General features: G+C 38.9%; 1 protein-coding gene across 1 annotated transcript; it reads left to right on the top strand.

Annotated features, from left to right (window-relative positions):
• The first annotated feature begins 1,918 nt into the window (after positions 1 to 1,918).
• Ptchd1 (patched domain containing 1) lies at positions 1,919 to 52,677 on the top strand. The gene is made up of 3 exons (XM_077107465.1): positions 1,919 to 2,269; positions 38,286 to 38,946; positions 51,023 to 52,677. Exons 1-3 carry the CDS (start codon positions 1,919 to 1,921, stop codon positions 52,675 to 52,677), a joined length of 2,667 nt encoding a protein of 888 aa, XP_076963580.1.
• The last annotated feature ends 19,412 nt before the right edge of the window (positions 52,678 to 72,089 follow it).

A 72,089-nucleotide genomic window follows, 5' to 3' on the forward strand; every position in this document is an offset into this window, starting at 1 on the left:
TCCCTATTCCGACTTCCTACAGCTTTAATTAATATGCATGCCCATGCTCAGTAGTGCGGGCCACACTCCAGGGGCCGCGCCTCCTGCCGCCGCCACCTCCCACTGGACCCTTGGCTTTGGGAGGCCAAGCAGAAGCAACCAGAGGCGTGGGATGAGAAGGCTGAGCGCTTGGAGCGCGGAGCCTGAAGACCCCTCCTTAAGCCCTGGTCCCCACCCCACCCCCCAGTCGGATAGGGCGCCTCAATGACCCAGTCTCCGGGATCTGGCTCTGTTTGCTTTGCAGCGAACCGACCCAGGGGCTTGGAGCGCGCAAAGAAACGCGCTAAATTGTACCTGTGCGTGGCCGTTCCCGCCGCCGCCGCAGGTCTATCTCGGGCCGAAGCCGGCGCCCGCCTTCTTGGGGAATTCTCCCGAGGGGGAGTGCGAGGGGAACCACAGTGGCTGCCTGCTAGCTCACTGCTGGCGCGCACACGCACACGCCCAACTTTGCCAAGCCGTCCGCGCCCCCCGGGCTCCCCCGCGCCCCCTGCGGCTCGACACTTTAGGAGACCTGTATCTCTCCAGGTCTGACATGAGGCTTCCCCCCACACACATGCACACCCTCCGGTGTGGAGGAGTAGAGGGCGGGGTGAGACTGAAAAGGGGCTCATCGCTACATACTCCCTGACCAGACCAGCATTTCTCAAACACTCTATACCCGCAGGGGCACCCGCGCCAGCCCCGCCGCACCAGGTCCCCCAGACCTGCCAGTGACGACAGAGAGAGGAGGAGGGAGAAGGCAGGGCAGAGAGCCCAGAGCCCGGGAGCCCTGGCGACAGACGGTTCAACCGACTGTCATTCAGCACTTTTATTATCGGGGAACTGGGTGGGAAGGTGTGTGTGGGGCGGGGGGCGTTTGCAAGCAGAACTGCCCACTCTGGAGAGACCCTAAATTAGGGCGCTGGAGAAAGATTCTTCACGGACACATGTGGGGTGATTATGCTTCAGATGCACACCCGGACCCTGTGGTCCCGCCGAAGCTGCAGTGTTGAGGTTTCTTACACGGCTCTTACTTGGGAGGAGGCGTGATTTCCACGCTTGAGCGTCTTCGCTCCCCACCCCCTCTCGGCACCAGCCAGTGCGCGCCACCACCTGAGCCAGGGAGAGCCAGGGCGCACGCAGTCTTCAGCTTGCTCCCGTCTGCCTCTAGGGAGACTTGGCTCTAAGCGGGTCTGCCCGACGCACCGCCACCCCGTCCCCCGCAAAGGCAGAACTCTTTTACTTTTTGTTTGGAAAATACGGGTCATTTCTTTATTTATCTCTGGATCTCCCAGGAGGAGGGCGAGAGAAGGGAGGGCAAGCGTGGCGGGCCGGGCCGGGGGAGGGGATCTTGAGGAGGGGAGGGGACTGGGTGTAGCCTGGAATTCTCTGTCCTCGTGTTCCTAGGCTAGCGCTCAGAGTCTCCTGGCGATAGCGCTGCCGCCGCTCCCCGCGCCACCCCGTCGTTGGCTTCGGGGGTCGGGTGAGTGGGGTCATGACGCGCCGCTGGGGCAACCCAGGGCCCCGCCCGCGCTGAAAAGAGACGCGGTTGCGCCGCCCGGAGCCCCCCGGGCGGGGAGGCGGCGGGGGTTGGGGAGGGCGCACGGGGTAGGGCGGGGTGGGGGCGGCTCGGAGGCCGCCAGGCTGGGGGGCTCTCCGGGCGGGCGCGGCCGCGGGCAGGAGGGCGTGTCTCCAGCCCGAGGGGACCCTCCAGAGGCGCGGCGCGGGACTCCCCGATGGTGGTGCCGCGGCTCCAGGAGAGCTCAGGGTCTTGCCTCCGCCGCCGCCGCCGTCGCCGCCGCCGAGGGCGCCACCACCACCGCCGCCGCCGCCGCCGCCGCCGCCCGAGCCCGCGCCGAGCGTGCGCCTCGCCCTCCTCCCGCGCCCGCTCTGCTCTAGGATGCTGCGGCAGGTTCTGCACAGGGGCTTGAGGACGTGTTTCTCCCGGCTTGGCCACTTCATTGCCAGTCACCCGGTCTTCTTCGCCTCGGCGCCGGTGCTCATCTCCATCCTGCTCGGCGCCAGCTTCAGCCGCTACCAGGTCGAAGAAAGCGTGGAGCACCTGCTGGCGCCCCAGCACAGCCTAGCCAAGATCGAGCGCAACCTCGTCAACAGCCTCTTCCCGGTCAACCGCTCCAAGCACCGGCTCTACTCGGACCTGCAGACCCCTGGACGCTACGGCCGGGTCATCGTCACCTCCTTCCAGAAAGCCAACATGCTGGACCAGCATCACACCGACCTGATCTTAAAGGTGAGAGGGGGACGGGTGCAGGAAGCCTCCGCCGGCGCCGCTGTCGCGGCAAGGCTGGCACTGCGCGGGGTCCCAGCTGAGAGCGCCGCCTCTCCTATCCCAGGCGGTTGGTGCAGGGGCTCCCCTGCACTGCCTGCCCCAAGGCGGCCGCTTGGAGCCTCCCAGCCTACCCGATAGGGAACATCGGGGTCCGGGTCCGGCCCTATGCGGCCACCCCACAGCTGCTGCAACAGTTGGGGCGGCGGCGGCGGCGGCCACGGTGCTGTGGTCGGTGCGCTTGTTTTGGTCACAGCGGGCTTGGGGGCAGGGAGGCTTTGGAGTAACTGGGCCAAGGAGCAGCTGAACGAATGAGAAGACATTCAAAAAAGTCTTGCTACTTGACAACAAAATAGTCTGTTTGGCGGCAGCGGGGGGGGGGGGGGTGGGATGGGATTTAGAGACACCTCACCCCTATCCTCAGGGTTTTTTTTTTTTTTTTTCCTCCTTTCCTCTAATCCCGAAGTGTTTTGGGAAAGGCTGCTGGAGGGGGATTGGGAGGGGCAGAGAAATTTGAAGCGGGCTGGTGAGAAAATGCCTCCCACCCAGAAAAAAAAGTGCGGTCTCAGGCGAGGACGGGAGCTGCCCTGCTGCCCTCTCCTCCCGGAGCAAGGTAGCCATATCTGTATTAGAGGGTAGGAAACGATGTTTGTAATTTGCAGTAATTTCGTTTTTCACAGTAGTTCCACTCCTCTGAAATGCAAAAACTTCCTTGGGAAAAGAGGAAAACAATCGATCTACTTGTATTTGTGTGCATTTGAGCGTCGGGTCGGGGTAAGGGGCACAGGCAGAAGGCTGAGTGCAGCAGCCAGGTTGTGTGGCTCTGAGAAGAGCACAGGAAACGGAGCAGCTGGTTAGAGGGTGACACAGAAATCCGTTATGCCATCAGCCCAACCCGAGGTGGGAATCTGATGTGAAAAGTAAGGTTAATTGTGGTAACTTTCAAGAAGTTCCTAAGAAAAGCAGAGGAGTCAGCACTATACATGGAAAAGTAGAAACCTTGAGGAACAAAAGCCAAAACAGGTGAGAATGTTCCATCTGAATCCCTGGGGATTGTGAGGTTTGTTTACTTCAAGTTCTCCTCTGGGGAGGGCAGACAGGAACCAGTCCCAGATGTGATTCTTGTGCCAAAGATGGAAGATGCTGCTTTTGTGTGGGTCTCTGGTCCAGATCTGAGACTAGAAGCCAGTCAGATTTTTAGTCCACTTATCCCAAGGAGAGACTGCTAGTGAACTTAGGGAACACTATCTACCTCTTTTCCTCTCCAGGTAACTGCTTATCCCTAAGAGAAAAGCTAATTTTCCTCTATTATTTCCTTCCCCTGTTAACACATTATCAATCAGCAATTAGTAGAGAGAAGAATCTGGCTGGGGACTCCATAAAATTAGCAGCTTCCACATTGAGTGGTTCATGATATTTTTAATGGCACAAAAATCATCACACAGGTTCACTTAAAGCAGACCTTATTAACATTAATCCTGAGATGTTTGCTTTTCTCATGATTATACTTTCAACATCAGAGTAGGTTTTTTTTTCAGTACTTCAGTGAACATATTTTGACACACAGATAAATACTGCTCCAAATGCTCTCCCAAGAAATATGTAGTAGATTCATCACAGGCTAAAGGAAACTGTAATTTAGCCAGTTCTGACAGTTGGAAATGACCCATTTTTTGATCGATGATCTACTAAATGATGTTTCTCTTTGTATTTTTTTTCCCTGAGATGCTTCCATTGGCTTTTTCCCCCCCTAACAAACCATCACGCCACTGTGACAGGCAGTCACCAGTCACATTCATTCTCAAGGTTAATGAGACATCAACAGGCATATCAAATCTTTTTTTCAACTGGATTCTTTCTCCCTATTTAATTTTGATCAGTTCAGGACAGAAAAGCTTATTATAAGAGAAGGTTGAGACTAGATAGAGTGAAGCTGACTTTGCTTCCTTGTATAAAAGGCAACTTTAAAGGACAGTGGTCGAGTCAGTTGGACTGTTTTAAGAAATGAGGTGCATTTTTCATGTTCTAGATGTCTTTATAAAATCAAAATCAAGGCAAATAGCAGTCAGTACTCAATTCTAGCCAATGGCTCTGTGGTCAAATGAGTTCATACAGTTTATAAAAACCCATACTTATGAACCTAGGGAACTGCCTTCAAAATATGCATTTTTCTTTCTACATCCAACCCCTATTTTTGGTAGGTATAGAACAGGGGGATAGGAAAATGGACCTTCAGTAGTCATGGTAATGTAAAGTGTGGGAGTAAGCACTTATTTTTTTTCTCTTTTATTTTCCATTTGGAAACACGATGACTTGTCCTTTACAAAAAGTGTTAGGAGTGAAAGAGTCATTGCTACTGCAATTCTAGTGTTATTCTGAAACTTTGTTGCTGGCATCAAGGACAGCACCAACAATTAACACTACACAAAACCCAGCAATCTCTGACTGTTTTGTGGCATCACATTTGAAATAAAATGAAATGGTCAGAATATAAGCAGGGCTTGGGAGCTTTCTCAGGACTACCAAATCAGAGGAAGAAACTTATAGGGCTGTGTAGGGTACTTCACAGATAATGTTCCTCTCACAATGTTTTGGGGTTGAACCTATTCATCGAACCTACCCTTCTTAGGATATTAGTGTAGCTATTTGATGACCTAAAATAGACCGGGGGGGGTGGGTAATGACAGAAAATGAAAAAAAAAACCAAGTTGACTTTTTATAAATGTAATTGAGAATATCACAGAAAAAATCTATTTGAAAATCCTCGTGATCTGGTTCAAAGATGTATTCTCAAATTTGTTCAAGTAACACAATTATACTCTGATTCTATAATCTAGAATTTGACCTCATACTATGAGGGAAGTCACTCTCCCTAGCAATGGTTTCCTCTGAAGATTTCGGAGCAAAGATGTAATTTTGGGCAAAATGGATGGAACCTAAGGGTACCGGTAAGGGTTCAACTATTAATTTCTGAACCTTTTTCAATAAATGTTGATCTTCAAAGTCTTCATTTCACTAGAAAATTAAGTTTGGCTCATTATATTTTTAACAGAAAATCCACAGGGTTCATGTCATAGAAAATTTCAGAGTAGGGCCTCACAAGCTTTATGGATATTTTTTTCATAATCAGCTAACATGAAATACAAGATCACATTTATAATTGATCTGGGTTATAACCAAGACAATATTTGATTTATCCAAAAATCATATATGTAAAGTATTGGTGTAGCTAACTCCTTATGCTTATATTATCACCTTTATACTACTTTTTAGGCTATAAACATATAGTATGTTTAGATGTAATATACTTGGGAAAGTGTCATTAGCTCATTTTATAGATGAGAAAAGCATTCCTTAGAAGTTAACTGACTTATTCATGGAAAAAACACAAGGACAGAACCAGGACAGTGATACAGGGTTTTGAACTCCAAGCCTAGTGCTTTTTTTCACTATAATTCTCTGCCTTTCATATGATAAACTACTTGAATGAATTAAAATGTACATTTTTGTTACCCAAGTTAAATATATTTGACCCAAGTCTTGTATCCCATCCCACACTACTGTTCTTTCAGTGATCATTGGATGATAAGTATATTTTCATGATTTTGTCTGATGTCAATAAATTCTACATATAGAAATTTCAGATGCTCAAAATAAAGCATTAGACATTTGTATTTAGCTATATACAAGGTAGAAAGAATATTTACTGGAAAAAAATCACTGGGTGTTTGAACATAGCTGTTTCCTATAGGCATGTTTTTCTTTAGCAGGGTCCAGGTGGATTCAAGTCCAGTGCATCAAAAAGTCCCTGGCAGATAGTCAATAAATACTTGTTGAATGGACCTTCCCTAGTTTGCTAAAACATTTATGTGATTATTAAATAAAATTATCTAGAAACTACTTTAAAATATATTTTCAAAATGACATTTTTATTTTTACAGTTTTACTGGCAACTTTTAGGCCTTTTTTTTTTTTTACCAAGACACCATTTTCCATTCCTTGATAATATCTATAGGCATATCAAAACATAATTTGGTTTTAAAATTGGGTAGGAACATTTCCTTTGTTCAATGCCTTCTTCAGAGGATATTTACTCCCAAACCAAGGGAAGGACACATCCTTACTAAGCAGATGTTCTTCCACGTCTGTTCAAATATCAAGTCTGCTTTATTTGTCCTTTACATTTAAATACATTAAATAGAATTAAATTGTAAACAAGATTAATAGAATTTAACTTGGAGTTATTTAAATCAGGCTTTCCAAGTAGGACAGCATAACTGCTAGCTAAGGGTCACGAAGACCTGGTAGCTACATTAAGATCCTAATATTTCCAAAAACTATCTGAACACTTTCAATTATTATGGCAATTCATCATTTCTTCCTTTACAATCTAAGTTCAGCACCTAAGCAACCTAGCAAGACCCTGTCTCAAAATAAAATAAAAAGGGCTGAGGATGATGCTCAGTGGTAAAGAGCCCCTGGGTTCAATTCTCAGTACCAAAAACAAAAACAACTAAGTTCAGCAAAGTCAAGCCTAGTTTTGAACTTAAATGCTTTTACATTTTTAAAAGATTTTAAAAATATAAAACAAAGAAGGCTATGCAGCAGGGTCTGTAGGTGGCTCACAAAGCCTAAAATATTTACTATCTGCTTCTTTGCATACAAACTTCCCATGCCGAGTTCCAAAATTCCATTACTGGAGCCATTTTAGGATGTCAGTACTGATGAATTAACCTGGAAGGCAGTAATTCTCACCTGGGGGAGGTCATTTTGCAATGCCTGAAGACAATTTTTGGTTGTCACAATAGTGGTGATGGGCAAGCTATACTTTTGGCATCTAGTGGGAAGAGGTCAAAGATGCTGTATGCTGTAGTGCACAGCATAGCCCCCAGAACAAATAATTATCTTTCCTCAAATGTCAGTAGTGCCAAAGTAGAGAAATCCTTCTTGTGTTTTTGTTTTTATTAGGATTTTTTCAGCCACATTGATTATGTAAAATTTAAAAATGCCAAAGAAAAATAAAATCTTATAGAACGTTGGGAACAAATATATTATAATCTCTAAGGTGATGCTATCTTGGGCAATTAGGCAGACACCAGATTTTCCAATGTAATCTTCCCCAAGATGCAGTAATCTTGCTCCCTCTATAACTCTGTCCCTTTTGGTTTAAATCCTGCCTGCTATAGAAGAACCTAAGAAACTGAATGCAATCTAACTTACTGAATGGCAAAGCTGCTGAACTGACACAGGCCTTTAAGACATGTCAGTTAGCAGAGGGCCCATTATTAGCACACCTAAAGGCTCAATCTGTAGCAGTTGCCCACTTAAGACAGGATTCTTCTAAGAGTTTAGAAGACTACTGTGAGTGGTGACCTGTCAAGGGGGCAGGAGGCAACACTTTGTTGCCTAATCCAGCTGCTTTGCTTTTCTGAGTGTAAAAGGACAAAAGAAGAGCTTGCATCCAAGGAGCATGTTATCAAAGAACCTTGGGTTCTTAAAGGTCATCTCTGCAGACATTGATGCAGGAATCTGCTCTTAACATCTCAGGGTTCTTTGTCTGATGACAGGTGCTATGATGCCTTGGGCAGTCTAGTCTCTTCTGTGAGTTATTCAAGTGGCAGATACTCTTTTTAAAAAGATTGAGCCCAGACCTGAAAGGGCAGCATTTGTGCATTTGCCCAGCCAGTCAATTGCTTTTTACACTTTATTTTTGCACTTAGGGGAAAATTAAGAAGAGATTGAGGTCATTTTTCAGTCTCCTTTCATTTTATAGGAAGTATTTCCAAATAACATAAGTACAGTTTCATTCTAGTGTTGCCTGACATTTAAGTACATTTCATTTGTGTGACTTAAGTATCTCAAATGCCCACCCCACTTAACTCATTTAGATTTGAGGATCAATCTTTTTCTTTCCCCATGCAGGTAAACATTTGGGGCAAACACTGATTATTCATTTAAACTGAAATTTCAGTATAAAGCCACAAGAGGAAGCCCAGTTTTTTAATGACTCATGGTATCTTCATGGATGTCATATTAGAGTTAGGAAAGGATGATTATTTTTCTAAGTGGACACAAACTCTAAACCTCTCGGGATTCAACAGACCTATAAATCTCACAGAACAGTTGAGAATTAACTGGCAACACCTTATGATAAATAAGAGGAGAAGTAAGCTAACAGGATTTATTTGTTTTCTTCCTGAGAGTTTGCAGCATCCCATGGCACAGGAGCTAGGGCACTGTGAGATGCGGGTGAGCTGATCAACATTGAATTGTGGGATGTGCCATCTGGTATGTGACTTTGGGGCTCAGTATGAGCCCCAAGTGATACTTGAGATAGGCTTAAAACAGACTTTTGAAGTCACCTGCTTGGTAGCACATCACAGCAAGCAGGCCTGTCTGCAGCACTGCCTGTGTCTCCACCACATACCCAGAAGGCCACAGAACTACTGAGGAATCCTGCCAGACTGATTTAATGACCAGCAGGGGAGGTGAGTAATCTCTAACCTTTAAAAGACAAGGGGTAAAAAGGAAATCAACACCAGTTGTTATTTTATATGGGAAGCCCTGAATAATATGTCATAACATGTCATGCCTTCAACTTCAGAATTCATTTTTTTTAACAAAAGAAGGCAACAAGGGAATAGATAAGCTATTTTTATCTTCTTGCTCTCTAAGAAAGTCTCTTGAGAATACTGTTTCTGGTATTTTAGAAGAACCCCATTGTTAGGACTTCCACTTTAGGTTTAACTCACACCAAGTCAAGATGATTTATTTGAGTGTAAAGCAGTTATCTTGGGAGGTGATATCAGAAAATGCCAATAAAGAAGTGGGGAACTAAAAGTAGGGAGTAGCAATTAGCCCAACAGGAAGGAAATACCAAACAAACATCCACTGTGGGCATCCAGGGCTCATTCTCACTGGGACTCTGGGAAACACTGTAGAATACATGTCTGAGAAATCCCAACTTATGGGTAAAGAAGCTGGTTATTCCCCAACTCCAGTCTATGTGTCTGCCTGTGATGGCAATAAATCACTGGCATTTCCATACACTGAATTAGTCCTTATGACTGGATTTTTTTTCAATATTCAGACAGAGCACTACAAGTGCTTGCAGTAAAGAAGTTTGGCATGTAGAAGTGAGCGTGAACTGAGAGGATATGGGTGGAACCCTAAGAACATCTGTCTTAAGGGTCTCAAACCCAACCAGAGTTATACCTTTAGGAATTTAGGGCCAAGTTTCCAAAGGATATCCATCCTTCACTCAACTAGATGTCCACAGTCCCATCTCCATGAAGCTAATAAGCATAGCTGTTATTTTTTTAGTTTGACAGAAACAACTGGATGCTGGTTAAGATTATTCTAAACACATGGTTTTAGATGCCAAACCTCCACATTTGAGAGGCATGTCCATTCTTTATGAATACAGAAGTCTGCATGTTCCCATCTCTTAGCCCCCATCTTCACATGTATACTGTTGTTGTTCTCCCTAGAAATAGACCCCCTCCATTTAAAGTCCAACTCACATGCTTACTACTTATGAGGCTTTCTCAGATTCATGTCTTTCCTAAATCTACCTGGTTTACACTTATATCCACATTCTTTGATGCTTAACTACAGACCAATATATAATTTGCTATATGGTTATGCTATAGTTTCTCTTGAGCAAGATCACAAATTTTTCAAAGATAGGAACAATGTCTGATACTGCCAAATCTCTCCTAGACCCTAGCATAATGTGGAGTGTGCAGCAGGTGCTTAATAAATTGTTGCTGCTTGATGGCTTAGAGGATGGGAAATGTGTTCTCCTTTGCTATTGATTTTTTTGGGGGTCAAATAAATGTTTTGCCTGGTAGCATGAACACATGATTTCTTCAGATATATCTTCATCTTTCATCCTTGACAAATCTTGGTTTCAAACTTGTTGATAAGCATCCATTCTGGGCTTCCCTGCTGGCATTTACTTTATGAGGAGAAATTCTTAGAAAACCAAACACCTGACATCCTCCCTTCCTCTGGTCCAAGTTAAACTTGACCTTAGTCCCCATGTGAGTAGGGGGACCACTCTGCAGTTCACATAAGTATCCTGGAAGTCTGCTACTCACACTACAGAAGGATTTATTTGTGTGAAGCAAAATCTCAAAACATTGGGCCACACTCACACTGAAAGGTAAACATGAAACACACTTTAAAATCAAGGACAGATGGTTTTTCCAGCCATACCAATCAGTGTTAAAGTGATCAGCATTCTGATGTTATTTAGCCCTGCTCTTCTTTAGAGTGAGCCCAGGATAACAAAAGGTATTGTCTATGAGGGGAACTTAAAAAATAATACTGGTACAAAGCCAGCATATGTCTGAGCTTAATGAACATACTAGAACTATTAATTTTTCAGCTTTGAAGGTGAATATTCTTTTGCCTATTTGTCTGTGAAGCTCTCCCACTGTCACTAATACCATGACTTTGTCAATTCCAACTGTCAGGAGAAAAAACACATCTCTGCTATAGAGCTATCAATATAAATACTCAGAATATTTTTATGATATTTAATACCTAACTTTTGTGAGATCGATCTGAGTTGTTGGATTTTGTTTTTATTCTTGTTGTGGTATAACATCTAGGCAAGTGGTCACACTGAAAGAAGTTTGATTGAGCTCAGACTTTTTAACGTGCACACACATCCCTTGTTAAAATACTGATTCTGATTCTGTGGGCTTGGGGTGGGAACTTCCAGTCTGCATTTGTGTCAAGTTCTCAAGAGATGCTGATGCTACTGGTCAGCAGACCACACATGGAGTAGTAAGGCTTAAATTAGCTGTTGTGAATAGAACACTGGATTTGGAATTAAAACAACAAAGTTCAGGTCTCAGTTCTCCTAAGTATGTAACTTTGGACAATTTGCCTCAACTTCCTGAGAAACAGGTTCCTCATTTGCACTGGTGTCACAGCATCTTCTTCACCCACTTAAGGTAAGGATACAATGAGATAAGGTATGTGAAGGCCCTGTGTAACCTTAGCCTTGTGTAGGTTGTGTTATCATTATTACTCTTTGCTTTGAAAATGACACTTATTTTCTCATGTACTAGCTCTTTCAGAATGATTTTTGCCTGTTGAGTAAATACACATGTAAGCATTTTTTCTTTGATCCAACAGGCAATAATGGGTGCTCAATCTACATTCTCAATACTCAGATTGGCAATTTGCTGGTCTTTTAATGACTCCATCTGAGGCATTACAGATGACTGGATTCATCCTACTGCTGAGCACACAGCTCCTCCTCCTTTATAAAGTTCTTAGGCAGGCCTAGATGTCAGTAGAGCTGGGCCCTTTGCATTCCAACTCCAGATAGTTTCTCTGTGCTCAGAAACTTGTATTCATGCTTGAAGGCACCTTGTGTACAAAAAAAGCCTTCAGTCCCTGCCCAGGGAAGTGCCTTTGGAATTAAAAGCTCTAAGAGGCTATAGGCTGTGGTTTCAAGGTTCTCTTCACCACTATCTATAGCACAGCATGCCAGAAAAAGGGATTCTCTAGCAATTTAGGTGGGAGAGTTGATAATTCTCCTCTCTCACTTAATTTACATGACTACAGTGTTTCCCTGGGAAATCTTGCCCACATGAGTAGATCTGCAAGCACTTCAAAGGGAAGAGTGTTGTCAGAATTGCCAGAGATCAGGAGAACCAAGCAAAGTGATAATTGTAAAGCCCTTTGAAACTGAAATGTTGTAAAAATTTGCTGACTGAGGATTCTGATCATTTAGGTCAGTGTGCTTCCCCCCACCCAACACTTCTCAAATTTTCTTTTTATAGGGTTCTAAAAGAAATCAATAATTAGGCTCAAAATTAAATCCATCAAAGAAGATTCCTCTGTCTACCTAATCTCCTCAAATACAACTAGCCTTAGTGTGAAGGTTACTACTACTTCTCAAGTTTGAATGAGCTTCTGAATTTCCTGAGAATTTCTATCAACATGCAAATTCTGACTTAGTAGATCTGGAGCAGCAGGCCCAAGATTCTGCACTTTTAACATGCTCCCAGGAATGCTGTTTCCAAACCACACTTTGAGTATAGTAGTGGCTTGGTGGACCTGAAGAACTTTTCTGAAACTTTGTGTATCCTGCCTAAATAAATACTAAGTGCTATTCAGTAGCCTCCATAAACTAAAGCAGTGAGTCTCCAACTTGAGTGGCTAGCCCCTGAAAGGCCTATTTAAACATACACTGTGGGCTCCACCTTCACAGTTTCTGAGTTAGTAGGTCTGGTATGGATCCTAATAATTTTCATTTCTACCAGTTCCCTAAGGTGATGCTGTTCCTGCTGGTTGGTACAGGGACCACACTTTGAGAGCACTGCTATAAAGCATCCTAGTAATTAGCTGCCAGGACTAATTCCAAAAATGCAGTCTCTCCCTGTAGAAGCTGGCCAACAGATACAAGCAGGGTGAAAAAGTTATTTGTTCAGTAGTTAATTCTGAACAGTGCTATAATAACTAGTGTACAAAGGGTACTACATAAATCTGAATATTTGAAGTTTACAGAGTAAGGCAGGTATATTGCACAGAGGGATCTGCTCCATTGCTTATCTCCAGGAACTGGAGTTTGGGAGAAAGGGTCTAAGTAGAGGAAAGGACATGCTGAGATGGAAGAAATCACATCCCCCACTCACACACACATGGTAGATGTTGCTACTGTACCCACATACATGAGTGCCAAAGCTTCCTTTCTTCCAGAGATTTCCCACAAAGTCACCTGCCATTTGCCTTTGCAGAAACTTCCTTTGAAGCAAACCAGAATTCACAGCAGACACAAATCAGAACTATGTGTTGTGTTTCTGAGACAGTGCCCCAGTTGTGTTAGAGAAAAAAAATTACTCATAGCACTTGTTAAAGAATGATAAGGCAGACTTTGTAGAGAGAAATGAGGAACTTTGGCAGATTCCCAGAGTAATCAGATGAGGAGTTAGGGGATTCTGGCTAAATGGAGTTAATTGCATTCTTGATAAAATCGGGAATTCTAAAAGCCAAGGCCTAAGTGGGAAGAGAGTTCAGGAGCTTGACTGGAGTTTGGTCAAAGACAGAGCCTTTGTCAGTTGTCAGAGGTGAGGTGTCCACAGGGACAGACCTGGTAGCTAATGTTCAGTCTAAACAACTGTTAAGTGCTATTGGAAATGAAGAAATTCAGTAAGTACTGGTTTGGGCCTAATAGAGTAAGCATTGCTTAGAACCACAAAATTCTCTGTTATAAGGCAATAAACTATTAAAGCATCCTTGATCAAGTCACTTAACCTCTCTGAAAGTCTCAATTTCCCTGCCTATAAAATGAGATGAGCAATAGATGTTATGAAATCCACCTAGTCTTCTCCTTAACAAAGGTCTGCTCTCCAAGGCAGGGGCCCTACCAGAGCACAATTCTGAAACTTTGTCTTATAGATTCTTCCTAGGGCAGTTCCTTCAATCCCCCTGTCCTACCTAAGGAGGTGTCAGGGATTCAAGGAAGTAGATTTAAAGCACTGCAGCCAGGAAAGAGAGTAGAGGACAGGATAAAACATCTATGCCACTGGAGAAATACTTGTTAAGGTCATATCCCCAAGGCACAGGCCCACTAAAAGACTGAGATTTCTTTGGAAGATTTTATAACATTTATTTGACTTCTTACACTTTACCACCATATCAATAGGGCTGAAAGAGCAATAGGATACAAATTCTCTAAGGATGAACATGTAAGGAAGCCCAAAGGCAAAAACAGGACAATATAGGAATTTGAATCATCTGGTACCTATAGCTACAACAAATACTAACTGCATCCTTATTCCTAGATTAGCAAAAGTCCACACTCTAAAGGCCTACTTATCTTTGTTCCTATTTACATATATGTCCAGCTTTGGAAAAAATACTTAGTTTATACAGCAGTGGAGATTGAACCCAGGGCTGCTCTGACCCTGAGATAGATTCCCAGCTCTTTTTTTATTTTTGAGACAGGATCTAAGATGTCCAGGCTAGCCTAGAACTTGCAATCTTCCTGAGTAGCTGGAATCACAGGAGTGTACCTCCACACCCAGTTTAGGAAAATAATTTATTTATAGGCATGCAAAAAATAATTTATATAGTCTGAAATACAAAGCATCAGAACCAAACTCAGATATGACACAGATGTTATAATTACTAGACAAAGAATTTGAAATAACTATGATTAATACATTAAGGGCTTTAGTGGGAAAAGTAGACAACATCAAGGACAGGTAATGTAAGCACAAAGATGAAAACTCTCAGGGTGAATAAAAAGGAAATACGAAGTTTAAAAAAACATGGTAATATAAATGTGAAATGGTTTTGATAGATTCAACAGTAGATACAACAACCAAGGGAAGCATCAGTGAACTTGAATATAGGACAATATAAACTTCACAAACTGAAACACAGAGTGTTGAAAGAGTAAACAGAATTCAAGCAGTATCCAAGAAATGCAGGATAATATCAAAAGGTGTAACAAATAAATTATTGTAATACTAAAAGAAAAGAATGAAGCAATACACATGACCAAAACCTTTAAGATTAATGGCATACACTAAACCACTGAGGGAGACAGCTCAGAGAATACCAAGAAATGTAAATACTCAAAAAAACCACACAAAGCATATCATATTCAAACTACAGAAAACCAAAGTCAAAAAGAGAAAACCTTGAAAGAAGCCAGGGGGTGGGGAGAACAAGTTACATAGAGAGGAACAAAAACAAGAATGGCATTAGCCTTGTCAGAAAAAAATATATGCAAGAAGAGAATGGAGTGAAATATTTGAAGTTCTGGGAAAAAAATACCACCAAGTTAAAATTCTATGTCTAGCAATCTCCTGCTTAAAAGTTAAGGATATATAGTACTTTCTGAGACAAAACTCAGAGAATTCCTGCAAAAAAAATGTTTAAAGAAGTCGTTCAGGCAGAAGGAAAATTATATAGAAACTCAGAACAAAGAGTATTGGAGAAGTAAATAAATGAAGATTAAAATAATTTTCTTAATGAATCTTAAAGCAAGAGTAGTAAGAATGTATTGAGTGATTATAACATGGACAGGTGCAATAAATGACAGTCATGGACTGAGGCTGTAGCTCAGAAGCAGAGCACTTGCCTAGCATGTGTGAGGCACTGGGTTCAATCCTCAGCACCACATAAAAATAAACAAAATAAAGGAATTATGTCCATTTACAACTACAAAAAAAATTTTAAATAAAATAAATGACAGTCATGTCACAAAGGATGTGAGGGAGGAATTGGAACCTCTGTTATAAGTGCAGTACATGTGAAGCATATAGTATTATTTGAAGGTAAATTTAGATTAGGTATAAATGTGTGTTGCAAGTGCTAGGGCAACCACTAATTCTTTTAAAAAGAAGTATAATGGGGCTGGGGTTATAGCTCAGCGGTAGAGCACTTGCCTTGCATGTGCCAGGCCCTGGGTTCAATCCTCACACCACATAAAAATAAATAAGATAAAAATATTATGTCCAACTAAAAAAATATTTTAAAAAAGAAGTATGACTGATAAACTAAATGAGGAGATAATTGCTCAATTAAAATCAGAGAAGGCAGAAAAGGGGAGACAAATGTAACAGAACAATTATAATCACAGTAGATATGAATCCAATTATATCAAGAATTGGCTTAAAAGTGGATGGTATAAATGCACCAAGCAAAAGACAATGACTATTAGAGTGAATTATGAGAAAACAAGACCCAACCCTATGTTGTCTTCAGGAAACCCAGTTTATAAACATGAGAACTCACATAGGTTAAATGTAAAAGGACTGGGCACAATGGTGCATGCCTATAAACCCAGTGGCTCAGGAGGATAAGGCAGGAGGATTGTGAGTTCAAAACCAGCCTCAGCAACTTAGCAAGGTCCTAAGCAATTTAGCAAGATCCTGTCTCTAAATAAAATATAAAAAGAGCTGGGGATGTGGCTCAGTGGTTCAGCAGCCCTGGGTTCAATCCCTAGTACAAAAAAAGTAAAAGGAAGCAGAAAGAGATATCACATCAATGCTAATAAAAAAAATCAAGTTGCTATATTAATTTCAGACAAAACTAATTTCAGAACTAGGGAAATCATCAGGAATAAAGAAAAAGCATTACATAATGATAAAGGAATCAATTTTCCAAAAAGATACAACAATTCTAAACATATATGCACCAAAATACATGTATGCATCAAAATACATGATGCAAAAGCCTACAGAAATGAAAGGAAAAATATATAAATCCACCATTATGATCCAACATGCCTGTCAGTAATTGATAGAATAAGTAGGCAGAAAATAAAGTATACAGATGACCTGGGCAAGTAAAGGGCAGGGTGTCTACTACTCTGGGAGGTGTCATGATCAAACTTTTATAAGGATAGCACTTATAGAAGTATACAGATTAAATTGGAGAAACAAGTCATTGGAGATGAGGAGACCCCTCCTCCACCCAGGGAGCTGTTGTAAGCCTGTAAACAAGAGGCATGAAATAGAGTAGGTATAAAAAGAGAATGAAGATTAGACCACCATTTTCCAAAACAAGTTCTACGAAAGTTCCATTTGGTGCTACAATAAAATTGAGCTCTGGAGTAACTTTGGCAACAGTGCATGTTGTATCCTATTACATGTTAGCATATTAACAACTTTAGAAAATTCTTCTGTAAAGAAACCTATTTAACTCTTTCCTACTTAGCATTTCACAAATTTATTCGATGTGGACATTTTTTAACTTTCTTGGTAACCCTTTTTAACATTTCTGAAAACTTACAAATTTCAGAACATACACTAAAAATACTAGCCAAAAAAATGGGAAGATGGAATCAACAGTGAGGATTACCAGATCTGGGAGTAAACTAAGAGAAAGGGTGATTTTAGCTTAAAAGTTTCCCACCTGGGTGAGTACAAAGAGGGTGATGCTGTTAACCATAACAGGAAACAGGTGGAAGAATAAATTTGGAGGAAAAGATTCAGCTGTTGGATATATACCAGTTGAAATACTGCCATAGCTTGTATTTGCAAATCTTCAGGAGGCAGATGGAAATTCAGATCTGGAGTTTGGAAGAAAGATGAGGTATTGATGTGAACTGGAGATTGGTCAGCATGAAGGAAAAGTCAAAGCATGGAAGTGGAATTCATTGCCCATGAAAAATTTATTCTAATGTGACAAGATCAGAAGTGCCAGAGTTGGAGCCTTGAGTAAAACCAAATGTATAAATAGGCAAATGAGAAGAATCAGAAGGACACAGAGAAAGCTAGGTGGAGAGACAGGAGGAGAGGAAAGACTTGAGCCATGAACCTCATCACAGGAGAGAGGGAGGTTTCCAATCAAACCACGGATATTTACTGAACACCTTTGTTAAGCACATAATAGACATCTAGACTATATCCCAAAACGCAACCAAAACTCAACAGTGACTTCTGATAAATCTAATAGCTACTTTTCCATCTTAATCTTCTTAAACTTTCAGCAGATATACATAGTTATTAATATAAAGTTAAAGGAGTACATAAAAATATTTGAGACGGTTAATCATGGAAGATTTCTGGGGGATTCCAGTAGGCTCCATTGAGGCCTGAGCATAGTTTCTACACTACCATACCTCAGAGAACTGTTATATCCTCCAAAGATCACACAGTCTTCAAATTCCATCATATAACTCAGTGGTTCTCAAGAGGGGCTACATGTTAGAATCACCAGAGGAATTCAAAAATATCATGCCAGACCTCACACTCATTGATTCCTATCCCATTGGCCTAAAACTAGGGTAATCTACTCCAAATGTAGTTCATCTACTGGTGGCATCAGCAGTATGTGTATCCCTAGGACACTGTTAGAACTGAAGTCTCTCAGGCTCCATCCAGACCTACTAAATTAGAATCTACTTTGTAATAAGACCCCCAGTTGATTTGTGTACACACAAAAGTCTGAAAAATGCTGAACTACAGCATGGTGTAGAGTGGAGTCCAACCATGGGCACGATTTTGAAGTTCCTGTAGGAGATTCTAATGTACAGAGTTCGGACTGACTCCTGGATAGAGAAGGAGATAATTTTGCAACTTCATTAAGCTCTTATGATAAAATTTCATAGCATTCTACATGCAAAAAACATACATAAAAGCTGATGAAATCCAAATAATGTCTGTGGTTGATAGTGTTTTATTGAAGTCAGTTTCCTGATTTTGATAATGTACTATGGTTATGCAAGATATTATCATTAGGGGAAGATGGGTGAGAGACACATGGGATCTCTGAACTATATTTGCAACTTCTTGTGAGTCTTACATTGTTTTCAAATTAAAATAGAGCATTTTAAGCCAAGAAAAATCTTGCCTAAAATGAGGAGCAGCTGTTCATCATCATCTAAGAAATAAACAGGCTCCATCATTCATTGGGGGTGGGAGGCATTGGAGGATTTAAAGCGGAGGAAAGAGAACTTTGGATTTGTATCATAGAAAAATAACTCTGATGACAGTATGGAGAGTAGACTTAAAGTAAAATGATGACTTATGAAGCTGTTTCTGTCATTCATATAGGTTATAAAGGCTAGAACCAAATCAGCAACATGGAAATGGAGTAGGATAGGATGGATTTGAGATTTGGGAGACAAAATTGATAAGATTTGGGAAAGGATGCGAGCATGAGCCCTTGCCATGATTTAATGGTGTGAGAGTGGGCCCAGGCATCAGAGTTTGAGCAGTCCTACAGGTAGTTCAAATGGGCAGGACTTAGAGGGGATAGATCAGAGGCTCAGATTGAGGAAGCAGAAAGTGTAGATTAAGCCTCACAGGTTTCAAAGCACCCACCCAGAATAGGAGGGGAGGGAGTCACAAAAATATAGCCAGGAAAAATTAGGGTAGCAGTCTTTCCTCTTAAACATTTTTTATTTATAGACACAATATCTTTGTTTTATTTTTATGTGGTGCTAGTGCCAGGCAAGTGCTCTACCACTAAGCCACAACTATAGCCCCCTCTTACACTTTTTTATGTGGAAAAATTGTAAAGTTTTGAGTTAAAACATGTAAAACCATTGTCTTTGCAACTTAACTATCTTCCCATGGCTTATCTAAGCAAATATATATTTAAAAGAAAATAAAACAGTTCAGTTTTTATGCTATCCGACAACCTCAGCTAATTAAAATACCTTTTTGTCAACCTCAAAATTTGCAATATATATACAAAGAAATCTTCAGGAGACTGGATAGCAATGGATTGGGAACAAGGTGAAATTCATGGTCTTTGTTTTTTTGTGTGTGGGTGTGTGGTTTGTTTTTTTTTTCTTTTTACTGCTACTAACACCTCTGCATATTCTAGAGAATACACCTCCAAGTTGTCTCCTAAAGTCCACCCAGATACCATTCCCTTCCTCTTCCAGGAAAGTCTTCTTTGGAGGTGGTTTGTGTTTGCTCCTGTGCAGCTTTCTTTGGAATCCAGCCATATGCTGCAACAGATATAGTGTATGGCTGTTCCTATCCCCACCCACTGGGACAGCAAGACAGCAGGCTCTGCAAATTCCCCTCAGCACTCACTGCTGAGAATCCCTAAGGTGTTTTGAGAGTATACACCCTGCCCTCAGACTCACAAGTGGAAAGTGTCAGCTCATGGTTGATGGACTGTCATCTACAGGGTGATCTGCCAAATCTACCAGTCTCCACCTCATAAAAAAACAGTATGAAATTTCCCCACTAAGAGGTGCTTGCTGCCTATTGACATCTTCCTTTATGCAGCTGTATGCAAAGCATTATGAAAATATTGCCAATTCAAAATAACCTGTTCTTGAGCATTTCAGTTTTCCCCATATGGACATTTTTGTCCCTTTGTTGCTTAAAAGGAGAAGTCACAAAATTTGCTACTGCCATTATAATAATGCATAAGAACTTCATAATATGTAATAAGCACATTACAGATTATAACAATTATTTGAACTGATTAAGTGAGAAAACATTAAGGTACAATTTCAGGGATACTACGGTGTTCCAGGTTCCTCTGACGCAATGTCTCAGCTTTCTATAGTTAAGTTATTTTCAGGGTAATAGAGTAACACCTAAGCTCATCCATTTCTTAAATGAACCCAAACTTAGTTCTGAGATCTATAGGTTGGTTTATGTTGATTCTGGTAAAGCTTCTTCAGTTTGGAGAGAAGAAATGCTAAACTGAGAATTAAAAATCTCTTGACTCCTAGTTCCAATGTGCTATTCTTCTATTCTTTCTAGAAATGCTTACATTAATATCTTCCTGTGTATTCCCTTGAGAGCTGGGCTGGAAAAGCATTGCTATACTTTTTGTTGTTGTTTTGTTGTTGTTTTTAAATTGCCACAGTATCTTTACTTTTACAGTCATAAAACTACACGTACTCACTTTAACAATTATCTATTCCCACATGTTCTGATTCCTCATTTCTTTGCTTTTGTGTTTGCTGTGCTTTGTTTCCTGAGTGTTTGAGAACTAGCTAGTACTTTCACTTCATAGCTTCTCAGTATTTAACTAGGTTTCGGGACGTGCAAATGGAAGCTATTTGATACATGCTGGTGTTGCCAAAGAAATAAGTATATTGGCTTATCAAGAATGTTTGTCTTGAGTGTTGTGTGCCTATTCTTTGCATGAACTGTGCTGGGAGTGCAGATAGAACAAAGAATAAGATTCAGTTCCTCCTGTTAAAGAGCTGAATGAAGATGCCATTATAATATGGAAAGTGATGAACTATGTGTGTCCATACATAGGGCACCAGGGAAAAATTTATCTGCATTTACATGGAAGGCTTCCTGGAGGATGTGATGTCTCCACTGAGCCTATCATTCCTCATAAATACAAACTCCTAGAGGGAGGGGAGGGGACTATGATTTGGCTACTCACTCTGCAGCCCTTTCAGAAACAGTTCCAGTTTCTTATTAGTGCTGATTTGTAGCAGCTTCTCCCTCAATTAGAGGACAGGGTTCTAAAAAGTGCCATGTAGATTCTTCCTGCCTCACATCAAATAACTCACTTCAGAATATCATGTTTATTAAATATTGCCAGTGTACCTCTCACAAAAAGAGAAGTGCTACTTCTCAGAAATAATGTAACCCTTATATCATGACAGAGGCAGTTACTCAATAGCAATGACACCACCAGACAGTGAGGAAGAATAGGTGATTTCTAGGTATTAAATTAAAACCATCATGTGCTTCATGAACAGCAACTCATGGGTGAACATGCCAGCTCCATTTTGTAATAAAGATGAGGAAAATGTTCTCGGTACACAAAAGAGTACTGACCACCTGTGGTGGGCTTTTCTGCCAGATATTTTCTCTCTATTGTCTCACTCAAGGATCAATAGCACTATGAGATAGTAATTCGATTTTGATGATAGGGAAATTGAGGCTCCGGATGGATAAATTTCTCAAGGTCCACAGGAAGTGTCCTAGTTGGATATGAACACAAATCTGTATAACTCCAGCATCAGGCTGTTTCTAGCATGCTGGGCTGCCTCTGGAACTCTTCCTTCTTTCAGTATTTCCAGTCAGTCTAGTCTTGAACTTAGATATTCTCCTACAAATCAATAAGGAAAAGACAAAACAATCCAATAACCAAAGGAGAAAAAGGCTTGAATGGACACTTTGAAAAAGAGGATAACCACAGAGCTAAGGAGCATGCAGAAGGGTGCTTAGCTTTAATCAACATGGAAATGCAAATTAAAACCATAATGAGATACCAATGTATACCCACCAGAATGATAAAATTTAACAAGACTGATAATACCAAATATTGATGAGGGTATAGGGCAATTGGAACTCTCATATATTCCTGGTGGGAATGTAAAAGAATGCAATCACTTTAGAAAACCTAATCTAAATATATGCCCATTCTGTGATCCTGAAATTTCACTCCTAGATCTATATACCCAGTGGTGTGCTAGGGCTGCCCTCCTAAAATCTGATTGGGCACATCTCTTCCTAACTCACATCCCCTTGGTAACCTGAAATTTGACCATGGAGAGAGTATTTAAAAACACAAACCAGAGATATTTTTATTAAATAACTGATTGTTAAACATTTACCAGCACACCACTATATATACCTGAAAGAAATTAGGGAGTATATCCAGGAGTGTCCACAACAATTTTATTTATAACAACCCAAACCAGAAATAACACAAAAGGTCCTCTAACAGGAAAATGGAAAAATAAATTGTATCTGCTCACAAAAGAATACTATACAGCAAAAATAACTAATTACTGATAAACAACATAGATGGATCTTATAGCTCATCACTTGAGTAAAAGATGACAGTTACAAAAAAAAATACATACTGCCTGGTTCCAAGTACAGGAAGCTCAAGAACAAGCAAAACAATGTTGATAGAAGTCAGAACACTTTTCCTCTGGAAATGGTGGAGATATTAACTAGGAAAGGACATGAGGGGGCTTTCTGGGTGCTATGGATATTCTGTCTCTTGATCTGAGCAATGTTTATATGGGTGTGTACATACAAAAATGCATTATACTGTACACTTCAGATCTGTAAACTTTATAAATTACACCTCAGTAATGAAAACTGTACGTACACACACACACACAAATTCAGTGAACCCTGTGAGTAAGGCAGAAGAGTTGTAATACCATCCCAGAGTACAGAGAATCCAACAATAGTAAGTACCAACAAGAAGAAAAGCAGCCTGAATTTTGGCAGACAAACCAGCTCGGTTTTACTGACATCTGACACACTGCCATCATGGAGACTTTCAACACCTGTACTGGCAACAGTGCCGATGCCTAGAGAATTTGTCTCCACCAGCACATAATCCCCAGGCACATCACTGCCTGGGAAGGAATCCAGTGAACACATCAGCTGTCTCTCCCACACACCTACTGCCATAACAGCAGAAATACAGAAATGTAAAGATAGGGACTCTCGTCCAACTTGGGCAATATGCCAGCATTTGCTGTCAACAGAGAACACTGAAGCCTGAGACCTTACCTACTGAGATTTCCCAGAAGGATGCACAGAGGCTTCTAACTATATTGCTAAGCTTTTTTCAAATAAGTAAAGTCAAAACCATGCCTGTTTCCTTTATTACCAGCAGGAGGAAAAAATGAGAGATGGTGTCATTTCTCAGTTCTCCATTCTTGGCAGGATGCAGGCCTGAACCCTTCTTGAGGAGTTATGGAACATTCTTGTAATCAATATACCCATGATCCATCATGTCATCAGCTTTAAGCCTTATGAAAAGATTGGGCTATGCCTATCTATGAGGGAGAAGTATAGTTGATAATATCTGGCCATATGTGTTTATGAACTTGTTCAAGGTTATTTGGAAAAATATGGATTGCATACTGTTTTAATCAGCTTTTTTTTTTTTTTTTTTTTTTTTTTGCTGCTGGGACTAAAGGACCCAACCAGCACAATTGTAGAGGAGAGAAAATTTATTTGAGGGCTCATGGTTTCAGAGGTCTTAGTCCATAGAAGGCCAGCTCCATTCCTCAGGGCTTTAGGTAAGGCTGAACATCATGGTGGCAGAGAGTGGCAGAGGGAAGCAGCTCACATCATGATGATCAAGAAGCAAAGCTTCCACTCCCCAAATACAAATATATATTCCAAAGCCACACCCTAATTCCCACCTCCTCCAGCCACACCCTACCATTTCAGTTACCACTCAATTAATCCCCATCAGGGGATTAATTCACTAATTGGGTTAAGACTCTCACAACCCAATTGTTTTTTTCCTCTGAACTGTCTTGCATTGTCTCACACGTGAGCTTTTGGGGGACATCACATCTAAACCATAACACATACCTACTATGTACATCATTAGAAAAATGTGTCCACTGTCAAAAGATGTAGTATGAATCTCAGAAGATCCTAACTTTACTCTCTAAGGGTTGAGTTTTATTTCCACATAAGTAGCTTACAATATACAAGACATTGAGCAGTTGGTTTTAGACTGCTTTTGTATTTGAGGACACCTGGAAACTCAAATTCCACAGGCTTTGCACATTATTAGACATTGTCTTAGTTTGGGTTTCCTAGAAGAAAACCTTGGAACAAGAAATCAAGTATAATCATTTTATTTGGGAGGTAAAAGGCAAAGAAGGGGAACAGGGAGTGAGCCACTGGGGAAGAAGCCTAAAAAGGTATATAATTAAGTAGTCCACTTCCATGAGCAACTAGAGCACAGTCTCATTGGGGAAGGTCTGGGAACCAGTTTAAAACACACTCACCTCAGAATGATACTATCCGTGGGAAGGAAGTTGGTGTTTTCATATACCAACTCCCACCTGTCATTGGTTGAGGGCTGCTCCCAAGGAGTGTTAATTCCCTAGCACTCTGGCCTGCCAAGCAGATGGCGAAGTGGGCTCTCTGACAAAGAAGTGTGGGTGCTGGCATTTGAAGTCAGGCAGGTGTGCTCTCAAGAGATAAGAGCTAGAGGATATGAACAAGGTGCCAACTGCATCTGCTGCTGAATAACTTGAAACAACTGGCCAGAAATTCCTGTGTTTGTATGGTCTCTAGCTGCACTTTAGAAATATACACATTAAGAAATGAAAGGCCACACATCAGCTAAATTTGCACATTGATAAATCTGTAATTGATAAGTGGCCCATTAAGATCCAAGGCTGGAAAATGCAACCCAAATGTTTAGCAAGTACCATGGAGCTGAAATGTTATCATTCAGTTTTACTCCCTGGTTTACTTCCTGGGTCAAGCTATCGAGATATATAAAAAGGTAGAGACATAAATCTGCATCCTTTAAGCTAGTATGACCACTATGAATCAGACCTTCATTTCACCAGTGAACTAGTTTTTGCATTAGAGATTTATTCCATCTCTCTGCCTCACTCTCCAGCCTTCCCAATGTAGTTATCACACTATAGGCAGAGTGATCTTCACAAGACAAATCTCATCCCCCTTTCAAAACCTTTCATTGGCTCCCAGTTGCCCACAAGACCAAATCTGTCTTCCAATTCAATACACAAGGCCTTGTGTGGTTTGAACCTTTCTTGCCTCTAACTTTCAAATTTCCTATCAGCCTAAATTACTTCCATTTACCCTGACATCTTTTTTCTGCCTCTAAGACTCTGTTGGTGCTAAAGCTTCCACATGAAACATTCTCCCCACCAGTTCCTCACATATGGATAAGCCTCTGCCCATGAGTAACTCTTCATTCTTTGGTCCTAATTTACAAGTCACTTCCTCCAAGAAGTCTTCCCTGATGCCCACAAGTCTAGCATGGATGTTAGTAAACTGTACACCTTAGTAAACTGTACATCTTACATGTTAGTAAACTGTACATCTCCCATCTTAGAAATCCACACAGATTTTGTAATTGCCTCATGGTGTGTCTTTATCTCAAATCATCTGCATGCTCTGTGAGGACAGAGACATATTTGTCTTGTTCACATGGCTTAAGCTGTGATTTACTCATAGATTCTAAGAAATTTCATTGAATGGATGAACAAGAAAATCCTCCCTCATTTGACCCATTTCCTCTCCGATTTTTACTTCATTGCACTCCCAGCCACTACTATTATGTATGATTATGTGTGCACATGCACACCGTCACAGATACCCACACTTCCACAACACACCAACATACTAAACTCCCTGTACCCTATACCCATTAAGCTTCTACTATCATAGTACTATGACACTTCACTTTGTGGTTTGCCTGTGCTAACCAATTCTGACAATATATCTATAGTCTTTCCCCAGACTTAAGTTTCTTGAGGGTAAGATTATGTGTTAAATTTCTTTATATCCCCAGGGCTTACATAATTCCCAGCATAGGGCATACATCTAATACATGTAGAGTAAATGAATTGTTATTATAAATTGGTGATGAGGTACAGAAGACTTTCTCTAATTCTCAACAAGGTTTATATCTCTACCTCTCTGCCTTCCCACCTGCCCAAGGTCTGAGATCCAGCACAGACTTCACATCTATAAGCCTGAAATTTTTCAACAACCAAATCAGCAAGCCACTGTCAGCATTAGAGCAAGATAGAATCACCCAGAGTGACATCTTTGGACATTAAAGCAATCTTTGTTCCTGGCTGTGTAAACCACTTCCAGAAGTCTCTGTCAGCGAAATAGCTCAATGGATGCCACCTGTTGATTCCAGCAGGGTTGGTGTACTCAGGGAAGGTAGATGAAATGTTTTGAGAGTTCTAAAGATGCACTTCACCTCTGCAATAGGAAGCAAAACTGGGATGCAGAATAGCTGGATTTTGCAAAATATCAGAGCCTTGTCATGGAAGAAAATTGCAATGGTGAAAGAGTAGGTATGGTTGGAAGTGATTAGATATAGGAGGTTTTCTTTCCTTTTTGGAATGTGTTCTCTTTTTATTATAATTACCAAATCATATTAATTATACAAATTAGTGTATTTCACTGTGACATTTTCATACATATACATACCATGATTTGATCATATTCACTTTCCCTACTACCCTCTCTCACCCTGCTGTCTCTCCCTAGCCCCCTAGTCCTCCTCCCTTTCCCTAATAGTTCATCCAGAAGGTATAAGTTTTTCCAAATTCCTTTCCTGGGGTCCTTCATGATGATAGGGTAGTTTCATGAGCAATATTCTAGGTTCCATTAGCAAATTAAAAGATTATCATCCAAGGTCCACGTGAGGCATTGAAGAGACAAAGTCGCATCAGTTTTTATATCCTCTAAAACATCCACAGTTAGAACACACATTCTATTTGCCTGTGTTGGTACCACTTTATGCTTGATATAACTGAAATTAATGGTGCCCTGTTGCACTCTCATAATTATTCCAGTTTGATAAATTAGATGGCAACACCACCCATTGACAGCAGTACCAGTAGTGGCAGAATCTTCAAATGGACATGACTTTTAATGGTAGGTACAGAGGAGTTTTTATACTATTCTCTAGATTTGTGTATTTTTTAAACTTCTAAAAAAATACAATACACATGAAAAATTCAGACTGCCCTATAATTAAGCATAGCACATAATTATTTTAGTCCCCAATCTCTACCTAAATTGTTTCTCTGCTCATGTACTTTTTTAGAGCATAGTCTAACAATATCCATTTGTCTAAAGAGATTAGCCATTTGTCTGCAGCATGGAAGCAACAGGACCAAATTCAATGTCATCCATTTATTTAAGATGTAAATGATATGCATGTAGCACAGTAGCCTTTGGGTACAAACGAAATATCATTCAATGTCACCAGTGAAAATATAAATCAGCAATAAGGAACAAACCTTTTAGATTCCTTCTTTTCCAGTACATCTTTATTGAGTTCCTTCTGTATGCCAAGTACTATTGTAGGTGCCTGGAATACAGGACTAAATGAAACAGACAAAGCCCCTGCCCTCATGGAGCATATATATGCTAGTGTTAAACTGCCTTTGTGGAGGGATGGATACTCAAGTCCTTTAACCCCCACCCCCCGCAACTTCAGTCTGATGTTTTGCAATAAGTCCCCAAGCTGAGAGCCCTTTTTACCAAAACATCTGCAAATTTTTTTTTGTTCTTTTTCTTGTGTTTGTGGCTGTAGGGGAGGGGTAAAATAGGAAACATACATGATACAAAGGATACTATTTGGACTTATGTCAGTCTTGTATATTTTTCACATCTGTTTTCATCTCCAGCTGGTTAAGCATGGCTGTCACTGGGGATTGTGGTTTTCTCTGTGGTTTTTATTATAAATATCTGGAATTCACTGGGCTTCTATGAGCAGTACAGGTCAGAATATTAATACTTTTCCTAGGCTGCTTTGTCATATTTGACCCCTTGACTTTTCTATGGCAGTATCATATCATGCTATGATGGATCATGCTTAAACCTAATACCAGAAAGCAAATTTGCCAATATCCAAATGTCCAAAGCAGAGAGATTAGGAAGTAAAGTCTTTGTCAAAGAAACTCCCATTAGGGAACAACCTTCTAAGTCTAGCATTTGAGTCTGGGCTGATTGACTTATTAAATTTGTGACTGTGGGCAGGATTATTTAGACTCCTTGAGGCTCAGATTCCTCACCTGCAAATGAGGGTATAATATCTACCTCCTTCAGTTGCTGTAATGATTAAATAATAGTCGTAGCATTTTTTGCACAATGTCCAACACTTAGTAGGGACTAAATACCTTTTTAGTTTCCTCTTTTTCATCTACCATATTTCCCTGACTGTCTGGATTCCTTTAGTTGATGTGCACAACAATATAACTAGAGAACTAAGCTGAAGAACATGGATGGTTTCCAGACTGGAAACTTATGTTGGAATTAAGGAGTACCAACTTTTAAATGCTATTCACTTAAAATATTTATACTAATGTATGCTGCTAACTCTGTTTACTCCTCAATCATATGGCAAAATCTGTCACCTTTACATTTCATTGAATATACTTTTCAAAACAACTGAATAAGTTTCATCACTCAAAGGAAAAAATGGGAGGGAGCATGGCAAAACAGAAGATCGAAATGGGACATTCTGTTTGTTAATTTTGATTTTGTTCTCAAACATTTACTGGGTACCACTTGTGTGTCAGAGGCTACACTGAGCAGTTTACATTGAATTGCTTATTTATCCTCCAACAATCTTAATGAGGTAGGCACCATTATTGTCACCATTTTACAGATAAGGAAACTGAGGTGCACATTCACAAATGCCAAAGCCAAGATCTGAGTTCAGGAAGTGTGTCCACCAAGCCAAACCATTTCACTAATATTATCACCTCCTGAAAGAGTCAAGACCTTAGATTTGAGGCTCAGTCTGCTCTCTCAGACCTCTTTTCAGATCAGGAAAAGGAGAACAGCAGCTATGATACTCTTGTGATTTTTTTTAAGGGTGTTGACTTTGTATAAGAACCTTGAGAACAGAGGAAAATTATTTCCAAGAAAATGCACTATCAGGCAATGTATTCTTTTATGAATTGCATCAAGTACTCATTCTTATAAGGCTCATGGTCCATCATTCAAGAGAGCAGTTAGTACATCATTAGGTGGATCTTTTTTCTTGTTACTTCTTTCATCAGCTATAATTTTCATTGTTCTCAAGCTCGGTACCCATTAGAAACTTAGTCCTTTCAAGGAAAGAAAATGCCAAAGAGCTCATCCAGTGGAGACATTTATTCAAATTTTTTAATTTAATGTTGTTACTAATTCGGTTTTAAATATTTCAGAGAGATGGCCTATATGGATCTTTAAAAATATTTTCCATAGGCTTAAAAGTGTGCATTCAAATTATACAGGGGCTTATGCCCAGTGTGTACAACCTTGTTTACACTTGTGGAAAATGGAATAAATGATGGATAAGTAAGACTTTCCTAGCCCAGAACCATTGTCTTTTTCCTGAAAGCCTGCCCTGGTACACTAAACTGTTTCTTGAAAACCAAACAAAATTGTTTGATACACCTCTTAGGGAAGCTCAGCTTCTGACAAGACTCTTAGGGATACAGAGGGGATAAGAAAGGGAAAGAACAAACACTCACTGAAAGTCAATTAGATGAACCACATAAAATTGCCATTTCCTGACCCACTTAAAAAATTAGATGTTGGTGAACCTTTATTTTATTCATTTATTTATATGCTCTGAGAATCAAACCTGGTGTCTCACACATGCTAGGCAAGTGCTCTACCACTGAGCTACAACCCCAGCCCCTGACCTACTTTTGAACCAATAGAAAGGGCAACTTCATATGGTTTACTCTAATGCTAAATGCCAGACCAGACACCTTTTTTATGTTATCATAGGGACTCTATGGGGTAAGGATTATCTCCATTTTACCGATAATGAAACTGAATTAAAGGTCTAAAGTCATTGTCTTACTTTGGTTTACCCTAGCAGCTTATCTGGAGTTAAGGACTCTATGCAAGTAGTGTATTTGGAAGACAATTCAAGGAAGCACTGGGAAGAGAATGGCCACGTGAGACAGGGAAGGGAAGCAACTGGTTATGAGGACTCTGTGGAAAACTGGAGCTTAATCATCCTAGGGAACTCTGGGAAACAGTAAGAAAACATGCTGCAGGGTTATTCAGCTTGGGGGGACATGTGAGCTGGGTTGTTTATATATACACTGTCTTTAGAAATAGGTCCAAGCTGCTAAGTATTGTGGTAATATGTTAATTTTCTAGTGTTTCCACATTAGGCTGGAAGTAGGGCTGATGTGCACTGAAGTAGAAGTGGGGGGATATTGAAAAGGCCCAGCCACAGTCCCAAAGCTAGTACTAACAAAGGAAGGGGTTGCACTTGTGACATTCTGACATTTTAACCCATGTCCTTTTCATGAAATACAAGATGCTATCAAACTGAAAAAGAACATGGGGGGCGGGGCTCCAGAACAATCAGGAATCAACACTAGATTATGTCTGAACAGATCTAAGACCACTAGCCAGAGGAAATACCATCCATGCTTCCTGGTGTGTAATAATAGTAGTTACATTTACGCAGCCCTCTAGAGTTTACAAAATCCATTATATCCATCACCTCACTTGACCTTCATCATGCCCCTAAGATAGAATTTAGTTCATTTCCGAGATTATTATATCCATGTGTTTACTTCACAACTATGGAGTAAGTGTTCCAGGCACTATTCTAAGTAATGGAGACAGAGAGATGGGTCAGACAGACACACAATTTAGCATGGCAGAACTCATATTCCAATGGGGGCATCAGAATAAAGAAACAAAGACACATATAATGTAATGATATATCATGATTGGTTTGTGAAAAAATTAAAATGAAATGGTGATGAATGGTGTGTGTGTGTGTGTGTGTGTGTGTGTGTGTATGTATGTATGCATGCATGCATGTGAACATGCTCTTGTGTGTAATTGGGGATGGCATCAAGGAAGATGATTCATTTAAGCAGGGAAGTGAAGGAAGTGAAGACAAAAGTTTTGTAGGTTCTAGAGGAAGGACTTTCTAGGCAGAATCAAGAGCAAGAAGAGAAATGGGAACATGGTGAGATATGAGTCTGGAGAGGTCAGCGAGGAATATCCCACATTGGCCATAATCAGCACTTGAGTTTGGTTCTGAAAATAATGAGGAATTATTGGGGGGTTTACAGAAGAGAAGTACTATGTTTTCGTAGACTCACTTTTTGTTTATCTCTGTGTATATGGCCAGCAAAACTCAGAACCAGGCCTAAAATGAAAGACTTCTGACTCCTGATGCAGTACTTCTATCAGATTCACAGTCATCTTGAATGTCCTTGGCATCCTGTTTTTCCTGCCCCTTACATGGTTGGTTTTGGTCTCTTGATCAAATCTTAAAACAGCTCTCAAGTGTTCCCCTTGTGCATTTAACTCCTTTGATGTTTGACCGATCAGTCTAACGTTCTCCCATTTCTATGAACATCTGGTTCTCTTAAAGCTATTCAGCAAAACTCATCACCCACAAACTTGCCCAACTACAGTTTAAGCTTGATCATAAAAGTCCAGTGAGGACATAGGGAGTTAAAAATTAACCATTCTAATCAGAAAACTTAACTTTACAGATATCCAGGCATCTTCATAATATCAAGATTTTTTTTTAATTAATCAAGTTTCTTCTAGACTTTGGAAATTAAAAAAAATATCAGATCTGTGATTAACTGTATTGTCTTTCTCATTCAGACCAATGTGGAATCATTGCAAAAGTTGTAGTGAGATATTGCAATTGTATTTTTTTTCACCATTACTGTTTTTTGTTTCTAAAATCTCAGGTTTATTTCTTTCAAATCTAAAGCTGCTTTGTTATTCCAGCCAAGGCTGCAAAGACAAACTCAGCATGTTTGAGGGAATTACAAATTGGGACTGTCTTAGATGCTTTTCAGTGTCAACACCCACAATAAGCATGTTTAACCCCACCCCCTGAAAAGTAAGGAGCAAACCAGAAGTGCTCCACTTTTCCCAGACCTGTACTGGAATTGCAGTATTGACAGAGGTAATGATTTGGCACTCATGACACACGTGCAAAGGAAGAGTGTGGCTAGATAGTCACTTGTTTGGCTTTGTCCACAGCTTAAATTTGGTGTCCTCTGAAAATGTAATGTTTCAAAGGCAGAATGATTATTTCTGTTCACTTATTAAGGGATGACTAACTTGCTTTTGGCTGCACTACAAATGAATCACGGTAACAATCCCCAACTTGCAACTTCTGGTGTTCTGATGTAATGCATTTCTATTAAAAGAAGAGGAAAGAGAGTGGGTGAGAGTGAGATCATGCAAAGACAGAACATAACACCAAGGGAGCTAGCGTAATTTATGAACTGCAGAGACCAGATCCATCCACTTCAAGGTGTTTTCTTGTGTCCTAGGTGAGGATACCTTGCCAGTTGGTACCTATCTGTATATAGTTGCAGAATCTAGAGCTAGATCAAGATCTGAAAGGATTCAGTGAAGAAACTATTGATTTAGAGGTGAAACACAGATATTCCTTGAAAGCATTTTGAAGCAATTTTGGTTTGGTATTGATTGGAAGGTAATATTTGGGGATGTAGGCTTAGGAAATGATGTAGGCTTAGGAAGGCAAACCAACAATCTTCCTTTTTGTATTTTTTGAAATGCATGCAGCTTATTTGGAAGGAATAGAAGAAGGGGGTAAGAAAATGAGACAAGGAAAAGAAGGCAGGTGATGAATGCGATGTCATCAGGCTAACTCCCATTGGAGATGATTAGAGCTCCATCATGCTGGAGACCAATGGAACCCATACCTCCTCCAAGTCTTCCCCCAAAGTTGAGATTGCTAGGGTGCTTGAGACTGCTCCAGAGCATGCTAATTGCCCCCAGATGGGCAGAGTGGCCTTCCTGTCTCCCTTCTTCCCTTTTTAACAAGAAACAAATAAAAGAAAGCAGAAATATATTGTATAAGATCCTCTAACCTCACAGGTATTTTTCCTATGTTAATCGCCACTCAGGAGCAGACACTTCCTTCCTCCCAGATCCCTTCTGTACTCTCCTATACAAGGTGTCCCTGCTGTCTTCTGAGGAAGATCTGAGTGTGCCAAGGAGAGGCAGAGAGGAAATTAGACTCTGGCCTGTCGTGACCAGCAGCCCATACTGGCTTTGTCCCAGGCTCTGCCAGAAGGGGATTAGAAGAGCCAGTGCCTCCCCACAATGGGAAATCACTCGGGGAAGGGAATCTTTTTCTTTTTTAAAAAGTATATCTTTTTTCCTTTCTGGGTTTTATCTACTATCAGATCTGTCATTGCCCTAAAAAGAACTTCAGTATGTCAGAAAAGCATACCTCAAGCAGTTGTAATGAGTATCAAATTGATATTATGAAGTTAACTTTCTCTCACCCAGTAACTGATTGTATAGTCTGTGAATGTCATTCATCTTAGAATTATGTAGTGTTAGAACTAGGAGGGTTTTTCCTTAAAGATGACACAGACCAACCACACCTTTTTTTTTTTTCACTGATAAACTTGAAGTCTCAGTCCTGAAAAAGTAGAAGTCCTAAGGTCTAAGATCTCCAACACACCCAAGGTAAAGACAGAAACCATATTGGAAGCCAAAACCTCTTATGACTGGATTCCACAGTGTCCCATGGCCTTTTTTTCTTAGCAAGTCTGTCTAAAAAGTTTTATTTGGCAACTCCAGAGATTGGAAGGGAATGGGTTTTGAGTTTACTGACTTTTCTTATTTTCTTTCCAATCTCTGGAGTTGCCAATAAAACTACTATGTAATACTGCTGTCTAAAGGTGAGGCTTGGCTGTTTGTATTATCTCTAGCCCTTATTAGACCTCAGATTAGCAGTATGGTTGGCTTACATACCAGATATTTTCACTACCAGTCATTTGAACCAGGTGGACTGACAATTCTTCATTATTCTTTAATTTCTCTTCATCCTCACTGCTGATTCTGTGTTGGTCTGGGGCTAATTTTTCTTCTGTGAAGTAAGGCTTAATTTAGAATCCTGTATCTATAATTTTGTTGATTATTTTGGCTTCCAATGTGGTTTCTGTTCTTTACTTTGGGTGTGTTGGAGACCCTCTGTGGATTATCTGAAGAATAGCTTTCCTTTACTTACTGGGTCATCTTAGGTGACTTATTGAAATTCTTTAAGCCACCGTTGTTCCAACTGCAAAATAGAGATTACAGTTTAACCATTGCCATAGTGTCTTTGTATTAAAAAAGTTTTTTATAACATTATTGTATTTTCTATACCTTCATTTTATTTATTTTTATGTGGTGCTGAGGATTGAACCCAGTGCCTCACACATGCTAGGCAAGTACTCTACCACTGAGCCCCAACTGCAGCCCCAGTATTGAATAAGTTTTTAAAACTACATAGAAAATACTTAGTGGACTAGTTGGTATTACAATCATCATTCTTGAAGAATGAGAGAACAAAGAAGCTAACAATATAAACGGTATGTTTAGAACCTTAGAATGGAATGCCAGTTTAACCTGTAGTTCTGGCTTCTTTGGCAGTAAATACAAAAATAATAAAAAATATAATGACCAGAAAAATAATAAAAAATATAATGACCAGCAAGATAATAAAAAATATCATAATAAGAACTGACACTGATTGGACTTTACTGGTACAACGTGCTTAGTGTTGTTTATTATTAGAATCTTCCCATTCTTTTGGTCATTGATTTTTAGTGCACAAGTGCAAGCACACTAAATTCAGCGAACTTATCCTATTATTAACAACACAGATTTTATGAGTACTTATTGAATGTGTATTGAGTGAATACTAGAATCTAAACAGACAAACATAGATTATACACTGATTCACATGACAGATTCAAACCCTATTAATGGTCAGGACTATTTCCTTTGGGTCATTTTCCCTTTTTTTTTCTGAAAGTGTCTTACTCAATTTAATAATAAGCTTGTGTGAATTGTGGTTGTACATTTTGTGGATTATCTGAAGCATCGCTTTGATCTCTGACTTGCTTTTCCCCCTGTGAATATATCTGGTATATATTCACAGTTTAGAATGTCTACTAATGTTTCTGCTGTCCTGATCAGGGCTCCTTTAGGAAAGTAAATCAGGGCATTCTAAAACCATGTACAGGCAAATGTTTAGGTAGTACACGCAGCATTATGACTACAACTATATAGAGATGCAAGAGTGAATTGTATGCTTGAATGAGAACCAAAGATCAGAACTGAGTTGTTTGAGAAATCATAGAAAGGAGTCTCAACTCTCACTTTCCATTCCTTATCATCTCCTCACCTTTATCCCACTGAAGAATACCACAGACTCCCCTTGCCCAATGAGAAGCTTCAGCCAACACCCCCTGTCTGTCTGCTTTGTCACTCTGCATCACCCTGCCACACAGAAGCAAGAATGACACACATCCTACCCACCACTCCATTGGAAATTCAAGGCAGCTGCATCTCACAGCAGCTCTGATGCTGAGAGTTAAGAAAACTTCCCTCTTAAATTTCAGTAAGGTTCTCATTTTCCAAGACTCCCTTCTATTGTATGATGGTACAGAGGTGAACATGATGTGCACTTCAGAGAATGGCCCCAAGGGTCATAGCAGTAGATCTGCAGAGTTGGCAGATCACCGAATAGTTTATAACTCCCCACTCAGTAGGGCATGGTCACCTTAGAGAATGGATGGAAAATATCCCCTTGCTATAATTGGGTTCAGCCCTGTGGCTTTACACCATCTTATTTGGCAATCTTTTTACTCTTGACATATTTAGTAATCACTCTAAGGGAGATTTATTACACTGCTCATGGGAACAAACAATGCACTAAATATTACACATATGCATGCTTTCAATACCACTCCTTTTCTAGTCTATTATGAATCTTTCCCCAAAGTCTTTCTTTTAATGCTAGTCAAAACTCCCTCATATTTAAATTTAAATTCTTCTTCATTTTTCCGTCTTCCAAAATAACCATGTACATCTTGAAAAATTTTGTAATTAGCCTTTTTTTCCAGTACTGTGGATCAAATCCAGGGTCTTGTTCGCTAGGCAAGTTCTCTACGATATGTACATACATACACACATATATATCCATCCTCAATCCCAGGAACTTTTCAATCAAAATTTGTTGGGACATGCTTAAAGAAGAATAGATGAAAACACATTTTTTTTTCAGTCCAAAACCACTGAAAGACATATTGCTGACCATTAATCCCAAACACAAAACTAGAAATTTACCATATAATTAGGGTTGTGAAAATAGCCTCTTAGGTGTCTCTGGGAAGTGGGGGGGGGGCAGAAAGAGATAGACATATCAAAATATTTCAGCTAAACATAATTCAGTAAAGTATTTTCTAAACCTCAAATTTGGCACTCTTACAGAGATATGGGGGAAGGGAACAGTGAGAATTTGGATTAACAGCTCATTGCCTGTGCTAACTAAAGGACTTCGACAGCTGGTGCCCCTCAGACATTTTCAAAAAAGCATAATATCCCACTCACCCAGACATATGCACAGCAAAATATCTTAACAAATTAATCAATCTAAAACATATTTGAGAGAAAATATATCCAAGTCATGGAGACACTAAGGGGAAAGTCTACTCAGTGCTAGGCACAGTCCTAGATGTACTCATTTACTTAACACTCAACTACATATCTGCCACTGACCTAATTTTGCAGACTGGCCCACATTTTACACAGAAAAGGCAAAGCTACCATAAGAATGACTAGCTGGCTGGTCAAAACAGCTAAATTGGGGACCCAAGTAGGTAACTACAGCTGAAACAGTTACATGATGACATGTTAAAAGACAGCAATTAACCCTACCACCTCTATCTTCAGGGTTTTCTCAAGCCCCAGTTTTTCTCAACTGTAAAATTAATTGTTGAGAGAATTTAAGGTATATAGCCCTAACACATGGTAGTAGTTCATTTAAGTCACTTACTCCCCCTCCACCACCACACCCATATTTTCTCATCTTTCAGTTAGATTACACATATTCCTACATATCTGGACTTTTAGAGGCAATACATTAAAAGCACAAATGCAGGAATTAATGGTGGCAAGAACCCTTATTCAGCTGCTGGCATTGCTAACCTATAAGTGTGTGCTAAGGGGCTAGAAAAGCACAGATTCTGGAGCCAGACTGCCTGATTTAGCCTAGTCCTGCCTCTTATTACATGTGTGACCTTAGCAAATGACTTGGCTTCTCTTTGTCTCAAACTCCTTCATCTGACACATGAGGCTAGTATTCACACTACATTATAGTTATCTATAAGAATCAAGTAAGCTAATCTGCATAAAGACCTAGCACTGCAGTAGGGGCTATTCAATTAATGTTTGTATTCTCATATGTACTTTGATGGTAGACATATATATTATCTGGGCATAGTAAATTTGACAGGAGGCACTGGGTAGAGTAAATCCCACTAGGCTCTTTTAGTATGATTCCCATGATCCCAGCCAGCCTCTTTCAATTTTGTATCCTTTCCCATATATGCAGACAAGCAGTACCAAAGAATACAAGGGCTCTCAAGGTGAAATTCTTATCTATTATGGTATAGAGTGATTAGATGAGGAGATTATTTAGTTCCTCAGCAGTGGCCTGGACTGCAGAGGAACTCTGCATTCAGAATTGTACCTTATTTTCTTTTTAAATCATGTTTTCCAGAGGAAGACAGAACAGGGGACCTATAATATTGTCAAACATTATAGACCAACTGGGTCACAAATAATAATATGTGGAAATAATGCTGGTGCTTCGATGCAACACTTGTTGGACTTTAACTGCATCAAAACCCCTGGAGGCCTTGTGAAAACCCAAATCCTAGGATCTACCCTAAGAGATTTTGATTTACTAGGTCTGGAATAGGGCCTGAGAATCTTCATTTCTGATAAGCTCTAAGGTTATGCTGATGCTGCTGGTCCAGGGGCCACACTGTGAAAACCACTGGTCAAACGTGTGTTTTGCATCCCTTCTACTCATTTCAGATCTAAGGTTTCAACATTTCATTTGAACATTTTGGCTTACAGATGGAATACATGATCCCCCCCTTCAAAAACACAAGGGAAATATTTGAACTCAGAGTAATGTTACTTCTTAATGTCTAATTTTGTGTAATAAACACTGATTGTTATTTTTTTCCCCATAGTTGCATGCTGCTGTGACCAAGATCCAGGTTCCAAGGCCTGGTTTTAATTACACGTTTGCCCACATATGTATCCTGAATAACGATAAGACTTGCATCGTGGATGACATAGTACACGTCCTGGAAGAGTTAAAGAATGCTCGGGCTACAAATCGGACCAATTTTGCTATCACATACCCGATCACCCACTTAAAGGACGGTAGGGCTGTATACAATGGGCACCAGCTTGGGGGCGTCACTGTGCACAGCAAGGATCGGGTGAAATCTGCAGAGGCCATTCAGCTCACCTACTACCTGCAGTCAATCAACAGTCTCAATGACATGGTGGCTGAGAGGTGGGAGTCCAGCTTCTGCGACACTGTCAAACTGTTCCAGAAATACAACAGTAAAGTCAAAATGTACCCTTACACATCCTCGTCACTGAGGGAAGATTTCCAGAAGACCAGCCGTGTGTCAGAACGTTACCTGGTCACCAGCCTGATCCTGGTAGTCACCATGGCCATCCTCTGCTGCTCTATGCAGGACTGCGTCCGCAGCAAACCCTGGCTAGGCCTGCTTGGGTTGGTAACCATAAGCCTAGCCACTCTCACTGCAGCTGGGATCATCAATCTTACTGGTGGGAAATACAATTCCACCTTCCTGGGAGTCCCTTTCGTCATGCTAGGTAATTACTGCCCTTCATTTTTCTTTTTTCTCCTGTTGATGGTGTTAACTGGGTCCCTAAAAGGTCAAGAATAGCCATATAACAATTTTGTTTCATTTATTGCATCTTCGTTGTGCTCAGAAGTCCTAGGATCCATTCTGAAAGGTGCTGGTCACCAGCAAGAAGCAACCCAATCTGATACATGTGCCAGAAACAGAAAGACTTGGGTTCTAGCCCTGATTTTCCATTAAATAGCTATGTGTATTTAGCAGACATTAATCTTCTCTGTGCCCCAGTGTTTTAAGTTGGGTTTCCTCAGAAGCAGACCCTGAGACAAGGATTCAGATACAAGGCATTTATTTGGGAAGGAAGCTCAGGAAGCACCAGTATGGCAGTGACAAAGTGAGACAGGAAGGCAGACAGCTCAGATTGATGATCAGGTTACTGTTCTAGGTATCTGTGGCTCAGTCCTGCTGAAGACCTTTGGCAGAAATGGAAGAACACACCTCAAGACAGGTCCTCCCCTGAGGGATGAGGAAGCTGTAATATATATTTTTTTTAAAGAGAGAGAGAGAGAGAGAGAGAATTTTTAATATTTATTTTTTTTAGTTTTCGGCAGACACAACATCTTTGTATGTGGTGTTGAGGACCGAATCTGGGCCGCATGCATGCCAGTTGAGTGCGCTACCACTTGAGCCACATCCCCAGCCTAGGAAGCTGTAATATTTACCCAGAAACCCTGTGTGTGATTGATTCAATGAGGGATACTACTCAGGGTAGTTAAGTCCTCAGCACTTCCCCCAGAAAAAGTAAGCACACTCCTGCAGCCAAAGAAAGCCCTCAGGTAACTCTGTAGCAAGAAGCTTTCATTAAGTGCAAGAATGGTGAATGGGAGGACACAGGGGTTAGGCACTGATAATGTATTCAACCCACAGTTTCCCCACCTTATGGATAGGGTGGATGTGAGCAGCAAACAGAGGACAACAACATGTGACATCAATAGGAATTTTTCTTCTCCTTGCTTTTACTACAAACTCAAGAGAATATTTTAAAAGTGATGGTGATGGTGTGTTTTCAGTATATTCACTCTAGGGGGCCTCAGGAATTCCCTAACAGAGATAATGGTCAAAACAAAGTCACTGTGGTCATAACATCAGTTGCTTTGTCCATTCAGTAAAAGAGATGAAACGTCCACCCAGCCTGATAGCAGAGCTCCTTACAGGCCAAGGATTCAAGCAGTTAGCATTCTCCATTTTTTGTGTCAACTTCTCATCAATTCCTTTAGCAAAATTAAAATGTCATTTGGAATTCGATACTAACATTACGAATGAAGTGGCATTTTTTGTTGACTAGGAAATAACCATGATTGAGTTCATTAGTATGCCTTCTGTGCTATTTTGGAGTAGTAGAAAAACAAAGAATTTTCTCAAGAAATCTCAACTGCTTTATGGTTAAGTGATAAGCAGGACTGGTGGAGCTGCAAGGCCACAAAATTACATTCTGCCCTCTATGCTCTGTGGCCTGAGGGAATTAAGACCTCGTCAATAAACATATACTAGTAGCTTTTGTGGAAAGTGGGGCACTGTGTGAAGACTAAGCAGTCTGAGAATTTGCTAGAGCAGTTTACTTGTCACTGCCAAAAACAGCAGAGAACAGGATTGTAGTACTTCTTCCTGAGTTCAGTCTGTTAAGAGGGCAGTATAACTTGCTTCTTTAAAATAATCCCAAGACTATGTGGGTCGATTCTGGAATACAAGGAGGTGCCTTGAAGAGTGAGTAGGACTGAGTATTAGTAGCTTCCACAGAGACTTGAGTCAAGGTTTAAATTAAGATGTTTTGCTCATGATTAGTCACATGCTTAAGTGGTTGGGGGGTGGGTGGAAGGATTTTAGCTTTTCATTTTAAAAATAGTGTTTTTTGTTGTTGCTTTTGCAGGAGGGAGATAAACAGGAATAAGAAAAGGGTAGGGGACTGAAGGGAGATAGTAAGGTTCTTAAGGTGAGGGGAAAAGAATGTCAGAGCTAGAAAAAGGACTACTGCTGCTGCCTTTATGACACTCTAGGTTGTTACCAGTGAGCTTAAAGCACATTACAATATTTAAAGCTTCTTAAAAATTAATTGTACTAAGTAAAATAAAACTATGATTAAAGTTTCTTAGAATTAATTTTAAATAAAATAGCTGTATTCCAAATTCTTAAAATGAATTTTATTATATAAAATAAATTGCAGTATTTAATCCTTCTTAAAACTTATCTTTGTACTTTTTGAAGTAGTTTGAAATATTTTAAGTAAAAACCAACACAAAAAAATAATATGAGGGGCTGGGGTTGTGGCTCTGTGGTGGAGCATTTGCCTAGCATGTGTGAGGCATTGGGTTCAATTCTCAGCACCACATATAAAGAAATAAAGATCCATTGACAACTAAAAAAAATTAAAAATTTTTTAGAAAGAATATGCAACCCGTGAGACATCAGTGGGATTTCTGGGGCTGTAAGGCCACAGATTTTTTTTCCTATTCCTGTTATGAACTCAGGGGAAGGTTATAATGTGGTGGTAATGGTGAATTCACTCTGAGGGGATATAGGAAATCCCTGAAACAGAAAATGGTCAAAACAAAGCCATAGTGATCATAGCATCAGTTGCTCTCTCTGGTAGTACTGGATCTGGAAAGGAGGTAAGAGATGGTGGAATAGAATGATGCTATAAGCACAGAAGTGTCTTTTAAAAACAAGTCCAGAAATAGTACATAGCTCCACAATTCAACAGAGACCAAGTATCACTGCACTTTACATCAGGGTTCAATTCAGAAAAATCAGGCATTTTTAGTGAAAGAGAACAAGCACTGCAGGTGCCTAATATTCCCTTGTTTGCAATTTGTGAGGAATGTTACATGCATTGATTGTGATGGCAGTTTTCCCTGCTGACAATCAGTGTGCAACCTTTCTGTACATTTTCAGCCCAAAGAGTTCTCGAATTACCCAGTCACAACATAAAAGGAAGCTATGCATTTTAGTAGCTAAGGCCCATTTGCAATAAATACTTTGTGTGATATAATGAGTGCTTAATATGTTCATAAAACTAACAGTGCCTGGATTTAGGACGGTTGCCCTTCTAGATTTCTCAGATAAACTTTTCTTTCTTAGAGTATGATTGTAAAATGAAGTATAAGTGAGAGCAGATTCATAAATGTTGTATTCAAGGCCAATGTTTAGTTGTGCTTTTTTTGATGATGATCTGTCCTAAAATACCAATAAAAAATTCAAATGACCAAGAATTAATGCAGTGGTAAGGGTTTTATACAAGTCAATTAACTGTCCAATTTGCCTGCCCATAACATGATAAGTGCTATGCTTAATCTAAGCAGATTTAAGCAAAATTTCTTGATTTTTAGTACATTTTATAAATAAAATATCAAATCAAATTTATGATCTCATTTAGGGGGGAAACTATCTTAGAAAAAGTCTCAAATGCAGACATTTTTCTGGCTGTCAATAGGTCTATAATAGATAAACATTTTAGACTTAAAATTCAACAAACATTCTCAGTGTGATGCCGGTCACATAAGGCCAGATCCAGCCACATGCCAAAATGGCAGTAGATTTAGAATGGAAAATTTTAAGACCACGTGTGTTATGCAGTATTAAGCTGACAAAATTCCAGAAGAAGAAAGAATTTGGATAAACTCTGAGAGTTCACCATAATGGGATATGATTGTGTGTTTCGAGCCAAGATGATACGTGACATCTCTGGCAATAAGAATATATCCTACACAGATGAATCATTTTGGCAATGATGTAAGCATAGATACATCATGATTTAGAATGTTTTTAATCAGTGTCATGCATATTAGACAATCCCACTTCTGCCAAAACCTCTGTCCAGATGAGTCACATCAGTTTATTTAGAGCTGAAATCCTAAAAGGTCTACAGTATTATAAATGCTCATTGATATTTTTTAGTTACTGTAATTTGGAGAAGAGTTTATTTTGTCTATGTTTAATATCATGCATAAAATAACATTCCTTTTTTTCCAAACTATATTGATATCAGGTAGTGAGGTACTTAGCATTTGTAAATATATCACACATCATTTTAATTCATTATCAAATTTCCTTTAAATGATGAGAATTCACACCATTGTTTTCCAGTTGAGTATAATTTAAGAAATTGGCATAGGTTTTGTATGTGCAAGCTCTCCTTATAGGCGTACTATTTCCATAGCTTTGCTGATCAGACACAAATCAGGAAAAGGAATGGAATGTTAGAGAATATAGAAGAAACAGAAGGAAGATTTTTCTTCCTTGTGCATATGGAAAGTTTGTTGCTTCATGTACATTCTGTGCTGCTAAAAGGAGAGAACTGAAGTCATGGTGAAAGATAGTTTAGGTATTAGTTCCCAAGTGGCAATCTATTTATAAGGGTCACTTTGCCTTTATTGAGATACAAGACCCTGGAGATCAGATAAAATAAAAAATACTCCTCAAGCCCCATTTCAAATGTTTAGAAATTTTGAAGAACACAAATATCCAGGGGTGCCCTCTTCCTTCTTAATTATCTAACCAGTCCATACAGATTCAAGGATGTGAAAGGAAGAAAATGTGGATTAAGTGCTAGGAGAAGAATAATAGCAGGGAAATTTGGCTTCTTCCAGCTATTATACCAAGATTATCTGTATTTTTAGCAGAAATCAAGTTGGATTCAGTTCTTTAAGGCTTTGTTCTCATATTATGCCACTTGAAATATGATGCAGCATATGGAAAACATAAAAGTGGTTTGAGACTGGGTGTGGTGGTGCATGCCTGTAATCCAGTGATTCAGGAAGCTAAGGCAAGGCAGGATCACAAGTTCGAGGCTGCCCTCAGCAATTTAGTGAGGCCTGACCTCAAAATAAAACACAAAAAAGGATTGGAGAAATAGCTCAGTGGCAAAGCAACCTGGGTTCAATCCCAAATACCAAAAAGGGGGGAGGGGTGAAAGTTCTTGTGTAAGAATTTAGGTCCACCTGAAAAACTGTATCTCTCAATTATTTTTACTCTAAACATAAGCAAATTTGAAAGTTTTTTTTTGTATTCTTATATATTCCTACAGTCAAGAAAAAGATTAGCAGAAGGGGGGCAGATAATAATAAAGTTTGAACCATATGAAATTAACAGTATCCAACTGTTTTTGACCTAGAAAATTGGTACCAATAGGCAGCCATTTTTGAACTGCAAAGATGATAATTTCATATGGTTCAACCTAATATATTATCATAGAAATCATTTTTGCAACAATGTTACTATCTGCATGACAGAAAAGTCCTCAATTAGAGTGCCATGGAAATACATCAATATAAATCAGTAATGTCTAGGGGAAAAAAAAATTTATAAGGGTTTTGTTGTTCACTTTTTTTGGTGTACATGTGGTTTAAAATAAGTAAATCCATACAATAATTTCAAGGTTTGTTTCCTATCTTTTTAAATAATGATCCATGGTTCTGTGGGGTTAATTTACATGGAGATTGTGTGATCTAGTTTTGTGATTTCTTCTCACCCATTTATTCTTGTGCTCTACCAATCATATTATGGTGAGGGATGGTGGAGAGAAATGGATTTGGGGAAATAGAACAAAAAAGGTTTATTGTTCCATTCCTAAACATAAACTAAGATGACACCAGGATTGGAACACAGATCCAAGAAGGCAGAACTCAATTACGTACAAGAATACCAAGGTATTTCGTCTTTGACCCAGGTCTCCTAGGTATTCTCTGGGTGGTCTGTGTACTTGGTCTTGCCCAGGGAATGGGGAAGTGAAAAACCTGATGAAGGCTATGCAGCAGAAAGCAATATCAGGGCACTAAGCTGATAAAAATAGACCATGAGGCAAAATATCTACTGTCTACATTTGGACCAGAATCTCAGAAATTCACAGTTGGTCAGTCTTCATCAGATGTGTCTACAGGAGCTAACAACCCAAGAAAATTCAGTCATTATCAAGGAAACCCTGAATTTTACCTACTTATTACTCACCAAGAAACAAAATGTAGACAGATGGAATCAAAGAGAGGGATTCTAGTCCCTTCTCTGCATTGATTTGTGTAGCAGCATTAACATGCTCTGCCTCACCAGTAAAATAAATTTCACACCAGCCTCCTATTCATCTTGTGTATGTGTGTGCATATGTGTGTAATCTGTGCATAATATATATATTGTATTTCATATTAGCTATATTAGATGTCCTATGTAATATGATACGTAATTATCTCACATTATGCACTTATATTTTACAATGAGTTTATAATATATATTATGCAGTACATAGTTTGAATGTTCAAATATAAATACTGTATATTTTTCTGTATATAGTATATGGTTTACATTCAAGCATTTTATATGTAAATATATAGATTATGCTTGAATAACACATGCCATATATTCATACATTTATATATTTTATTTCTCCTATATGAAAAGTTATTACACAATGGCCACAGCATATATTATGGGCCATGTTTATACACACTAGTTTTATATAGTACATATACATACAGTATCTAAATACTTCATCTTTAAACAAGGAAGAGCTATTAGCAAGTTTGTTTTTTGGACTTTTATTTGCAGCAACATAGTGAAGGAAAATCATTTTTCAGATTCAAACCCAATGCCATGAGGAGAATTATCAAAATGTGTCAAGTCTCAAGTAGAAAGAATAAGATGCATATATTCCCTCTGATGTGAGCATCTGTCTTTACTTAAGCAGAGTACACCTTTACTCTTACTCTTAACTGTGAGACAAAACAGGCTACGATAAACCAAACAATTCAGCTTATAAAGTAAATGTTTATAACTGGCAAAGTGTAAATGTAACCCAATTAATGAACTTCTCACTGAAAACAGATGTTACTCAATCTAGACATATATACACTTTAAATTTCTTCTTGAAAAAACAAAATCATTAATTTATGCAGATGTCATTGAAAGAAAAGAATTTTATAAACATGAACTACTCCGTGAAGCTTGTCTCAGAATAAAATATGTTTTAAGCAGAGTTTGCTCCTGCATGATATTCTGTGGATTTTTTTTAGAAAAAAAAATGTAGTATTTCATTTCCATGTGTGAAAATTTGGTACCCCCCAGGCATGCTATAAATAGCTTCATTGTCTCATGATATTAAATGTTTTTGAACTGAAACTGAGAGATCATCCATCAGCAAGCCATCTCACTTCACATCCTCATCTTCTCAGCCATTCAAGCTGAGGAAATCCTGCGAGTAGGAAAGGGATTAAAATGTGCAGAACACCAAAAGGCATCAATCAGCCTCTGTGCTATGTCTATGTGGACTGGGGAAGGTGGGAGAATCTGAGCCTGAAGAAAAATCATACCTGCAAAATCCAGATATACAAACTAGATCAATTTGCTTATGGATATTCATTGACAAAACAAATCACCCAAACTGCCTCTCATAGCAAAACCATTAAATAAATTTAAAACGCAATTCACTTTATGAACAACTTTCCACAATCGTGTCTACTGGGTAAAGTTAGGTTAACTCTCGACTATTTGTTAGTGGATTCCTGCCTTAGTGGATTAATAAACAACCCTGAAGGTTTTGGCCAGACCCCAGAAGACAGTCTGGGTGAAGAAAGAGATTTAATCTGTGAGTCTGCTGGAGAGTTTCCCTAAGTGACTGGAGGATTAGCTAGTTGAGTTCCTTCCACCAGCAATGTTAATTATCATCTGTGCTGTTTTTTCTTTTCATTAGCTCCAAAGCCTCAAAGTTCACTACACATACAGATACAAAAAGTATTTTTGAAAAGAAGAAAAATTATAGCTTGAATTCTTTAGCATTTGATTTTACTAGATGGCAGTCCCAAAGTCTACCTCTAATAAAATTAATAAAAGCAGTTTCCTTTTTAAAATCGTATTTCTGATACAAGTTGTATCTGAACATTAGTGAAGAGCTCTACGATCCTTACCCCAGGGCCTGGCTAAAAGCCCATGATGCGTCAAAGCAATCACTCATGAATAACTAGAACTTGAATCTGTGAGTGTGTGTGTGTCTTAACACATATGCATGTGTTCCAATGTACATAACAATACAGACACTCCATGTAATAAAAATAGAAACATCCTGAATGTGCTTTTAAAAGACAAGCAAGTCTCTATCTTCAAAATTTGATAGATTACATATGTTTTGTTTAACAGTTCCCTTTGGCAACATATCAGCTTTTACGATGACTGTAAGAGGAGGAATATCCTGGGATATGATGGGTCCTGAAATCCTCACTATAATATAGTCTTCTACTTCCAATCTCTAGCTGTGACCTACCCCCTTGATAATGAGCTATGATTTCCATTACCACCATAGAGCCTCTGGTCACCAACATAAAAATCTACTTGGAACTTTGTGTTTAGGCAGCTTCCCATGCCTATCTCTGTAAACTCAGTCACTAGGAAATCCTTGTGAACAGACTTGGGACAGATGTCACAACTGATGCCTTGTGTCAATGATATAGGACCCTTAGTCAGATTTAACAGAGAATCTTATAGAGCTCCTACTTCATAGAAAACTTTTTAAACTAGAGTGCAAAACAAACAGTAATACCTTTACTTTTAAAAGTGCCTTTTTAAAGTGAGGGAAACAATAGTCAAACCTCAGAAAAGTATCTTCAGTCCACATGCAGTATGTTTGCCTACATCTATAATATTTGGCCTCAAAGTCCTGCCTGCTGGATTCCAGCTCCAAGGTTAAGAGTACTGTGGATAATAGAAATGCTAAAGGAGGGACCCACCATCTGAGAGAGAAAAGTAGAAAGGAACAGAAACTATCAAAAATTTTCTTCTCTGTCTTGCCTTGACTGATTTGCCCAGTTTCTGGGATGGATGTTAAAGTAAGGCCAAGACTGACCAGAGGAAAAACTGTGAAGAGGCTATTCTGTGAAATTCTCTCACCTGCCATTTCCTTTTTCCCCCAGTTCTGGGGATTGAACCCAGGGCCTTGCACATGCTAGTCAAGCATTTTACCACTGAGCTATATACCCATCACCACCATTTTGTCTTCACTCCTTCCCCATCCCCATTCTCTGTCCCATTTTTCAGACCTACAGGGAAGTTGCTTCAGTAGGACCATTTCCAAGAGAAGTTTGTATTTAAAAGGATAGCTTTGAAGGCCAAAGGGAATTCAGCTATAATTCCCAGAAGAGCAGGTATTGGTGTGTGAGTGGAGGCAGTGAATAGTATGGAGGATAAGGAGGGTATTTCTCATGTCCTAGGGTTCTTAGAATGTGTCTCTCTTTGAGTTCAAGCCAAGAAACAGGGTCTTTACAGTTTAGTTTTCCTTTAGGGTAGTAGACTGAGCTCTTCAGCATAAATACTCAGCTGTGAGCCAGGTTTAGTGCCAGCAAGGCACTCCAGGCTGTTAATTCCTAAGCGGTACCTGCAGCTGTTGGCACTCATCCCTCACATGACTGACTGAGCTACAGGATGAAGGTTCAGTTATGGCATCAGCAATTGTCCTAGAAATCCAAAGGGCTCTACTAAGACACTGCACATCTCCAGTTTGGGGTTTAGGGTATAGATAGATAGATAGATATATATACCAGAGAGGTGTGCTTGAGAAAAAATATCTGTACTATCAGGAATGGGCAGGGGGTCTTTGGTGGCAAGGCCAGGGATAAGCAGCAAATGCTGAGTGATCAGATAGAAGATTCTTTCTCAGGGCCTGTTCTGGGCTCTGTGAGGATCTGCACACATATACCTAGCAAGAGGAATGAAGGAAAGGCATTTTCCCAAAAGTCCCTAGAAATAAAATTAGAAGCCTCTTTGAAGCTACACTAGAACTAAAAACATGCAGAAAGAGTCAGGACTCAATTAAAAAAAAAAAAGATCAAACTATAGAAGACCAGCATTTGAAATGCAGCAACCCAAGAGACAAATTAATAGCCTATTTCTAACTTTCCTTGAGTTTGAGTATTTTCATTCTGGACCCTCAAGCCTCACTCTTGTCATCTAATAGCTGTGTTAATTCAAATTTATGTTTTCAATTAACTTCTAAGATTATTCAACAGTGAGGTAAGAAAGGGATTCTTAGTGTGTTTTCCAACAAGACTCAGAGTCAGATAATGTCATCATAAAACATCACAATGATTTTAAAAAGGACTACAAAACAGATTTAGTTTAAATTCTACTATATGATTAATTTTAATTCTTCTATGTGCATCTTATCATATTTAATGAGTAAGTATTACAGCCTTGTTTTAAACTACTCTTTTGTTTCTAGCAAGTAAAAACCACAAAAAGTATTTGCCATTTCAGCAGCTTCTTGAAGTGTGTTTTATCTTTCAAAGCTTACTTGCTCTACATGTCTCCATATTAAATGGTCAATATCATTTCCCCAGAGTGCTGATGCCTCAGAAGTATTTTTAACTCTTTTTATCAACTCATTGCCAAGGAATGGTCTACTTGTGATGAAAAGTTAGTTGGTCCATCCTGCAGTGGAAACAGATTTAATAAATAGTTTTCTCTCCTGAGAATAGACATTAACTACCTAAAACATAGTTAACAACAGGTTGCCAGTCAACAAGTGCACTTTTTCCTTCATGTCTGAGAGTTTATATGCCTCCAATTTAATAGAGGCCATGGTGCTAGTTATGAAATTGATAGTCTTGACCTGAACTCCAAAAGTGGCTGTAAAATGATTCCTAGTAAATTAAGATAAATGCCAAATCCCACTGAGGAAACAAGTCTATATAATTACTATGAAATAGGCATTCAGGTTTGAGGTTAGGACTTCACAATAAGAATATAAATACCAGGCAGAGCACAAGAGAAGATGTGTGCTTGGTTATTGTACACACAAGATAACAGTGACTCACTTCACTCATATTATGCTTGGCTGGATATTTTAAATTCCTTCTTAAAAACAAGACTATTGTACCACAGTGTAAAGGTTTTATTATCTTCAATAATGGGAGTGAATATGCCAAGGCATGGAAGCAGAAAATTAGATCTGCTGATTCCAGTGCCAAGACAGGAGTTATTGAAAGCTGCAACAGGTCAGTCTGGTGGGTTTTCCAGTGCTGCAGTGGCCCAGAAACCCAGAGAGGTACAGCATGGAAGTGTTTGGCTCCAGCCAGGAGAGGTGGCAGAAGTCATGTTAGATCTCTCAGGGAGAAGAATTGAGTCAGAACATGGACACTTACTGTACCTCTGCTATTTCAGTGTTGCTGGAATACTAATCAGGGAGGCAGAGGCACTAAGCAGTTAAGGAAAGAGGTTACTGACCTGGCTCTCTCCCACAGAGGCCACTGCCAAACAGTACAGAAAAGCCAGCAGAGTCACTGCCTGCTTGATGTGTCATCTATGAACAACCAAAATTGATCAAACAAATCCCTAAAGACAAAATGCAAGTCATAAACCTTCAGTCTGAACTCTAATTTTTAACAATAGGAGGGAGAGTTCATATGAATCTTGTTCCTTCTATATATTCTTCCCTCTTTCCTCTTCATTCAAACTTGTTCCTACTTATTTTGCTTCCCTCTGTTTCTCAGATTTATTGCTTCCTGCCCTGATATTTGGGGAAGGATAAAAAAAGAGGCTATGATTTAGTTTCCTGTCAAGACTCAAACTAAATACAGAGTCTCTTTCTCACTAAAGCCCCCTACTTGGCCAATTTTAAAAGAAGCGATGGGACATTAACTCAGAATCCTCTGACCACTGCCTTCTTCTGTGCTGATGCCTAGCCAGACCTATGGGAGTAGAAAAGAATGATCAGTGTCCAGCCAAACTGTGCCAACAACCCTAAGCTATTAATGTATATAGTTCCCAAGAGACATAGGGATAAGTCTATTCAGATTTCTATAGGCAAAGGTTCATCCAGCTTTATTAAGCCAGAAGGGAACATGAAGGAAGATTCTTGCTCCTCCTGCTGCCTGTTCACATCCATTGATGCTTATGATTCATCAAAGCACAGATCTCTCTCCCAATAGGAGAAATTATTGGCATTTACATACCTGCCACCACCTAGGCATAGTTATATTTCTCATGATCAACTTGGTTCCCCTTTTAAAAGAGATTAGTTCTTTAAACTTTTTGTTCTGGTCTCTTTCTGCCCCCCTCAGGTCATGGACTATATGGGACTTTTGAAATGTTATCCTCCTGGAGGAAAACTAGAGAAGACCAACATGTTAAGGAGCGAACTGCAGCAGTCTATGCAGACTCCATGCTCTCCTTTTCTCTCACCACTGCCATGTACCTGGTCACCTTTGGCATAGGGGCCAGTCCTTTCACAAACATTGAGGCAGCCAGGATTTTCTGCTGCAATTCCTGTATTGCAATCTTCTTCAACTACCTCTATGTACTCTCGTTTTATGGTTCCAGCCTGGTGTTCACTGGCTACATAGAAAACAATTACCAGCATAGTATCTTCTGTAGAAAAGTCCCAAAGCCTGAGGTATTGCAGGAGAAGCCGGCATGGTACAGGTTTCTCCTGACAGCCAGATTCAGTGAAGAAACAGCTGAAGGAGAGGAAGCGAACACTTACGAGAGTCACCTATTGGTATGTTTCCTCAAACGCTATTACTGTGACTGGATAACCAACACCTATGTCAAGCCTTTTGTAGTTCTCTTTTACCTTATTTATATTTCCTTTGCCTTAATGGGCTATCTGCAGGTCAGCGAAGGGTCAGACCTTAGTAACATAGTAGCAACTGCGACACAAACCATTGAGTATACTACTGCCCAGCAAAAGTACTTTAGCAACTACAGTCCTGTGATTGGGTTTTACATATATGAGTCCATAGAATACTGGAACACTAGTGTCCAAGAAGACGTTCTAGAATACACCAAGGGGTTTGTGCGGATATCCTGGTTTGAAAGCTACTTAAATTACCTTCGGAAACTCAATGTATCCACTGGCTTGACTAAGAAAAATTTCACAGACATGTTGAGGAATTCCTTCTTGAAAGCCCCCCAATTTTCGCATTTTCAAGAGGACATCATCTTCTCTAAAAAGTACAATGATGAAGTTGATGTTGTGGCCTCCAGAATGTTTTTGGTGGCCAAGACCATGGAAACAAACAGAGAAGAACTCTATGATCTCTTGGAGACCCTGAGGAGACTTTCAGTCACCTCCAAAGTGAAGTTCATTGTCTTTAATCCATCTTTTGTGTACATGGATCGATATGCCTCCTCTCTGGGAGCCCCCCTGCACAACTCCTGCATCAGTGCTTTGTTCCTGCTCTTCTTCTCAGCATTCCTGGTGGCAGATTCTCTGATTAATGTCTGGATAACTCTAACGGTTGTGTCTGTGGAGTTTGGAGTGATAGGTTTCATGACATTATGGAAAGTAGAACTGGACTGCATTTCCGTGCTATGCTTAATCTATGGAATTAACTACACAATTGACAATTGTGCTCCACTGTTATCCACATTTGTTCTGGGCAAGGATTTCACAAGAACTAAATGGGTAAAAAATGCCCTAGAAATACATGGGGTAGCTATTTTACAGAGTTACCTCTGCTATATTGTTGGTCTGATTCCTCTTGCAGCTGTGCCTTCAAATCTGACCTGTACACTGTTCAGGTGCTTGTTTTTAATAGCATTTGTCACCTTCTTTCACTGCTTTGCCATTTTACCTGTGATACTGACTTTCCTGCCACCCTCTAAGAAAAAAAGGAAAGAGAAGAAAAATCCTGAAAACCGGGAGGAAATTGAGTGTGTAGAAATGGTGGATATCGATAGTACCCGAGTGGTTGACCAAATTACAACAGTGTGATAGTGTCTGTTTGGTATATTTTCACCCTAGGTCTTATCAAGAGCAAAGAGATTGCGTTAATGAAACAATTAAATTCAAAGTTGTTCCCATTTTTAAGGACAAGAAACAGGCATTGCAAAAAAAAAAAAAAAGTATAAAGGACAAGGGGGGGTAATGGGTATGGCATATTTTCAATCTTTAAAACAAAAGGGTTGTAATAAGAAAGAATTTAAACACACACATTCTCTCTCTCTCTCTCTCTCTCTCTCTCTCTCTCTCTCACACACACACACACACACACACACACACACACACATACACACACACCCTCGGAGACTTAGAGATTCTTAAGCTAAGATGAAATAGAAGAAAGCTTATTAATGAGCAGGATCCTGTTTTATCCACTCTGCAGATGTCGCTAGTATTGTGATAAAAGCAACTGATTGAAAGGTCAGCTGCCAAGGCAGAAATAGCTTCAAGCATTATCCAAACAATGCTTCCAAAACTTGTGCAGAGCAGTACTTCTCACCAGGGTCTATGGTTTGAGGTCTTGGCTGTCTCAACTGGATCCCCAGCACCTAAGGAGATGTTTGTGAAAGTTCTGACCAGCAAAAGCAAGCCAGAGCCTTGGAAGCAGACATGGTAGTGACCATCACTCATAAACTGAAATTGAATCACACTTAAAAATCATCTGGATGAGGCACTTTGGTTGTCTAGAATTAATTTATCATATTACCCCAATGATACACTTTTAACATTTGTATATTTTGTTTAATACACCTGAAAACCAATGATAACTCCAGCATCATAGAATTGGGACAATTTCATCACTTGTCACCAAATGGGTCTGCTTTATTAATTACAGATTTTGGCAGGGGGGCTATGGGGACATAAAACCACAGAGCCAAACCCAAATACCTGGCATGATGAGAAAAAGTGGGTGGCTACTGGAACCTAGAGACAGTGTCTTCATTTTAATAACAAAAATATATAGCCATCTGGTACAGCTGTTTGTAGTTTGGCCCTATATGCATTTTTGCATGGATACCCAGAAACAACATCTGCCGACATATAGCTAAGGAAAGAAAAACAAACACAGGAATGGTTATCTACCATAGCTTCTAACTTACAGTAACAGTCTGCCTTTGCTATGAGACATGACTTCTCAGAGACATAGAGGGGAGGGAAGATCTTCGGTAATCCTAAAGTCTAACACTGAGAAACTTTGTAGAAATGCGGGGAGATAAAGGGACAAAAGGAAAACAGATGGAAATTACTGGAAAAGCGATCATTGATACAAATCTATCAGTGACAGCAGTCAAATTTGTCTACTAACTGGCCATACCTCACCTCTCTGGTTCCCCCAACACACCATTTTTACTGCACCTCTACTTCATCATCAGGCCCTTCTTTGCATTTACAAGCCCAGATATTTACATGGTTAACTTATAGTATCTATAAGAGAAATGGTTCATAGATTTAAACAGAAATGGTTTGACCTGAAGAGGATGTGTATGCTGCCCCAGACCCCTACATTTTTTCAATCTATAAAACTGAAGCTAAAACCAAGTTACATTTGAGGCAAACTTCCACAGTATTTTTCCCTTTTAGAGATGTAGCTTCTTTAGAAATCTATAGTGGTAAGTATTTCCCCAAAGCATCTTGCCTTTCTGAACTTTAGCAGACATACTGTGCAAATTCCTCATCCTCCACAGAGGGGGAAACTGAGACTTAGAAGAACAAAGTAACTCACCCAGGTCATACCCTAGAGGATTTCCTCATTTCAGCATGCCGAAGACAGGACAGATCAATTTTAGGTTTACTCCTAAGACAGCTTTACCGCCCCCCCCCGCCTTTGAAATACATTTCTAAGATAGAACATAGGACTTTGTTGGCCATAAGGCAGACATTTTTTAATGTTTTAGATTTAGGTTTACCATTGTCTCTCTAAATAGCCAAAAAAGAAAAAAAAAAAAAAAAAGCAAGCCCAAATGATTCACATGTAACACCACCACGTTGAAACCTGTGCTTTCTGTTTCATGTACTGTTCTCCATACAGTTCCAAATACTGTGCAAGGGATTGTAGCTAGTGTATTACACACTTGTTCAGTCTCCCCTGCAGACACACTAAGTGATCATACCAATGTGTTATACACTCAACAAGAAGATAATGAGCTTTAATCTGAGGACAAGTACAGTCCTCACAAAGGGCAAGTTTGCATTTGCATAATAGATCTTCAATCAATTCTCTCTCCTAGGGGCCTGCAACTAGGCTATTATTTATAAAACACTACTGAAGAGGGAATTGGTTTTATTCTTAAATCACATGTTGCTAAATCATTTTCTGAACAGTGTGTTCTAAATCAGCCATTGATTTAGTGTCAGCCACATGGAGCACCACAGCTTAAAGTGACTCCACAAAACTGACACAACACACAACAACAATTAAGTGGATTTTGTTCAGAATTTAATCATTCAATTTGGTCAACCAGAACGACTTACTATGGAACTTTGGTTTATGACAGATAGTAGTTTTCCAACTTGATTGAGTCTCTGTATACCCTAGAATATTGTATTTTTAAATGAAGGGCATTTTCAAACTTGTCAACTTCTCTTTTCAGCACTTGAAATCAAGGCTTATGAAATTCTGACTGTGAAATGAATTTTTTCTATTGGGGGACTATGCATGCCAAGATTTGTTATTTATTGTTAGATAATTATTATTTGTTAATATTGACTACTGATTATTGCTCTGACAGCATTGGTTTAGCCTCACCATGGAGAAGACACTTTAGAAGTATCTCAAAATCACATTTCCATAAAATTTAAGTCTTTACATCATGAAGTTTTATTTTTTGAATTGCTACAAAGAGAGAAGGAATTATTCCAGCAAACACTTGAAGTTTTTTTTTTTCCTTTATTTAATTCCAACCAAGACATTAATGTTCACTTTACCAAAGAAACTTATTTGGTTGGTTTTAAGTTCGTGTTTGTTGTTTGTTTACCAAAGAAAATATTCCACTCATCAGAAATATTTCTCCTGGTCAACTAAAAAACTGTGATACTTGGGATTTCTTGGCCTTCGTAAGGAAAATAAGAAAAGCCAAGGTAAGAGTTATGATACTCTCTCACTTCATGAAATTCATCAGAAGATGTAAATTCACAAGGAACTTGGGGTTTGCAAGAAAGAAAATGATACTTGAAACAGGGCATTGTTTAGTCCTCCAGCAATGTTCCAACAAGTAGCACTAGGACTCCTCAGGCTAAAAGAAGTATAGTTTATTCCAGAGAAAATATAGGAAACCATCATGAAAAATTCCTCTCCATTGTTCCAGTCCATAAGTTTTGAGGTTTTTTTGGTGTTTGTGGTTTAGTTTGTGAATTTTGTTTGTTTCTCTGTTTGTGTTTGCTTGTTTTGCACCTGTCTTTCTTACCACTTTTACCCCCTCAATCTTCAGTTAGAAATGAGATCATCAGATGCCATCCTCCATGGCCACAGTTATTTATACAACATACTGCTATCAACAAGACCCTTGAGAACCATTTTAAATAACCACCACCCAGTTGTAAGTGGCATTCTGGGACCATGACACTACTTTCTTCCAGCCTTAGAAGCAGATTTTGGATATATCCCTCATAGGAACAGATGAGATGGAGCACTGCCTTAGGGATGTGGTCTGAGGCAGAACCTCTTGGACACAAATGGTATTCTCATAGTATCTTTATTCCTTTAGATTCCATTAAAGTATCCCTGCAGCTTTCATAGTGCTTGTTCTCTATGAATCTCTGTTTTCTCATCTGTAAAATGGGAGTAATAATAGTAAATGTCTTTAAATTCAGAAAATATTTATTGAGTGCCTAATATCACCCATGTACTGTTCGAGAGATTGGAGACACAGAGTGAACAAATCAGATAAAAAATAATCTGCCCTCTATGAGTTGACATTTGAGTGATGTTTGCTGTGAGGATTAAGTGAGATGACACATGGAAAACACTTGTAGCAAAGCCTGGCAAAGAGAACTCAAGATGTTATTATTTTTAACTTGTTAATCTCACACAGTAGCACCAGGATGTAAAGCTAGAGAGATATAGATTTGGGACCATGATTAAGGCTATTTAAGAATGCAATAGGTTGCCACAAAAAAAGTAGTTAATTCCTGGTCGTTTTAGGACATTCAAAATTAGGCTGGATCTCCATTTAGTGGAGCAGCTGTAAAGGAGGTGCAAGCCCTGGATGTTGGGGTTAGACTCTAAACCGAGAAAAAATGGGATATAGGCACTTGGGGTAGGCAATGGGAATGGGACAGTACTAATTATTAACTATGCCTGGCTTGTCTGAAGATATTTGAATATTCTTTTGGGGTGATTTGCTTTTAAATTTTTGCTCAATAAAAAGTATCAGGTATTTGAAGACAAAGTTCCTACTTTTCAAAAGCATGGTAAAGTTGTAATACAAAGGAAAATATTAAATTAGTACCATACTGGATTAGTTGGCAAAGAACTGAGAATAGATAAAGCCAACACATTGCAGAGTTCCTCCCTGTGGTGGTTACAACTGTTTATTTCTGTTTCATGCCAGTTCAGGATAAAGGAAAGAGGAAAGTGAATGAGCTAGAATCTGTTCACCTGAATAGGCAGTCTCAGGATGTCCTCCCCAGCCTGCCTCACATCTGCCCCACTCCCATCTGCCCAGGTGATCTGTTTGAAATGCTCTTTGATATCTATGAGGGAGCCATGCAAGGAAGAGGAAGTGAGATGACCAGAGAGCTGTGGCCTCTACAGATTTTTTAGTTAGATTAAAATTAGTACCACAAGAGTTCAGAGGAGGCTGCCTGGTAGGGAAAGAAGGCTTCTTTTCAGAGTACAAAGAAAGCAATGTGTACCAAGGAGGCAACCTGCAAAGGAACCTTAGTAGAAGGAGTGATGTTCATGTGGAATCTGCCAGCTTCTTCTCCCTCCAGAATGTTGACCCCAGATGAATTTTTGGATAGAAATAAGCCTAATCCCCCCATTTTTCACATGAGAAAACTGAAATCTGGAGAAGTAAAATTATGTTCAGAGCTAATTAGAAACAGATGCAGGACTATAACTGAAGTCTAGTTTCTAGTCTGTTCTTTCTCCATTCTGCCACTTTACTGCCAAATTCTATGTATCTAAATTTGGAGGTTTAACCTAGGAGTCATGAATGAGTTGTGGGAGGGAGGAACTCAGAGCTCCCTAAAATTAAATATATACAAAAAGTGTGTATATGTTCAATATGTGCATTTTCCTAAAGAAAGGGTTCATAGATTCCAAAAGAGGTCTGTGACCCAAAAAGGGTAAAGACCACTGTCCTAAATTAATAAAGACCTCATTGGGAGTGTGATCCTGGTGTCCTCATTTTGGATAATAGGCAATTAAGAACTTCTCAACCATCTTTTCTCCAAGGAGCCAAAAATGCTTCCAAATATAGGTTTCTTCATGCCAACCCCAGTACCTACTTCTGTTCATTTATCTTTTACTCATTTATTCACTCATTCATTTGTTTATTCTGCAAACATTTTCAGTGCCAGTTTATGTTCCAGCACCAACTAAACATGCTCTCCAGGGTAGGATCAGGAAAGGACCCCTCTTGCACTGTGCCCTGTTGATAGGAAGAATACCAGACTTCATTTTCACTGTTATAGGAACCCCTGCCACAAATACAGAGTAGGTCAGCCAACAAAATCAACACATAAAAGTGTGCCCTGTCAAAAAAAAAAACAGGGATAAAGAATTTCCAGGTTATACAGTTACATTCTACTTGGCAGTAGCATACCACTCCTTGGAAAGCTGCTCTCAAGCAAGTTCTATTCTGAAATGTGTACACCAGGCATAGTTACTTGCACACACTGGTAGTGGCTGACTCTCCAACAAACAAGAAGAGAATAAATCACATTTATCTTGATAATACTGTAGTGAGCAAGTGAAAAATCATGGCCATAGACAGATGGATACACTTAAACACAGATGTGTCTTGGACACAGATAAGCAAATAGAATCCCAGTTCTCTTGATTACTAGTCAGAAGCTAGATATAGTATAGGTTATAGCAGAAGCTGGAGAATAAATGGCTCTACCTTTACCAGTTGGCTCTGCTTCTGGTATAACTTTAGGCACAATGGCATCCACTTGGGTTTGACCTATGGCAAGCCAGAGAGAATCATTGCCTGGCCTTCCCTGAAGTACAAAGGACTCATAAGTGCCACTTAAACCACCCTCTGCCCATCTATGATAAGGGAAGACTTCTACTGAGATGAAGGAATATTAGTCCCACTTTGTAGCATCTGATGTGAGGTTTGAGAGCTTTATTCATTGGGATCTACTAAGTACTTTGTCTAATTCCTAGAAAATGACAAAGATAACCCATTTCCATTATCTATTCCAGGATTATTCTTGAGGAAAAAATATAAATTTCTCTGTCAAAACAATATCCTTGATTTTCCAGGATAAATCCTGAACATATTTGGCTCAGTCTTTCAAATATTTATTCTTTAAATTAACATCTTGCCAAAATTACCTTTGCTTGCTGTCCCAGAATCAACATGGCAGTTGACATGATACCTCCCAGGACTATGGATGACAATGTGAAACTGGTAATGACCCACTGGTTCTATTTCACATACACAAACATGCACAACACATACACACAAGCACGAATACACAGATATGCAAATATGCACACATACATGTGTGTAGAACACACCTATAGCACACATATACACATACACATATGTACATAGACATATGTATGCACATTTAGCACACGTGTCTGTACACATGCATACCACCTTTTACAATCTGCCTGACACATATGAGACACATTAAAATGCCTTGGCAGACCCTGTGCTGTGGTTTTTTTGGGGTTTAGTAGGCCAAGGGCTCTTATAGCTGTCAGCAAGAAACCCTAAAAATTATCTTACCCTACTATTTACTCCCTGTGCATGAACATACCTGAGAATAGCCAAACAACATACTCTAAAGGAAAGAAACCTGAGAAAGTAAATGTGCCTTGCAATTTACAAATTGCTAACGAATAGTTTCATAGTGGAAAAACTGCATTTGATGGAATTTCCCAAGTCAAAAGTAAGAAAAGCAGAGACTCAAAACCACAGAGATCTCACCCAAGGTCTAGAATTACAGAAATGTATCTGGAATTTTTGCTTAGTGATACAGAGAAAGGGAAAAGGAGTGGGGAGGTAGGAGGAAAGACATGTGGGGGTAGTCACTCCATCTTGGCAACTCTGGCATAGAAAGGAATGTGTATTTGCCATTTATTCCTAATATCAGTTTGTTGAGAAAATGAAGGAGATGCCATCAAGGGAAGCCTGCTGATTTTGTATCAGTTTAGGAGAAAAATCACTCAAGCAACAGAAGAACTATCCAAGACCAGAAATCTGCAACATACACACAAAGTTGGGGAAATGGACATCCAAAGGAGCCCTAGTGCAGTTCCTAAAAGTTCAGGCATAGAGTGTGGCAGGAAAAATGTAATTAGTGGGAAGCTGAAACCAATCAAATCTGTAGGAAATGCTTAAATATATGAGCTGAGAATAATGGAGTTGTTTGGTATTCACTATCGGATAAAGATATAAAACCTGAATCTGTATTTTTGTGAATAAACCAAAAGGAATCCACATTTTCTTTTGAATTATTTATTGACACATAATTCCTCCTCAGTAACTTTGTCAGAATACACTCAGGTTCTCTTCCTATTGTGTTTATGATCCCATAATTTAACCACCCTACTATTTGTTGTATATTTATACTCCAGCATAAAGCCATGAACAGAATTATTGAATGCCAGGCCTGAACAAGGAAAAATTCAGTTTGGTTTTAGTGATTCCTTCGTCAAATTTCTCTCACTTATCTAAATGTGCAAATGTTTCAAAGCTGTAAAAAGTGCATTTACATAGCCAATACATTTACTTATTTTATCAAAACTAACTTCCACCAATAAATTAACAACAAAATAACCCTAACAGTTCCTTTAGCAGTACAATGTTAATAGGTGAGAAAGCAAAATGGAAAGAGCTTATACCAAATATTTAGTAATGCTGGGAAAAACTTCATCCTAGTCATAAAATAATTTAAATAACAAAATGTGACTCTTATTGTCAACAACAATGAAAGAAGTTCCTGACATGGCATATTATTTGGTAAAATTTTGGACTAAATCATAATAAAAATGTTAATTTCCCATGCATAAGACCATAAGATCATAAGACCACATCTTGTTAATTAGAGTAATGATCAATATAGTATTCAGGAATCTTACTATCTATTTCTCCATAAAAAGACCACAGTTACATTTTCCAGTTTTCAGTTAGGTTTCTTCACACCAGGCAAATAGGTGATTCTGTAGTAATAAATTATTTTTAAACTAGGAAGCAGAATTTAAATGCTAGAGCACATAATTAATTCAACTTGGTCAGTTCTGAAGCAGGTAAGCATAAAACCATACTGGGAAAAATAATGCAGTTGCACCCCAAGATTGACAAATTGAGTCACATGACTTTCATCCATGGCAGGCAGCACCTACTGAGATGGAATTTAATAGAAAACTTATCCAGAACAATTTCCCACAAAAGTTAAAATACTTCCTAGTAAGGAGCATTAATAAACTGTAATTCTTATCTAAGGTCAAGAGATGGCTGGGTGCAGTGATGCACACCTATAATCCCAGCAGCTCTGAAGGATGAGGCAGGAGGATTGCCAGTTCATAACCTGCCTCAGCAACTTAGAGAGGCATGAAGCAAATTAGCAAAACCTAGTATCAATATAAAGTAGTAAGGATGTGGCTCAGTGGTTAAACACCTCTGGGTTCAAGGCCTGGTACCAAAGAGAGAGACAGAGAGAGACAGACAGACAGACAACATTTTTGGTGACCCTCTACTTCATCATGGCAATGCTCTTCTTTCTGTACATTAACAAGCCAAGATTATATCCTGACGTGCAGTATCTGCAGGGGGAATGATTCATGGTTTAAAAGAAATGTTTTATCTGAAGGCCGTGTATGCTGCCCCAGATCCCTGCATTACTTTAAATCTATAAAAATGAAACTAAAACCTGATTACATTTGAAGCAAACATCTACAGTATTTTTCCTTTTAAAGATATTTAAGAAAAATCAATGTAATAAAATGGCTAACGCTTCCAGAAAAAAAGTCCCATATTTTGTATTACTTGAGCTTTTCTGCTGCCTGAAATATTTATTTACATCATTCCACACCTACACAGAAACAAAATCAGCAGGGAAAATCATCCCACTGATGATTGGCAATCCCAGTTTCTCTCATCTGACCAGCTTTAACCAGAGGGCAATATTTCATGCTTACACGTGGAGTGTATATAGACTGTGATAGCCCATGCTACTTAACACACTAAACCTGGGAAATGGCTCATGCAAATATAATAGTCCTTCATAGACTATCTTTTCATATTAAAATCTCTCCACCAAAGCATCCAATTTTCAATCTTGGTATTAAATTCCCAATGTAAAGGTTTCAAACGTACTGCTTCTACCTTTTCTTTTGAACCTATTTATTTTTAATTTACATATTAAAAATTGTATATATTTGTGGGATACAATGTGATGTTTTGATATATGTATGCATTGTGAAATAATTAAATCAAACTAATTTGCATATCTGCCACTTCACATACTTATCCTTTTCTTTGCTTTCACTTTTTTATGCATGCTTCAAATCTTCTCACAGACACACACCAAAGAGTGAAATGGCAGTGAGCTAGGGGAATATCTCCTGTTGGATTTTTTCCATTTCTTTCTTTCGTATGTACAGAGTTCAGTGCTCTTTAACAGCAATTAGTATGTGTTCCTGTTGTTTTGTTTTGTTTTGTTTTGTGTTTTCCAGATGAGCAATCAAAAAAATGTGTATATGACTAAATGTCCTACAGATTGAGGTTTGGGGTTTTTTTGTTTAGCAGCAGATGTCTTTTTATAAACCCTGCATATGGTGCCTAAAGATAAGCTAAAGATAGCTTAATGGTCACACTTCTGTCTCTGGAGAAAGAAAAGAAAAACCCATTTCCTGGCCTTAGTTTAATACATAATCTCAAATGAAGCAATAAAATTATAGCAGGAAGCAAGCACCATATGTGCCTATATGCCTGGGCTTACAGAAAGTCAGTAGAGGCCTAAGAAAGAATCTGACCTCTGTTTTCTACAGATTCTGTTTTTCTGTGAGCATTTAGATTGTGGGGGAGAGGAAATGCTGAGTGTGTATTAGTTTATACGTTAAAACCTATATGGAGAGGGAGGAGAAATATATAGGAAAGGAATAGCAAAGCAGTATATATTTATGGGTGTCAAAGCAATTGTTGAGGGCTGGTGAATGTATTTTCTTTTTTAGCTCATTTCACAGGGCTAACTGAATGGATGAGTGATTATCACATCACAAAGAAAGACTGACTCCAAAATTGTATGTTACAGGTCCCAAATTATCATATTGATCTAGTAATATAAAGGATTGGGATGATTTCAGATTTTGTCTCAGTAGTACTGAGCTAGAACTCTGCAGCTGGGAATCGCAACGAAGTCGCACTCATACTCCTGTCTGTTAAAGTCCTTATTTAGCCCATTTCCATGGAAACTGAAATCAGATATCTCCCTCCCCCTCTCTCTCACATACATACCCCTTCTAGACAGTATAAAATTGTCTAGAGTTTGGGGGCATGTACATATGTAAGCATAATGTGTAAGAATAATTTCTTGGTGGACACTTTCTCATCAGTGATATCTTTCCAACAAATGGAATAAAGGGCAATCCAGGCTGACTTCCTTTTTCAGAAGCCAAAACTGAAATGCAGATGAAAGACCCAGGTTATAAAAGTAAGTATATCACACTAGGCTTTCATTACCAATTCCTTGGGGCTTTTCATAACTACATGTTCAATTAATTGAGCTAAACGAAATATTTCATGGTGAGAAGACATCCACAAAAACTAAATTTAATCTCTTGAATTTTTGCCTATTTTGCTTTACTCTGAAGCATCGGCATTTCCCTAAATAGCCCAGAAAATAAGGGATAAGAGAAAAGAGAAAGTGATTGAATTCATTTTAATTTTAACCTATACTTGGTTAAATTTCCATCCTAATGGAAAAATAATATGTGCACAATCCAGATTTATATTGTTATTTTATAATATATGATTCCATATAGTTCACATCTCCCTTGAAGACAGGCCAACATTCAAGTTACTATAAAAGGACACTGATAAAAACAATAGTAAGGTTGAAAGAAGAATGAATACTCTCCCTTTCCATCTATCTCCAATGAGGTCTTTAGGAAACCTGGATGCTTTCTATAAATGGACAGTTTTTGATAAGTGTTAGATTTTATTTCCCATTTTGCCTCTTTTTTTTCCAGGAGAAAAGATTAAATATAGGGTATTTTAAAAGAATTTTTTCATGTTAAAATGGACTGTAGGTAATGATTTTGGTCTTCAATTAGGTTCTTTTTATGAACCCCTCTTCAAAGTTTGTGAGGGTTGCAACTTAAGATGTATTTAGCTTTTGCTGGAACCCAAACCAAGAAGAAGAGCTATAGGCTTCAGCTGGCAAAGATCAAGAAAATAGCAAGATTTTATCTTAAATATAAGCATTTTTTAAAAACCTCACTGCAGCATATTCTCATTTAGGCTTCATTTTGAATGGATAGTCTCATAAAAAGGTCAGGGTGCTGATAATCTATATTCAAAACTGGAGCAAAGACAACCAATAGCTATATTTTTAAAAGAAAAAGTGACTTAGAATTAGAAAATTGATAAATGGTAAAGTCTATATTCAAAGCTACCACAGGAGGCAGTGATTTTATTTTGTCAACTGAAAAAGTTAGGAAAGTGGAAAAATTTAAATTTCTCATTCTAAGGCATAGTTCAAAATGCCAGGCCCTGCCCTCTTTGCAACAAATGATATCTCCCTCTAGGGGCTTACAATGAGACAACATTTCACCATCTACATGAAAAAGCTTCATTTCTGCAGAGAGCATCTGACTCACAAAAAATATAAAACAAAACCAAAAATTTCCTTGAGTCACAGCACTTGAATCTCCAAGTTTAAAACATTCATTAAACAGGAGCTGTAAAAGAATGTGCAATAAGGACCTATCATTACAGCTTATGCAGGAACATAGATGTTGAATCTGGAATATGTAGAGTGCCTTGAACTTGAGACCATCAAATAAAGGATCCCAAGCTGTGATATCTGTCTGCATTATATGAATTAAGAAATAAAGGGTTATTAGCACAAGGGGTACACAATTCTTCACTTGACCTTGAACTACAGGAAAAATTATTTTTAAAATGACCCAAGAAACCCAAAAACTTGGAAATAGTACTGAATGTGGTTAACAGGCATTGGCAATTGATGTTTCATGACTAAAAAGTAAATTTTAGAGAAGACCTCGTACTACCAAATAATTTATGTTCATATATACTCTAGTCAAATGCTTGAACCTTAAATAACTATAGTTGTAGTTCTCTGAGATTCACACCCCAGCATTCTTTTTATGAAAGGAAAAGTAAATCTGGAAATTCAGCAACTTATGAAATATAAATTCATAATCTATCTTTATGTTCAATCATTTTAGGGTCTGAGGATTTCCATTATTAAAGGAATAGGACATCTTTACAATAAAAATATTTTGATCATCATAATTTGAATGTTATTCCCTATCTCTAGAAGTACTCCTCCCTATCCCTTATTCTTTTACTACTTCGGATGGCAAAAAAAAAAAAAAAAAAAAAAAATCCTTAGGCTTCAATTAATTTGGATCAAACACTTCCCATACAAACTTTTGATTATAAGAATTCCTGGGTTCTATTCAAGCTGGCTGATGCCCCTTCCATATTAATTCTATTCTAAAAGTTATAGAATTATGCAATAGCAGCTACAGGACACAATTATAAGCTGAAGTATTGTGACACTGTGTAATGTCACACAATCAAATTCAATGTTAAGTAAATAGATACCTGCCATTTTGCATTTATTAATATGGATTTTAAAATAAAGCAAACAATTAAAAAAACAAGTAATGTGTGTCCCTTTTGCATTACTTTCAACCTGGCAAAGGGAAGATAACAAACCATTTCAAAATGACTGGCCATCACACATCATTAAAGACAAAGCAGAGACTGAGTTGAGGAGTTAAAAATGTGTAATCTGCCAGCCAAGAATCTTCTTATGCAGGTATAATAATATAAGCATTTTTCAGAATTTGGTTCATAAATGTCTTGCAATCTGTTATTGGCATAATAATGTGAGCAATGAGTGTCTCAGAATGAGTCTTTCCCAGAAGCAGACTCAGAGACAAGATGTGTATTCAAGCAGTTTATTTAAGTTGATCCCAGAAATATCTTCAGGGATGAGGGAAAGTGATACTTTGGGAAGGGAAGGAAGACAATAAGGGATATGTTAACCAACAGGTTATTTCTGTGGGGCCCAATCCCATTGGCAACTTCTTGGAATAGTTGTGGAACATGCTTCAGAGTAGTTTCACCTGAGGATGGAGAAAGCTCAACTGCTAACAGACACTGGATGAGAACTCCTTATTAATGCACCTTATTAATTCTTCTTATTAGTTCTCTGAGACCCCATGAGTGTTGGAGCTGTAGGGACTTAAGGCAGGTAACCAGTCTGATTAGGGGCTCCAACATAATAAGACTACTAACAAAAGACTAAAAAGTGGTTAATATTAAAGAACTAAGGCTATAACAATGGTCAACACAAATGATGATCTTGACCCATCAGGTACTCAGGAAGCTGAATCATTCTGAGGTATGAACAAGACTAATAAACCAGGTGCCTGGAGAAAAGCCAGGTCTAGGACCAAGAAGACCTCTAATTTTAGGTTTATCTTTCTATGTACAAGAAACTTCAAATCCAGTGCTGTACTGATAAACTTTGTCAATTGGCTGTCTGGGGAAAAGGGTGCAAAACCTGTTCCAAGCTACTCATAGTTTAGTATCTGACTTGTTAAATTCCTGAAAATTTAACAGTTGGCTCTCACAGACATAAGCTGGCTTCAGCACCTGTGACTGCCTATATCTCTCCACCTAAAACAAAGCCAGTATTTCAGGTTTGAAGGTTCATCTGATTAGACAAAGAAGAATGAAGGGAATGGAGAGGGGATGGGAATAGGAAAGGCAGTAGAATGAATCAGACATAACTTCCCTATGTTCACATATAAAAATACAACCAGTGTAACTCCACATCATGTACAACACAAGAATGGGAAGTTATACTGCATGTAGGTATAATATGTTAAAATATATTCTACTGTCATGTATGACTAAAAAGAAGAAACAATTTTTTAAAAAGAAAGAAAGAGGCAGTTTGAATAACAAAGGACTCAGGACTATCATAGGACTGACTGTTCTACACCATTGACAAGGGTAGACAAGAAAACCCTTCAAACATAGTTCTCCAAATGCACTGCTTGTCTGGGAACCACCACTTCCATTCGTGGCCATCATCTATTCTCTAACTCTTTGCCATCCATACTTCTTCCTGCTTCTTGGGATTTACCTCTTAGCATCTAGGAGGCCAAGAGGCCCCCCACCAACAGAGCAGGCACTATTCTACTGCTTCTTCTCTCTCTCGTCAGGCATGGCACTACTTTATTCATCTTAATTTTTGCACTTATTTTTTCAAGTAAAAACTAGAAGACATGCAGGTGTCCCATTTAATGAAGAGGTGACTGCAAAGCAAGAAGCTGTAAAATAAATCATAGGAGTATCTTATTGTCAAGAAGGGCAAATCCAGTTCCTATGTGGCTTCTGCCCCTCACTGTCATTTCTCCAGTACCCACAATTCATACCAGTCCTTGATTTTGAGATACTTCTCAAAAAAAAAAAAAAAGTAAGTTAGCTGTTAGTGAATGTCCAAGTCATAATATATGCCTGTAATTCTATACCCCAGTACGGGAAAAACTACTCAAATGGCCTGTACTATGGCAGTGAGTGGGTCATCAACAGTATTTATCTATATGAAGGCCAATATATTATAAGGCCATAAAAGATTTCTTCCTTTAGGGGATTTTTTTCTATGTTTTTTTGTGTGTTTCACTTCAGATCCTCACTTGCCTTTCAAGTTTGATAAATGGAGTTGCTTGTGGTCAGAATTGTTATTGGCCATCAGTAAAATTTAATAGCACTCAATTAATTTTTAGGAAACAACAGTCTTCATTAAATGCTGAAGTCTGCCTGAATCATTCACCTGTACAACAGAGGTGTGCCTGGAAGCTGATGGTTTGTTTTTGTTTTACTGCAGTACAGCAGGCTGCCCTGACATGACATATTCCACCAAAGGAGGGAAAGCTAATTCAAGAAAGACCTGAACCATGGAAGTACTGTATGCTGTGTATTTATTTGGTCTCATTCAGATTTATTTATCATTTCTAATGTATGAGGAAACCTTTTTTTCTATTTTAGCAGTTTTACTATATTACAATTGGCATCAATTAACTGTACATATTTTAAGTGTAAGATTTGATATATTTTGGCATATATACACACCCATGAAATAGTACCAAAATCAAGAAATGAACATATTCATTACCCCAAAAGTTGAGGAAATATTTTTATATCAAGAACTATAATTCTACAGATTTCAACTGAATGTTGGTTTAAAGAGAAGACAATAGTACAAGTCATGTCTAAATGTAAAATTAGTGACAAGATAGCAATTTATCTGCCCAGTATCAAAGACAGTGATTCTTAGAGTTACAAAGTTATGGCATACTTTTATTTAGTTTTCAATGGCTTCATATTCTGCCCCAGAATAGCATAGTTTCTTTCTTTTTTTAAAAAAATCAAATTTTATTTTTAACTATTTTACAAAACTCTCCTTACACATCACATAGTGTTTGAAGTTTCAAGCACATCCAAATATATATGGTGTATAATTTAGGCTGCTAGTTGTGTTTATTATACATGAACTCTGTCTCCATCCTTTGCATTAACTGGATCCCCTGCCTCAAATACTTTTTGGTGTCTCTGAGACTTTAGTTTTTTTCTTAAGTACATTAAAATTTATTTTAGTTTGAGAGGTTTATCTTTTTAAAATTCTATAACACACTTCAAGGTCAATGAAACCTTCAAGATCATAATAAAATCTAAACTGAAGAATTGGTGATTCAAAATGTTAATAATTAAATAATACAAATTGAAACTAGGTCAACATTTTTAAATTTTCTATGCCTAAAAGTAGAGTTTGCCTCTTCTTTTTTTAAATATTTATTTATTTATTTTTGTTGTAGTTGGACACAATACCTATTTATTTTTTGCATGGTGCTGAGGATCAAATCCAGGGCCTCACATGTGCTAGGTGAGCACTTTACTGCTGAGCCACAACCCCAGCCCGAGTTTGCCTCTTCTTTAGAGCATATTTTTTAATAAATCACCCAAAATTTAACAAGAGCTGTGCTTCTCAAACTTTGGCACAAGAATCACTTGAAGGGGTTGTTAAACCACAGATGACCACAAATAGGTGGGTCTACATTTTGTGAAAATACAAAAAAAAATCCAAACTCCTCACCTTTTCTCATGGGGCATAATAAGGGCCCCCCTAAAATATCAATATCAATATTTCATCTCATTGTTATCATTGTCATGAGAGTCATAAGCATGCATCTTGAGACAATATTCACATCCACTTAGGATTAGAAAGTATGACAAAACTAAATTCAGGTTCCAGAATCAGCCATTTAGGTTAATGCTATAATCCCAGGTAGCAACTAACCATTTGTTTCTTGTCAATTCTGACTATCCACTTTGTTGCCACCAATTAACAAAACCTATTCCTTAATTTAGGGCAGAAAATGCTATGGACACAAAAATATTACCTAGGAGTATGGATACTCCTTAGGAAGAAGTAAACAAACCTAGATAATAATGCAAGCAATGTGAATCCAGGTTGCAGAGTGGAAAAAAAAGTCAACCAGCTATGTATTCACTCTCTAATTTGTACAACTTGATTAATTTTTCCTTTACCACAGTTCCACTTAATTAACTGATTAGCATGGGTAGTGAGTTGATGAGGAAAGAAAATGGCAATAAGCAACAGTTGGGTTTCTTATTGACAAGTCAGGGAATGTTTGCCATCACCTCCAAGTACGAGTCTTGTGTTCATTCCATAAACAGTTCAGCCCAAAACTTGGTACATTTGTTATTTTCTCTATTTGCATACAAGGAAATTAAGGCTCAGGAAGCTTAAGTAACATGCCAAGATTACTGTGCTATGAAGCTTCAGATAAAATCATGCTATTTCAATAATCAATAAAATCATGCTATTCCTCTACAAAAGCCCCTCTAGGGCAGCTTTTCTTACTAAAAACTAACATTTACTGAGTGATTTCTGAGCATTTGTATAGTTGTATTTCAATGCTCACAGCCCTATGAGATAGGCACTAATATTATCCTCATTTTACAAATTAGAAATGTGAGGTTCTAAGAAGTTAAGCAATATGCCCAAAGTCACATAGCTAATGAATGGTTGTGCTGGGATTTGATCCCCTGCGGTTAAGATATAGGCCCATGATCCCAATTACTACTACATGTTACATTGGGTAACAGAACAGACAATCTGGGAATTATTAAAAACAATAAGTTGCTTATAATACACCACAAATTATAAGAACTTGAGGCTTAAGAGTACTCTGAGTGTGGCACTGAATTAAGAGAAATGGGGTTAATCTTGGAAGACTTTTGAATAAGTAAGTTTTTGAATGGGGTGGGACAAGGCCCAAAGGCAGAGGAAGGAGAACATGATATTTGGAGGAATATTAAGAAGATAAGGAATCTTGGTTAAAGAGGTAAGACAAATTTGGCTTCATGAGAAATATTAACTGAAGTAGAATACACTATTGTGGCATCTAAGGAGGAGATATTTTAAGACTACAAACTATCCTGAAAAACAAAACATTCACCACTATTCCACCAAAATGTACCCCAGTCAGTTTATACACTGTGAAGTGACTTTTCAATATGAACAATGTTTATAGGGAAAGGAACCACTCAAATTGTCATTTTAGACTTTCTCTCTTCTCTATGGGGCTATTTAGAGGAGTCTGCCTAGGTTAAGAATATGCTGCACTCTTCACTGGAAGAATCGCAATAAATGTTCAAAGCTGTAAGGCAATTCATCAGAAAGAGCGTGTATCTTTGGGACCTCTGATATGACTATTAAGAAGCAGGAATTTCTAACTTCCCTGTCATTCTTCTCCATTGTTTGTAATCCCAATTTACACCTCAGGAATGTAGTCTCCAATTTCATTTGAGTCCTCATGAGGCAATTACCTTCCTCTTAACCTGAAATATTTGCATCTGTAGTGCCCAGCTTCAGGAGATATAACTACCATAGTTCCAGTGGCTGAGACAGAAAATCAAACTCAATGAGGAAGAAAAAAGAATGAAAACATTATGCAACGTACACATGGGATAAGGGAGTATGGAAAGCCAAATACCTAAAGGAGATGTTTTTGTTTAATAACAAACTATAAACATAAGAATTCAGTTCAATTCTAGACCCACTACAATCCGTGGTTAGGATTTGAAATGCCCTCAAGGCTCATTTCAAGGTTTGGACCCTAGCTGGTGACACTATTGGGAGGTACTGAAAACTTCAGAACAAGAGGCCTAGTTGGAAGAATTAGGTTACTGGGGGCATGTTTTTGAAGAATACGCCTTGGGCATGTGAGGAGTTTTGTTCTGCCACACCCTCTCTGCCATGATGTTCTGATTCACCATAGGCCCAGAAACAATGGAGCCCAGTGATCATGGAATGAAATTTCAGAAACCCATGAGCCAAAATAAATATTTCCTCCTTTTAAGCTGTTTCACTTAGATATTTCGCCACAGCAACAGAAAGCTGACTAACACACAAAAAAAGTTGGTATTGAGAAGTGGAGTTGTTGCTATGACTACATGTGATCATGTAGTTCAGAAGTCTCTGCAACTGGTTTGCAGGAGGAATCTAGAAATGTTTGGAGAAGCAGATCAAGGAAAGCTTAAATGGTTGTAAACAGAGCTTAAGGTGATTCTGGTGGGAGCTCAGAAAACCAGAATGCTGACAGGAATGTGGACAGAAAAGTCTATGCTGATAAGGTTTCAGATTGAAATGAGGACTCTTTTGGAAACTGGATTAGAGGACATTCATGTTACATTCTGGCAAAGAACTTGTATACATTTTTCCACATCCTGAGGCTTTGTGTGAGGTTCAGTTTAAAGGCCATGGATTCATTAATCTGACCAAGGAAATTTCAAGGCAGCATAACATTCTGTATGTGGCATGGGTACTGCTGGCAGCTTTTTAGCCATATTTATAGTGAGAATCAGGAGCAAAAAGCAGAGCAGAAAGATTTGAAAAACTTGCAGTTTAGCCAGAAAAGAAGCATG

Source organism: Callospermophilus lateralis, chromosome X, assembly GCF_048772815.1.
Source record: "Callospermophilus lateralis isolate mCalLat2 chromosome X, mCalLat2.hap1, whole genome shotgun sequence".
In the NCBI taxonomy this organism is placed as follows: Eukaryota; Metazoa; Chordata; class Mammalia; order Rodentia; family Sciuridae; genus Callospermophilus; species Callospermophilus lateralis.

Coding starts and splice junctions, on each gene's coding strand:
- Ptchd1 (XM_077107465.1), top strand. CDS start 1,919: ATGCTGCGGCAGGTTCTGCACAGGGGCTTGAGGACGTGTTTCTCCCGG. Junction 2,270..38,285: donor ACACCGACCTGATCTTAAAG/GTGAGAGGGGGA, acceptor TTTTCCCCATAG/TTGCATGCTGCTGTGACCAA. Junction 38,947..51,022: donor AGTCCCTTTCGTCATGCTAG/GTAATTACTGCC, acceptor TGCCCCCCTCAG/GTCATGGACTATATGGGACT.